The sequence below is a fragment of the Podarcis tiliguerta genome (genome assembly GCF_965153285.1).
Source record: "Podarcis tiliguerta genome assembly, chromosome: Z".
NCBI lineage: Eukaryota > Metazoa > Chordata > Lepidosauria > Squamata > Lacertidae > Podarcis > Podarcis tiliguerta.
This window is the reverse complement of record NC_139553.1, coordinates 28,177,591-28,249,679: the sequence shown is the minus strand read 5'-3', so window position 1 is coordinate 28,249,679 and position 72,089 is coordinate 28,177,591. Positions and strand designations below refer to the sequence as shown.

General features: G+C 43.7%; 1 long non-coding RNA gene across 2 annotated transcripts; it reads right to left on the bottom strand.

Annotated features, from left to right (window-relative positions):
- Positions 1–29,317: 29,317 nt before the first annotated feature.
- Positions 29,318–71,213, bottom strand: LOC310669702. Of its 2 annotated transcripts, XR_014507280.1 has the most exons (5): positions 71,035–71,213; positions 70,757–70,936; positions 68,159–68,271; positions 58,296–58,453; positions 29,318–29,520 (listed from the first exon to the last, which is right to left on the bottom strand). It is a non-coding gene; the product is annotated as an uncharacterized lncRNA (long non-coding RNA). The 2 variants fall into 2 exon arrangements; XR_014507281.1 differs by lacking the exon at positions 29,318–29,520 and having other exon boundaries at positions 57,082–58,453.
- Between the last annotated feature and the right edge of the window lie 876 nt (positions 71,214–72,089).

Sequence of the window (72,089 nt, the reverse complement as noted above, 5' to 3'; positions counted from 1 at the left end):
AATGGCTATTCTTAAATCAACAACATCTTAATTATGGAACTGATAATTTTATTTTATTTGCATTTATACCCAACCAATGGGTCCTCTATGTCACAGCAGAGTCAAAGTGAAGTGCGGCTTAGTTTTAAGAAAGCAAACCATCCAAAATTCAAGCAATTTAAGATAAGCGTTCTGCTTTTGTGTGAGAGGTTGTGTGATCCTGCCAAGGTTCAAGGAGATACAAAGGGGCACAGTCAATCTGCCAAAACCTCTGGCAACTGCATGCAAAACGGTTGCAAGGTCTCTGCGTTTGAGAACTGATCTAAGCCTGATATGAATGGATGTGAATGGGAAAATTTCTCAATTGATTTTTGTTTGCTTTGGCTAAAGCTTTTGGGCATTCATCCAGCAAAACAGTAACAAGGGACTTTTCAAAGTGTTTCAACGAAACAATCTATGCTGAGTGGAAGGGTGATTTGAGGATCAAATTCCCACTTATATTCTACTTCATTCATGTATTACCCTAGTTAGTAGTAGTAGTAGTAGTAGCAGCAGCAGCAGCAGCAGCAGCAGCAGCAGCAAATAACAAATAGAATCATACCAGCATGGAGTGCTCATAGTAGCCCATATAATCTCAGTCATGCTTACTATACTTCCCAAGTAGTTTAGTAGTTTTATTCCCATATTCAGGGAAGGGACAAAGCTTAGTGGCAAAGCAACGACACTCTGTGTCCTCTCTGTGTGGAAAGCAACAACCCCAACATCTCCAGGTTGCACTGCCAGAGAACCCTGCCTGAAACACTGGACAGCCACTGTCAGTCAGTATAGACAATATTGAACTGCATGGACTGCTGAGTCTGACTTGGTATGAACAGTGGCGTAGCGTGGGGGGGTAGGGGGGGCCGGCCGCACCGAGCGCAACATCTGGGGGGGGGGCACTCGCACCTGCAGTTCTCTGCCCCTACCTGGCTCACTCTCTCTCTCTCACTGCAGTGCTGGCTGTGCGAATCCGATCCGAGCCGCCGGGTCGCCGCCCACTGTGGAGGGGAGGGTGCCAGGCGTGCGGTGCGGTGCGGAGAGAGAGCGAGGGACTATCTGGGGGAGGGACAGTGCAGCGGGGTGGGGGGGCGCAAATTACTTGCCTTGCCCCGGGTGCTGACAACCCATGCTACGCCACTGGGTATGAAGCAACTTTCTATGTTCATATCCTGGTGAGATGCTAGTCAGTGTACCCCAGAAGTAGGGAAAATTTTCTGGCCAGAGAACCAGATCTTCATCTCTTCCACCCCATAGGGCATCATAGTGACATCAGGTGTCCAGATTCTTGGTACTTCAAAGCAAGTGAACTGTGGGACTGCTTACACAGGGCTTTAAAGCTACCCCACTCCAACTTCTCCTTCAAACCTCTGTAGCTTGAATGAAAAGTGTGTGTGTGTGTGTGTGTGTGTGTGTGAGAGAGAGAGAGAGAGAGAGAGAGAGAAGGTATGCTCTAATCCACCCATAATCTTTACCCTAATAAATGCATTTTTGTACACATGACTTGGATCGAGAACTCCATTTCAAAATTCAGAGAAATATAAATTTAGGGTGGCTGCATTTTTGATTGCATAGTGTTTGGGGAAATGAGAATTAGGTAGGTTTGCCTTTTGAAAGGAAAATAATAATAAAAATTATCCCCAGTACCCAGGCAGATCTTGGTGCAGTCATTCCTGCTTGCATGTTACTTTTGCATGCAAGCAGAGTGCCTGAAGACGGCCACAGTTTTAGCCCAAACAAAATGTCCCTTTTATCTCTTCCTTCCTTCAAGGGCCGCAGAAGCTAATCATGGTGGGTGAAGCCAATTAAGAACCTAATAATATTTTACTGCCCAAGAGGATGTCATAGTCTGATGTTCTGCTGGAGCACCACACAGAATAGCTGCTAGTCCCAGTGGGAACACCCCTGTGCCAGGAGACAGGAACCCCTGGAGCTAGAAATGATATATTATCCTGGCTTGAGGCATGACATGTTATGTTACCTGGTGCTAAGCTGTTTAGGGCTTGAAAGGCTCAAACCATCCCTTTTAATTGAGGCAGATGCAAATATGAAGCCAGCTGAGCTGGTGTAAAAATAGAGATGTATGTTTGGCCCTATGACCACCAGAAAAGAAGTTGGCAGCTGCCTTCTGCACTATTGAAGCTTTCAGACTAGCTTCAAAAGGCACTTCCATGTAGAACTGCACTACAACAATCCAACATGGAAGTACCCAAAGCATGGTGGCTGAAGCCAAGTCTTCTCTAGGAAAGACCCCGGCTGCCTTATGAGCCAAATGTGATAGAAGGCACTCCTAGCAACCACTGCCAATTGGGCATCCAGGGATGGCAAAGGTTTAGGGAATACCACCAAGCCAAGGAACCACTGAAGACCAGTATGATATTTCTCCATCCTAATCATTTAGCTCAGAAGGATGTCATGCCTGGTGGTCTCAAAAGCTGCTAAGCGATCCAGGAGAACCAACAAGGCAGAGAAGTCCCCCAATCTATCCTTCACTGCAGGTGACCCATCAAAGAAATCAAATACCAGTCTTAAAGCCAGACAGGAATGGATCTAAGCAACTGGTTTAATGCAGAAAACCTTGAAACAGAGGCTAATGGGAAGGCAGATTTTCCCCACTGTTTCAGATGTGTACTTCCCTCCCATACCATCAGGCTATTCTTGTTATTTTTTTTTTTCATTCTTTAGACTTCAGAGCCTTTCCACATATGGGATAATGGATTTACTCTAATTTCCCTGGAAAACAAAAAAACAGAAATATCAAATCCCTGATTTTATGAATAGTGAATACATATGGCCCAGGGCTGTGTTTCAAACTTTTCCTTTAAACTGTGGCCTTTGGGATATGCCTGCTGGAAATTAAACAAATAACTCAAAATGCTGACGAGGTTTGCAGTTGTACGATGCTATCCCGGAACTGGGGACAGAGAACAATTTAGTGGTTATGCATGTATAAATTCATAGACGTAATCACTTGACCCTGCGTGTTTATTCTGCAGAATTCAGGGTCACGAAGGAAGCAGTCCAGTGTCCATCAAATCTGAAAATAATCACAAGATTTACAGGCTTCAGGTTAGTCATCATAGAATCAATGTTTTTATAGGGAAAGTTTTGTATTCCCCCCCTACCCCCTTAATGCTTAAATTATTACTCCAGTTTTATTCTAGTTTCCTAGAACCCAGAAGAATGTTTGCAAATGGAAAACCATTGAGCATTTGCAAAATCAAAAGAAGGTGTAGTTCTCCATCTAGAGGCACTATGTCATATTCCCAGCCTGCAGGGATTCCAAGTTTTTGTGCACCCTTAAGCAAAATACCTGGCTAGAGGCATTCTAGGTGTCATGCAAAAAAAATCTTCAGAAGAGAGGACAAAAGAGGTCACTAATTTGGATAAATTGTGTATATGCTCATTTATATGTATAGACAAACATTTGGAATTGTTACTGACTTCATTAAGTAGAACATGAACCAGCCTGCAGTCTTCATCAGAGGATCCACTCTACGTGCCTCATCCGGGGGGGGGTGGGTACATGAGAATGGGCTTTTGCAGCAGTGGCCCCAATTTTGTAGAAAACTCTCCCCAGGGAATGTAAGAAAAAAGCCATGGTTTCAAGAGCACTTCCCAGCCAATAAAGCACACAGCACAGCAGTAACTCTTTACTTCTGCAGCTCTGGAGGCCTGTGCACACCAATTCAGCATATAGGCAGCTATTCCCAGGTCTGCTCTATATGGAGCAGTTGCAGCAACTGGAGACCACTCCCAGTTTATGTACCTTCTCCTGACGAGCTGTGCATACGTAGTCAGAGACTACATCTCCATGAAAGATGCTTCAGGTCTCTCACTTCAATTCTCTATTGGTTCTGGAAGACAGTGGTGCAAAAGAACCTGGGGAAGAACCTGGCCCTGCACTTACTTGGCACGCCTCTTCCTCCAGTTTTGAAGCTTTGCCTGCCTCTGATTCTTGCTTCCTGGATGGGACAGGTCCCCAGAGACCACTGCCCCCCTCTTCTGTGTCAGACGCCAGCCTCCCTTCCCCTGGTGCAGACACCAAGGGGGATGTATGAGGGTGCCACAGTGCCCATGGGCTCCACATTGGGGCTCCAAGCTCAGAAAAGTCAGAAGGGAAGCTGGGGTAGAGCCAGTGTATGGCTCCTTTTCATCCTGAAGGCCACATTCTCTTCTGTGTAACCTTTTGGAGGTTACATGTCAGGGCAGGGCAATATAAATTTCAGCTTTGTACAAATGGCTTGTCTCTACACACTCCTCTCTGTCCTTCATCCAGGTAAGCAAGACTCATTCGGAGAGTTCAAGGGCACATTCAAGCTGGGCAAGGACACTAAAGCAATATCTGAAACAATGCCAGCAAGGTGTGGACTGGGGAAAGATGGTGTGGCTCAAGAGTATGTGTGAACTGTGGAGAGTCCCACAAGGGCCACACAGAGATACTTGGAAGGTTGCATTTGGCCCCTGGACCTCATGGTCCTGACTCCACTGTGTGGCAAGCAGTGCAAGTTGGTCTGTTAAAGAAAATGGGGCACTGCCACACCAACCTCAGTCTGCCACCACCTGCTCACCTTCTTACTTAAAACAAATCCAGGAGGTGGCATTGGCTGTCAGCTTCCTCCTCCTGCTTAGTCTCCGTGTTTCCCTTGTAGATCTCAGCAGGGAGAAGGGGGCCTATTAGTCCCCATCTCCACTATACGTTGTGATGAACCAATAGAGATGCAGATAGGAATACCGTATTTTTCGCCCTATAGGACGCACCGTCCCATAAGGCGCACCTAGTTTTTTGGGGGGGAAATAAAGGAAAAAAATTATTTCCCCCCCAGGCGCGGGGTTGGGGAAGCCCGAGCTTCCCCCGACCCCAGCCCCCAAACAGGCAGCTCTCTGCAAGCCGTGGGAGCCCAGTGCTGGCTCCCGCTGCTAGCGGAGAGGTCCGCGAAGCCTGGACGCGCTGAGCTCAGCGTGCGCAGGCTTCGGCATGCAGGCACCTCTCCGCCAGCAGCGGGAGCGCTCCCGCTGCTAGCGGAGAGGTCCGCGAAGCCTGGGCGCGCTGAGCTCAGCGCGCGCAGGCTTCCGCATGCAGGCACCTCTCCGCCAGCAGCGGGAGCGTTCCCGCTGCTAGCGGAGAGGTCCGCGAAGCCTGGGCGCGCTGAGCTCAGCACGCGCAGGCTTCCGCATGCAGGCACCTCTCCGCCAGCAGCGGGAGCGTTCCCGCTGCTAGCGGAGAGGTCCGCGAAGCCTGGGCGCGCTGAGCTCAGCGCGCGCAGGCTTCAGCATGCAGGCACCTCTCCGCCAGCAGCGGGAGCGCTCCTGCTGTTTGCGGAGAGGTCCGCGAAGCCTGCATTCGCCCCATAGGACGCACCCAGATTTCCCCTTCATTTTTGGAGGGAAAAAAGTGCGTCCTATAGGGCGAAAAATACGGTACCTCCCTACAAATTAAGTAATTTCAGGCTCTGAACTGCTACCCACAGGGCTCCGTTGGACCAGAAGGTCTCTAAAGGCCTTTCTGTTTGGGCTGAGCAGGAGTGATCTTTTTGGCTCTGATTTCCTGATTCATTTCTGAAAGCTGTCTATCACCTAGCCTTGACAAAGAGAAGATGATCCTTCAGATATGTCAGCCTTCTCCAATTTGATGCTATCCAGTCATGCTGGCTGGGACTCATGGGAGTTGTAGTCCAAAACACGTTGACAGCCCCATGCGCCTATCTTTTGGTTTCTTCAAAACAGCTGAGTGAACACACAAAGTAAATAAGTATAAGGAAAAAACAGCTTGAAATGAAGTAGCCCCAAATAGTTTCATGATTCCTTGTTAATGTCCTGTGACAGTGCCCTGGACGTTGACCTTGGAAACTGTTCTCTTGTTGCCTATGCATTGAGCTGCAAACTTTATTATGTACATCTCATTTGTTTTTCTTTCTAAAAAGGAAAGCACACAGATGAGTAAACTCAATTTAGAAGGAATACTGGTAAGCCGTCCAATGTAATTTGATTTAAAAGTACTGGATTATACTAGCATTGTAAGAGTAACCTGATCCCTTTAATTTTTTTTTTTAAGTGAACTTGGTCATTCTTTCTCAAAACCTTTGTATGAAACAAGTTTTATCAACTTGTGACCAAAAAAAAAAAGTTGGGTTTTTTGCTCATAGCTTGGAAGTAGTTAAATAAATTAAATGGCTTATTATTCAGTTGCTTAATTTCTTCATACACAAAGGCCTGGTTGTTTTGCTCAGGTGGGATGGTTTCCATCAATAACTTTTCTGTCAAAGCCCCATGGAACTGAATGGGAATTAAATGCTTCCCACTGACAAATACTTTATACCATATACAGTGGTACCTCAGGTTGCAGACACTTCAGGTTACAGATGCTTCAGGTTACAGACTCCGCTAACCCAGAAATAGTACCTCAGGGTAAGAATGTTGCTTCAGGATGAGAACAGAAATCATGCGGTGGCAGCGGGAGGCCCCATTAGCTAAAGTGGTACCTCAGGTTAAGAACAGTTTCAGGTTAAGAACAGACCTCCAGAATGAATTAAGTTCTTAACCTGAGGTACCACTGTACTTTTTTCTGCTCCACTGCCAATATCTTAGCAATGACAGGAGATGGAAGCTCTTACAGCAGTGATGGCTAATGCCCACGAATCTACTAAATCTCATTTTAAAGTGGGGATGGGGAACCTGTAGTCCTTGGGTTCCAGCTCCTACTAGCATGGCCAGTGGTCAGGGATGATTGGAGTTGGGCGTCCAGTAACATCTGGAGGGCCACAGGTTATTGACTCCTATTTTAATTTAAGCAAAAGGCTATCACTCCATCTTGTGGCAGTGAACTCCATGAATTAAGTATGCATTGTGCAAATAAGGAAGTGCATTGGTTTGCCTTTTCTGAATCTACTGGCAGTGGCGTAGCGTGGGGGGTGCAGGGGGGGCGGCCGCACCGGGCGCAACATCGGGGGGGGGGCGCTCGCACTCGCAGCTCTCTGCCCCTACCTGGCTCACTCACTCTCTCTCACTGCAGTGCTGGCTGTGCGAATCCGATCCGAGCCGCCGGGTCGCCGCCCACTGTGGAGGGGAGGGTGCCAGGCGTGCGGTGCAGTGCGGAGAGAGAGCGAGGGACTATCTGGGGGAGGGACAGTGCAGTGTGGGGGGGTGCAAATTACTTGCCTTGCCCCGGGTGCTGACAACCCACACTACGCCACTGTCTACTGCTCATCAGTCTGACTGGGCGACCCCCAAGTTCATAGGGCATTTCTGCACTAGGCCTATGTTCACATCTGTGGATTGAAATGCTGCAAGGTCATTTCCCCCTGCTGTGTTTCCAAGTCACTTTCTCCCATTGCTGTTAGCATCAGAGTAAGGGCAGGGATACCTTCACCTGATGACTTCTTTTTGCATGCCAAGCAAAGCTTTCATGTGCACATGTGCAAAAGTCTCCTCTTTGCAGCACAATTCCTTGTGGTTTTCGAATCACAAGGAAGCTGGGCTGAGGGAAGGCACATCAAAGAGTATTCTTCTAGAAGCAACAGGATACAGATGGCTTATCATCACTATCATTATAGAATTTATTGCTCACCCTTCACCTGAAGGGCCCAGGGCAGGTTACAACAATCAAAGCACATGATTATACAATAATAAAAACAGTTTAAAACAACTTAAAATTACAAGAATAGGGAAGCAGGTGCTTCAGTAGGTGCTGAAAAGACAGCAGAGATGGTGCCTGTCTATGCTTTAATGGGAAGGGATTCCAGAAGGCAGATGCCACAACACTAACAGCCCAATTCCTATATTGTGCATCCAATCATTGGTGCTGCCCAAATGCCCAGGAAAATACAAACACTAAAAATGAAGGCTAGGACGAGCATTCTATAGATCAGGAGCAGAAAAAGCCAATTCTCTTGTTGCCAGCCTTCAGGCTTCCCTTGCATGTGGCACACAGAGGATGGCCTCAGATGATGATCTAAGGGTCCAGGCAGGTTAATACACAGAGAGGTGGTCCTAAATATCCTGATACCTGTTCCTTTTAAACTGGAAATGACAGGGGTTGGACCTGGGGCCTTCTGCGTGCACTCTGGTACTCAGCTATGGAGGCCACACTCTCTTCAGGCCCAGCAACAGCATTCCTACTTTGGGGAAGAGGCTATCCTGTCCCTGTCACATAATCAGACCACAGTGAAAGGTAATGCAGATGCAGCCTCCTTCATATTGTTCCTCCATTAGTATAATTATCTCTTCTCCTACCAAACTCTCACATTATCCTGAGTGGGGTATGGGGGACAGCAAAGGGACCATAGGGAAGAGGAGGGCAGAGGAGTCCACAGCTGCATCCTCTATCACAGCTGGAGACCTTGTTAAAGAGACATGGTGCTCCTCTGTGTTATGACCTGGCAACTTTGCAAGGAAGAACAGGAGATGTATAACGTTAGAAAGAAGTGTGTGTATTTCTCTGTCCTGGAGCTTAGACAGTTGCTGCCTTTCATGATTGACAGTACTAGTGCAGAGGGAACACTTAATCTGGTTCGGCAAGTTTCAGTGGCGTTGCTAGATGATGTGGCAAAAATGTCATCTTGGATTATTGTAGAGATCTAGAAGGGGCTAGTTTATGCAGCTCCTAAATCTCTACCACCATCAAAAGACACTCTTGACCTGTGTCATCTGGCAATTCTAGGGAACTTTGCTGAACCAGATTAAGTGTTCCATCTGCCCCAGCACTGTCAGTCATGAATGGAAGCAACTCTTCAGGGTATAGATGAATCTGTCTATCCTTAGTCTGTGCTGCATATGCAGGTGTTCACTCATAAGTCCTTTCCAATCTGTTTATGAGTTAGCTTGCAATGAAAGAAACAACAGATCCACACATTAAAGCACACATTTGAATGAACGTTTAGTCACATATTTTTAAAGACCTTTCTTTGCAAAACACACATTTCTACAAGTATTTTTGTTAAATAATATCTGGTTATTGGAGATATAAGGAAAAGTATCTATCCACAGTGTACTACCCAATTGGTCAGTAGGAAGTAAACCTGCTCCTGCCTTCCAGTGCCCTGACCAATGAGCGCAAAAGCATTGGGATGACCGACAAATGTTGAACTTTTCTTTATTTCTTATTTTATATGGCCAAGGCTGGATTAAGACATGCTGAATCCCAAAGCTATGCCAAGTTTAAGAAAGCCCATAGCATTATAAAAAATGTATAGTATTCTAACAGAAATGACAATGAAAATAGAAATGGACACTTGAACTAATTAATTTTTTGATATAAATTATAGTCATTTCTGCACATACTAATAAGCAAAATATGAGAAAAGAAATCACTTAGCCATTGAGTATATTTTTGCCATGTCTGAACGATAATGTTTGCTTCTGTCTCTGTTTTCGCTGTTGAGTTTTTTAACCATATAGGTAAAAGTTGCAATTCAGTGATTATTTTGCCTTATGATGTGCCTCATAAGGCTTATTCACATTTCAAGAGGTCCAATAGGTTTTTCTTTCAGCCCGCCAGTTTCCCGAGGAAAATCCGTCTTTTACTGCTGAATCAGAACAAATGCCAATATACAGAAAACCCAATTGATATTTGTTCTAAATCAATAATAAACCATGGGTATTCTGGGTGGTATCTGGTTGGGGGAGGGGACCTCTCTTGGATTCATGCCTAGAAATTACTGCACAGATGGAAGTGTGGACAAGCCCATAATCTGAGGCTCTAAACTGTGTGTAAATGTGGCACCATATACAGAGCTCTCTCTTATTATTGCCTCATGACCAAGTATTTGCAGCTCAGAGGTATACTGCTCTTGAACATGAGGCTTTCATCTAACTGTGTGACAAACAGCTATTGGGAGGCTCCATCGCCTCAATGAATTTGTCTAATTTCCCTTTAAAGCCACCTAAGTTTTGTCCCATCACTGCATCTTGTGACAGCAAGTTCCATATGAATTGCATGTTGCCTAAATAAGCAATCCATTTCCCTCTCTCCTGGATCAACTGCCTGTCAACTTCATGAAGTGACCGTGACTTCTAATATTATGGGAGAAGGAGGGTTAAATAGAAAATGTCTCACAACCACTTTATCTACACCATTTAAAACTCTATAGATCCACCATAAAGGATTACTGAGAAGGATGTGCATAAGAAAGCCCATTGGAGATTTTTGTTGTTATTGGTTTTTTATAATTGGAAAACTTTAAATTTTCTATGAATGCATGAAATGGAAGTAGGCAGAGATGGAGGAGAAATTTGATTCTGTTTGCATTAATTATTGCTGTTGTTGTTGTTTAGTCATTTAGTCATGTCCGACTCTTCGTGACCCCGTGGACCAGAGCATGCCAGGCACTCCTGCCTTCCACTGCCTCCCGCAGTTTGGTCAAACTCATGCTGGTAGCTTCGAGAACACTATCCAACCATCTCGTCCTCTGTCATCCCCTTCTCCTTGTGCCCTCCATCTTTTCCAACATCAGGATCTTTTCCAGGGAATCTTCTCTTCTCATGAGGTGGCCAAAGTATTGGAGCCTCAGCTTCAGGATATGTCCTTCCAGTGAGCACTCAGGGCTGATTTCCTTCAGAATGGAGAGGTTTGATCTTCTTGCAGTCCATGGGACTCTCAAGAGTCTCCTCCAGCACCATAATTCAAAAGCATCAATTCTTCAGCGATCAGCCTTCTTTATGGTCCAGCTCTCACTTCCATACATCACTACTGGGAAAACCATAGCTTTTACTATATGATGTCTCTGCTTTTTAAGATGCTGTCTAGGTTTGTCATTGCTTTTCTCCCAAGAAGCAGGCGTCTTTTAATTCTGTGACTGCTGTCACCATCTGCAGTGATCATGGAGCCCAAAAAATTAAAATCTCTCACAGCCTCAATTTCTTCCCCTTCCATTTGCCAGGAGGTGATGGGACAAGTGGCCATGATCTTAGGTTTTTTTATGTTGAGCTTCAGACCATATTTTGTGCTCTCCGCTTTCACTCTCATTAAGAGGTTCTTTAATTCCTCCTCACTTTCTGCCATCAAAGTTGTGTCATCTGCATATCTGAGGTTGTTGATATTTCTTCCAGCAATTCATCCAGTCCATCATCGCATGATGAATTCTGCATATAATTTAAATAAGCAGGGAGACAATATACAGTCTTGTCATACTCCTTTCCCAATTTTGAACCAATCAGTTGTTCCATATCCAGTTCTAACTGTAGCTTCTTCTCCCACACAGAGATTTCTCAGGAGACAGATGAGGTGATCAGGCACTCCTATTTCTTTAAGAACTTGCCATAGTTTGCTGTGGTCAACACAGTCAAAGGCTTTTGCATAGTCAATGTATTATTATTATTATTATTATTATTATTATTGATTTATATAAAGGTGAACCTACCTAATTTGCATTTTCCAAAGAAAGGTGTGATCCAAAACACAACCATCCTTCTAAAAACTGCACTTCACTGAATTTTGCAGTGCAGTTTTTCAGTCAAGTAGTTTACACAAAAATGCATATAGTGTGCATAAAATGCACATATTCGTGAAAATAACATAAAAATGCATTATATTATATTTGCAAAAAAATGTGGATAGTAAGCAAGAGGTGATGTGGAAATGTGGAGAACGGAATTTAAGATTGGAAGAATGAGAAACTGAGAGAAAGAAAAAAAATGACAGATTTACCCACCTGTAAGAGTAGCACCAGTTGCACTAAAGATCAGACTATGTTAATGACACATTGGATAGACCTACATCACAACAGGATTAGCTTGAAGTCCTTCTCAGAGGGGAAACTCCCAACCCCTCCTCCCCAAATTTGAGTGTGCTCCTGTCTCCAGCTGTGCGAAATGTTAAGCGGCATGAAAACCCATCCAAGCAAATTAGCAGAACTTTGGAACGGCTAAACAGTCCCCCCAAAGGTCGCCTACAGTATAGTGCAGCTGAAAAGAGGAAGAGGCTGACAGCGGTGTGCAAACTGCCACTGAAATTCGTTTTGGAACTTGAGGGTTATGATCCTCTTAATGAAAATTTGACAAGATCCCATCAAGACAGACAGCTGTCACTGCTTTTAATTTTCTTTTTCTTTTCTTTTTTTTAAAAAAGTTAACAATATATCAGTTATAACATTCATTCCCCCAGCTAGAAAGGTTAGGCATCTGGGCCTGAAAAAAAAAAATGTTTAAAAAGAAATGGTCACCCCTAGAGACTCCACGGCCTGGAAATGATTTCACTGAACTGCTATGCAGATGGATTAATTCCAGTACTGTAAAGTCAACATGGCCGAACACTAGCTATATCACAGTCTTCATTACTGTGGTCTGGATCAGGTTTGATGAAGTAATTTCCCTTGGGTTTAGCACTTAGGAAGCATATAGGGCGTCCTTCTCGAATTTGATTTGAGAGTTGTCCTCCCCCCACTCTCCTCCCCACCTTTCCAGCTAAATTGGGCTTTATCAGTTGCACATGGACCTCTATGGTTTGGAGGAGTTTCAAACGAGGGCCATATGTTTTGTGGCATACAATGCCCAAACAATTGGATGCATGAAATGAGATTCATTTCTTGCTTTTCTCCCTCTCGCTCTCCCTCTCCCCCTCCCGTCTCAGTCATAGATGATAGAATTAATAACAAATGATACAACACTCCACTGAAGCATGTTCATATGGGGAGAGCCAGCTCTGTGAGGTCCTTGGTTCTTTGAGGCGGATCCTACCTCCACAAAGAAAAGGGAGCACTTCATTGCTAAAAGCTCACAATCACCTAGGGCTTTGAATTCTGATCCACCTGTTCTTTATAGTAATGACCAATGGCAGTAGTGCCCCTGGGGCAGGACTTTGGGACAGGAGCCCAGGGCCCCATTCAGCAGACTGAGCAGGAGTGCCGCCGAACACAGCACATTTTGAAGTGTGTAAAGTAATACACAAGATCATCTTAAGAGATCTCCACCACCAACACCCGCCACACCATTAAGTTCAGAGTCTAGGGTTACTTAACTGCACTGCTTTGTCAAAGCAACACAAAACAGAGTGAAATTGTATCTATATATTTTTATTGGGTCAGTAAGTGCAAATGCATGAAATCCAAAACGGGTTCTGTATCCAGCACAGCACAGCAGTGAATGTCCTTTAAAACCTAAATCTACGGTCCAGATCAGTGATGTAGAACAGCTCCACAGAAAGCAGAAGAACAAACTGTATTTGCACTCAGCTAAGAAAGTAAAACTGGCTGAAAAATTACTCTCGTGGTCATCAGTATCAGGCCCCAAGCCATAGATAGATAGATGATAGATAGATAGATAGATAGATAGATAGATAGATAGATAGAGATAGATAGATGATTATAGCTAGATAGCTAGATAGCTAGATAGATATAGATAATGATGATAGATAGATAGAGAGATTAGATAGATGATAGATAGATAGATAGATAGATAGATAGATAGATAGATAGATGATAGATAGATAGATAGATGATAGATATAGAGACAGATAGATATAGATGCATAGATATGTGTCTCCTGCTTCATCCCCCATCCAACCATTTAAGGTGAGGAACCTCCAACCCTTGGACTTAATTAGGCCCACCAGACCTCTCCATTTCGCCAAACCAAGCCCATCGGCTCTACACCTGATGTCTCATGTGGATGTGGATCAGAAGTGGATCAGGTAAAGGCAGAACTGGGCCAAAGGCATTTTGCTTCTGCACGGTGCTTTGCAAGCACTGATAATCAGCTGGCTGCTGGAGCTAGCAGCCACAGAGCCTGCAACCATGAGCAGAATAGACTTTTCACCTCTTGTTGTTTCCTCACTTAGCATTGCCCCCTCCAGCTGACTTTCCATCCACAGGGAGCAAATATAGTTGCCTGCCTCTTTTCTCTTGCAGGGCATGTTGGGCTGATTCTGAGCAGGAAACAGTCTTGGGGTGGGGGTGGGTTTAGCAGCCTTTTCACCCTCCAGTTTGCTGTCTGGTTGCTAAAACTTGAAGTCTCCTATGACTGCTTTGTAAGAAAGAGGGAAATGAGGCCAGGAGAAGGGAATTCATGTCATTTGAGGGTCACAATCAGTTTGGCCCTGAATCTCTTCTATTTAGTGAGATCATACAAGTAAAAGCAAGTAAAGCAACGTGCGAGCAGGAAGAATGGTGTCAGATGACCATGCTACTGTCTCCTGCACTGTCTATGAGCTCGAGGGTAAACTTCTTCTTCTTCTTTTTTAAAGCGTTTACTAATTTTCCAATAAGAACATCCAATTAACATATCAAATCCAATAAAAATAAAAAACTAAAATAAAAAAGTCCAATTGTCTTCCAAAGAGGGTAAACTTCTAAAGTGGGGAGTTTCCTGTCCCTGTAGAGGGTCCCCACATTGTTTAGGCTAGATCATATGGGGGAGCCTCCCACATGACACAATTTTAAGAAATTTCATGGATCAAAGAATTGTGAGAACTGTGGTTTATTTCCTGAGAGCTGTTGGAGGATGTCTTAATAATAATAATAATAATAATAATAATAATAATAATAATAATAAATTTTATTTATACCCCGCCCTCCCCAGCCAAGTGCGGGCTCAGGGCGGCTAACACCAGATACAAAAACAATTGATTGAAATACAACTTAAAAAACAAGATTAAAATACAACATTAAAATACAGCCTCCTTTCAGTAGAAACTCAAATCAAAAACTTTTGGGGGGATGAAAACGTCAAGTCTTCACCAAGGCTAGCTATCCAGGCTGGTCCTACGTGGGCCAGAAAAAAGCCAAGAAAATCCCCAAATAGGAGTTCCATCACAGAAGGAGAAAGGAAAAAAAGAAAGAGGGGGAGGGGATCAAGTTAATTCCAAGCCAAAGGCCAGGCAGAACAACTCTGTCTTACAGGCCCTGTGGAAAGAAATCAGATCCTGCAGGGCCCTGGTCTCAAGAGACAGAGTGTTCCACCAGGCTGGAGCCAGTGTTGAAAAGGCCCTGGCTCTGGATGAGGCTAATGTGGTATGATACTACTTTAACTGTGTAGTGCAGATGGTGTAGCTCAGTTAAAATAATCAGCATATTAAACTGACAAGAAGAACAGTGGAAAACAACATTATGGTGCTGCCAGTTGGGGGCTGAATATTGGCTGTTCAGATATCATAAACAGGAAATTGGGTGTATGTGTGTGGTTTTTTTAATTTGTCAGATTTCCCTCAGAAATGATAAATCCGGATTAAATGGCAGTAAGGGGGGGGGGAGGAGATAAGGGCTGGCAATTGTTGTTGTCTCATAGTTTTTTACACAAATGTGTCACAGAGTGACTTACAATATTAGGATGGAAATAATAAGAAACATTAAAAAAGAAGAACAAGAACCTAAAATCCTCACCCACAGATTTAAAAAACAAACAAAAAACAGGTCCACCCTGCCCCTCTAAAAGGATGAGTACAGAAGAGGCTACAGGCACACTTGATTATTTTCCAAAGCAAGGACCAAAAGCCTGGGTAGATGAGCATGTTTTTGTCTGTGCCAAAAAACAGACTACAATGGCATAAGGCGTGCCTCCCTGGGGAGAGTCTTCCACAAATGGGGAACTACCATTGATAAGGCCTGTTCAATGTGTAGCCATCCTCTGTACCTCCCTTGGCAGGGAGTGGCACATAAAGAAGGGCCTCAGATGGCCAACACATGGTCCGTGTTGGTACATGTGGAGATAGGTAGTCCCTGAGGGATTGGAGTCTTGAGGCCAGAGATGCCATTTGGCACTGTGAAAAATATGCATGCTTGAGGAGCACTGATCCCACAATAAACACCAGTGGTGGTGCCTATAGGGGATGGTAGACCAGAAAGCAGAGAGGCCAATGGCCAATGGAGCGAGAGTCAGTGCTGGGCAGAGGCAACTACTTCTAGTTTTGTCCCCATCTGCTTCTCTGCTGTGTTGTACAAAGGAAATGCTGAGACGGAGGAAGAGGAAGCTGACAGCCAGGGCCACCCCGTGGACTAGATGTAAGTAGGAAGACAGGCAGCTGGGGGCTGGCTGAGAGCAGACTGTGCCCTACAAACTCCAATGGGTCAGCCTCCCCTGAAAACTCCATTCTTGGAAGCAAGCTACTTACTCTCCACTGGAGCATATACTAGTAACCTACAAATCCTTCAGCAAGCAGGTATGTGCATATAAGTGTTGCAGCCTTCCCCTACTAGTCATGATTTAAGGGTGCCTCAGTGTTCCTTTATTATATTTGCTTTGGTTTTATTTTTATAGCCACTCCTGCTTCTTCTAACTGAGAAAAGCAATTCTCCATTTTTATATTGTTCCTCTTTTCAAACCTCTGGGAGGTAATCAGTCAGTTCAGGAGTACTGAGTCAGGCTGAGAGATAGGGCTGTTTCCCCAAGGGCCCATCTGAGAAGACACAGAAGTTCCTGGTGAACAAGGAACAAAACAGATCTCTTGCAAACTGAAATAACCGTCCAGCGGGTGAGCTGGGAAGGTGTAATGGGAACATATGATGGAGCATCTGTGATTTATTAGCTGCACAGAAAATGCATCTTTCCTGCACCAATTATTTTGCTTTCATCACTAATGAGAAAGAGGCTCAGGGGTCTGTTGCTCATGGCAAATTCAAACAGCCTCCCACGCATACTATGCATGCACATTTCTCATGCGCTATTGCGCATTACATTAAACAACAAATAATACATACAAGGACAATTCATTAGGACAGCAGCAAAATGTTCAAAAATAGGGCTGGAACTAATTTGAAGGGAAGGAGGCAGAAACAATCTCAAAGCAAAACTTCCTTACTGTAAGAATTCAAACTTATATTATCCCAATATATGTCTCTCTGTGTGCATATATAGGCTTACTTTTCTTCTTCAACAGCATCAACAGCTTATTTTCCCAGAACACCTCCCAACACAGGTATAAGCTGTCTTGACACATGTGCAACGTGTGTGAAAGAATGTACATTTGCACAGCTCATTGATCTGTGCACACAGGTGCACAGGTGCATTGAGTGCTCATAAGGGCCTCTGTATTTCCTTTTCTGCAAATGCACTAGAGTCTAATTGTAGATCATCATTTAAGATTTAGCAGCCTATAACGTAGGTCTGCCATATTTCAAAAGGTGAAAATCCAGACACAAAAGCTGTTGAGCAAAATCTCAAAACCAAAATACCTTTTAAGGAAATTTGCCAAAATTGACATTACCTTCATGGGTTGTCATACATCCAGATTTCCCCGGACATTTCAGGGATTTCTGCCCGGACACAATTTCTGACGGCCTAATCCTGGCAATGTCTGGGAAATTCCAGCTGTATGGTAACTCTAAGATAATGATGCAAAATCTAGGGCCACCATGAGGATTGATGATGGTATCAAACCAAAATGAAATGAAGAAATAAGTGTAGCAACATCAAAACACAAACTCCACCAGTGATAAACATGCCCTATTTTGATAACAGATAAACATACTTCATCAAATCACTGTAATTAATGTGATCTACAAGCAGTACTGTTATACATTCCCCCCCCCCCCCTTCTGGTGCAAACATGAATGAAACCATATAATCATTATATAATGACACACATATTTGATTTCCCATATTCCAGAATGCTATAAACAGGTAGTTTCCAAAATTTGCCTTTTGATGGCTTGAAACTTGTATGCCAAAAAAAAGGGCATCTTTCAGAGAAGGAGATGTCAACTCATAAAGATAACTTTCTAAGACATGGTTGGGTTTTGATGAAATAGAAATCTGGTGAAAATGTTGCCTCAGATGCATGATATCTAAGCTGACAAGATGAAACTAAAATAGTTCTTTGGATCCCACAGTCCCCTTAAACTCAGTGAGACTTACTTCTAAGTAGGCATGTCTAGGAGGCACTTAACATTTTTTGAAAGTTCCTTTCAAATTCTAATCTCAAAATTAGCATTTGTACATATTCAGGGTTCAAATAGTTGATCATAGATTTCCCCCTAATATATGTTTCTTTGTAAGCAGATTGCCTAATATACACATTTTTGCAAATCAATTTCATTTTTATAATGCATTTGTATACACAATTTTCACTAATATGTCCATTTCCATACACATTATTTGGCTAGAAAACTGCACGGCAAAATTCAGAGAAGTGTGGTTTTGAATGAGGGCTCTGTTTCAGTTTGCATATGAAACAGTGAGAACTGAACTGAATCTCTCTCTCTCTCTCACCCCTAAATCTAAATGAGCACTATCCCTCCTATCAAGCAGAAACTCTCCTAAATTTCAGACACCATTGTCCATCATTCACTGGCTGCTCTAAATTTAAGTAGGAACTGGAGAAATACTTAATACATCATCCATACTTCTTCAGAAGAACAGCTGTCACTTTAAGGTTTCTGCATTGTTAGATGAGCATTATTCTCATACTCCGTCCAAAGTGAGCTTTTGCTTTTGTGTTGATACAGTGCTAGAATATATACCGTATTTTTCACTCTATAAGACGCACCAGACCACAACACGTACCTAGTTTTTGGAGGAGGAAAACAAGGAAAAAAATATTCTGAAGCCCAGAAGCCAGAACAGCAAGAGGTATCACTGCGCAGAGAAAGCAGCGATCCCTCTTGCTGTTCTGGCTTCTGGGATAGCTGTGCAGCCTGCATTCGCTCCATAAGATGCACACACATTTCCCCTTATTTTTTAGGAGGGAAAAAGTGAGTATTGTAGAGCAAAAAATACGGTAATCCCATATCTGAGTACCTCTTTCAATACTGACATTTATTTATCCAATTTTGTGGGATTCTGCAAGATGGAATGACCCAGAAGAAACCAGAATTAGACTTTACAAACACCCATATAAATTCGCTGACGAGAGTGTTTTCAAGTGTAAGGTTGATTGTTATCTTCTCTGCTATTTTATACCACTTTAATTTTTGTACATTCTGGCATACATCACTCTCAAACTTCATAATAAATGGAGCATTGGATATGAAATACTTATTACATCAATCTTATTTTTAATTTTTTTAAAAGCAGCTTTTGTTCATGTTTGTGAATTTAAGATGCTTCATCATCTCTTCTGCTGTTTTATGTGTTCTGTTTTAGTTTGGGTTGCTTGTTTATTTGTAGGTTGATCATGGTTGCTGTTTTTGTTTTGGATATGGCTAAACAAAATCACATTAATTTTTCTCTCACTTGTAGAGTGTAGCAAAGTTCCAGAGCACTTTCACAACACCTAATGTCAGAACAAGCACAATTGATTGTATCCAAGGCTGTCCTTTTGCTCACAAAAGAATCTTCGGCTCACAAAATCTGATTTTGTTCCTTGCCATAGAACACCATATGAGAAAAGTGAAACTAAATCCACAAATGTCATTCTGCTAGTGTAATACACTTCATGGAGTTGCTTAAATATGCCAATGTATGAGAATTGTTATTGAACCATATCTACCATGGTACTTTATTTTTTAGCATTTATGCAATGAACTACACTGAGATCTATGATTGAATGGCAGTTTACAAATTTAATAAATAATAATTTGTAGAACAGCAATAATGTCTATTTTCTTTCCATTTATAGTTCATTGGTTCCAACCCTATAATCCGGATCCAATGCAATATCTACTCAATGGGAAGTTCACACATTTGGGTAAGTGTTCTCAGTTAGGGGTATGTATTTCTCTCTGCATTACCTTATTTCATCACTACAAACTTATTTCATCCCATCATTCATTTGTTTAAGGAAGGAGAGGAAACATAGGACTCTGGTGGCAGCCATCATTTCCACTACCATCCAGGACCAACTCAGAAAAATGCAACATGCATTTTGAATGGGAAATGGCAGCTGCTAGAAGCAATGATTGAAGTCAGTTCTGCTGCTGCTGCCACCAACCAACCCCCCCCCCAAAAAAAAACACATCCCCAAAAGATAACAAACACAGGTAACAAAAACTGTGCCCATTGTCCTGCTTTTCACCCAACACACACAACGAGGCTCTTAAATGTAAGAAAGAGTTCTTTATTCAAGCAAGTAACAGCACAGAATTAGCAGCAGACAGAGTTCAAGATGCACGATTCCGGAGTTTAGGGATCAGGCAAGATATGCACAACTGGACAGAAGCAACAAAGATGTCCCAACAGTTCCCATGCCCCACCACCAAGCTTTTAAAGATACAGTGTGATGTCCTCACTTGAAGTACTTGCTCGCTTTGCAACATACGTGTACTTCTCTGTGCAATAAAAACACTTTAATGGTACTCTGGTGTGCATTTGAATCCCTCCTGGGGGGGAAGCAACAGTCTGGATGCATCCCGAGTGTCTTAAGAGATAAGAAATGAGTGAACGGGTAAGCATGCTGATCAATCCTTAGTTTTCAGAAAACAAAGATACATGAAATGGCATGTGGCAACTCCTTGCAACAGCAATTCAAGTTAGTTCATCTAACAACTGCTATCTTTATTTATTATTTATTTTTAAAGTGCCTTTTCTTTGCTGTCAGAAGCAATATGACTTTCAGGTGCTGAACATATGCAAACGCTTGGCAGGCACTTAGCCTCTTGTTAGAACAATAGCGACTGAACACATGCACTGGACAGCCTGTCATTCCCACGGTCCTAAATTTAAATGAGACTGTTGTGCTTTATATTGCTCATGGGGATATTCCTCAAGATTGTAAAGTTTTAATGTTTCTGCTGGCTCAATTCTCCCCATCGCAGTTGGTTGACTTACACTGGGATGAGGAGACAATTGAGGATGCTGCTTTCTGTTCCGAGAACTTGTGGTTGTCATCAGTTTATATACCTCCAGGGGCACAGTTTGTGGTCAATAGAAAATTTCATTGCCTCCAAAAAGACTCAGTGGAGGTCCAGCTTCCTGTCCATTCCGGCTGGGGGATTTCATCAACAATTTCATTTGCAGAATTCCTTGATACTGATAATTCAAGATCAATTTAATTCTACTGTCCCAGGAAGAGTAATATAAGGAGTTCTTTACAATTTCCTGAACCGAAATGGTTTATATTACTAACCAGAAGGTAGATGATTTTTATTTATTTTTTGAGTTGGGGTGTGTGTGGATTCTAGAGCACATTTTCCTAACTTGAGAGTGCTTACAGCGTTTCTACCCTAAATGTATATATTCTTTAATTTGAGTCCATTTATTTATTTAGTAAGAAATCTCCTTATCAATATAATACATAATAAACAAAAGCATTCAAAAATTATAATAAATTTTATAAACAGGATGGGTAAGAACTACATAAAAGTGACTTAAACATGTCAGACACTAAAATCTCAGTGAAAAGGGTGAGTTTTTAACTGGCATCTTAAATTACAGTGGTGCCTTGCAAGACGAAAAGAATCCGTTCCGTGAGTCTCTTCGTCTAGCAGTTTTTTCGTCTTGCAAAGCAAGCCCATTAGCGGATTAGCGCTATTAGCGGTTTAGCGGCTATTAGCGGCTATTAAAGGCTTAAGGGATTAGCGGATTAGCTGCTAAAAGGCTATTAGCAGCTTAGTGCCTTAGAAAAAGGGGGCGGGGAGCGGAAAAAAATTGCAGCAACTCGCAAGACATTTTCGTCTTGCGAAGCAAGCCCATAGCAAATTTGTCCTGCGAAGCGCCTCCAAAACGGAAAACCCTTTCGTCTAGCAGGTTTTCCGTCTTGCGAGGCATTCGTCTTGCAGGGCACCACTGTATGCGGAATTGGGATGAGACACAATACAGTGAGAAGGTTGTTCCAAAGGCATGGTGCCATCACAGAAAAGACTCTTCTGCCTGCCCTTGAACTACAAATGAAGGATGGATACTTGTAAGGAAGAGGCTTCGACCCCAAGACAATTTAAGGAAATGAATGGAAGCAAATTAATCAATTAAAAAATTCTCAACTTGCCCTCTTTTGCCCACCCTCAGTGGCCACAACTACCACTAGAGATGGGAACACACTTTCCGAGATAATATATAAACTGAAACACAGCCACCTTGCAAAATTTGCACCTCTCTAAAAATTGCAATGCAATTCTCCAGCCAAGTGATGTGTACAAAATTGCATATGAGCATGCATAAAAATGCTTTTATTTTTGAAAATAACATATTGAAATGCACTATGGAAAATTTATTTGTGAAAATGTGTATATTAGGGGGCATTGCATACAAAAATGTTTAAGTCAGAGGAGAAATTCATACGTACTAAAATGCTGGTGTTTCTTTAAGTCTTCAAGAAAATGCCAAAATGATGCAGAAATGTGGAGAACTGAACGTAAGACAGGAAAAATGAGAAACAGAGATACTCAGAAATGAATATATTCACCCTTCCCTTTCCTGTTTCCTGGACACTGTGAAATAAGACACAATAAACGTTCTTTCTGTGAACTTTCTTAAGGGATCATATCTTAGAATCAAAGACCAATTTTCAGTGATTCCCTCTTGCTCAGTAGCTCCCATACCCCAGCCCACATTGTTCAGGGCAACCACACAGGGGACCCCCCCCCCCCAGGGGCTAATCAGGGTAGGACGCTAGAATGTTTGCAGTGGGGAGAAGGGAATGGGGAAAATTATTCTAGGAACTTCCTTATTTTAGGATCCAAGGCAGATTTGGGGGGCGGGGGGCGGGCGGAGGGTGGAAAGTGTAAATGTATTGCATTTGTCGATTTAAGAGTATCTCTGAAAGTCAAATTTTAGCAGTGAAATTTCAAATGTTCTAATTCTTTTTTAAAAATGCTGAATTTCAAAGTATCATTACATTTACCTCTGATCCCCCACATGCCATTGGATTCAAAATCCAACTGGAATTGGATATTTAAAGAAATTAATACAGCGACAAGTCAGATGGTTCTTCTTATTCCACATCAGAACAATTGGGATTGGGGAATTACTGCTTCATTTATTGGTTCCTTTTGGTTTAGGCAATCCAGGACTCTCAAATGTGGGGTGTAATGTTACTCCTTGAAATTGCACGGCAGTCATCATGTATTGGCAAGAAGTCACAATGAGAAGATGGTACATAAAAATTTCATATTACTGACTGCTCGACTAGAAATTGCAAGAACCTAGAAGCCGACAGTTAGCTTAACCTTTGAGCAATGGCTCCATGAATTTTGGCACATTGAAGGAAAATTAACATTCCATATAAAATTAGCCAAAGGAAAAGCAAAACCTTTTGACCTTTTTTGCTGCCTGGATTCCACTCATGAAATATGTTAAGGGAGACATACACACACAAGGCTCTTTTATCTGCTTTCCTGAGACTGTGGAACACCAGCTGAAATGGCTTTTGTCCTCTGCCATTTGGACGCTGTAATTTATTTTGCTTTGGATAGCCTCAGGAAGCTTTTCAACTGCTTGTTCTACTGTGAGGGCGGGGTGGGACTTACCTGTTTCTATACTGTTGTTTTCTCATGAAAACCAATTTACTACACAGTATATACAGTACAGATTTTGGGCAGGGGCACTCAAGGGTATGCAGTACCGGCACCCATTTTCCCTAGAAGAAAAGCACTGGTTTAAAATGTGGAACTCATAACAACTTCATGGTGAGTACCGGCACCTTTTTTTCCTAGAAGAACTGTATATATCTCTCTCTTATAATCCTGACCATTGGCCCTGATGGTGGGGCTGTTGGGAGCAGGGCCATCTTAAGCATATCTGGTGCCGTGGTGCAAAGCTCCTTCCTGTGCCCCCCCCCCCGGTTTCCCAGAGTTGTCCACCTTTTTGGGGGGAGGATGGTGCTGCTGGCAGGGCTGGAGGAGGCAGGCAGTGGCTGGAGGGTGGCTCGTCTGGTGGGGAAGAGGCAGAGGCTGGATGCCGTGCCTCCTGGCTCAGCTGACTGCTTCATGCCATGGTGGCCATGGCAGATGGAGGCTCCGGGCACGGTGCTGCTTTGGCACGGGTGGCATGGTAGAGGCAGGGCGGTGAGGGCGGTGAGCTGATGCCGGGAGGCAGCATGTCCAGCCTCCGCCTCTTCCCTGGCGCCCTCCAGAACTTGGCTCCCTGGTGCCCCACGCCACTAGCCTCTAGGGTAAGACACCCCTGGTTGGGAGTCAAATGCCTACAACATCTGGGGACCACAGGCCCCACATCCCACATTACTCTAGTTCTCACTGCCCAGAGAGTCACTTGTTTAGGTTTGCTTCAATGGGGATTGAAAAACAAAAGAATTTTGATGCTGTATGGTATCTATTTATATTCATAAAAATAAAAGCATGCTGTATAGCCCCACAAGCACCATATGCCTCTATGGGGCGAGGCCACGGTATCAATGTGTGGTTCTTACTGCCAAAAGTATCCCTTTCAGGAATCTGTTTCATTACTTCTGCAAACGTTCGTTGAATCTTCTGCTTACTTTAACTGCGATAACGTGCTTCACACAGCTGTTGTTGTTCTTTGTTTCTTTGTCTTGTTTTTATATTGCTGTTTATGAAAATTTAATAAACACATCTTCGAAAGAAGGAATTCTGGTTTAGATTGATGAATTTCACTCCAATTAACTCCAGAACTGAAGCAAGCAGAATACGTCATAGATTTCGGTTCCTCAAGTTCCTTGACATATTTCGGCAAAACTGTTTCCCTTACATTTATGCCTACTGAGAAAACACTGCCAGAAAGAAGAAGCAGCAATTCTGATATAATCATGGGTATAATTGCATGAGGCATTTCATTTTGTTTTATTGGTGCACACACAGACAGGCACCCCTGCCAATTAGTAAAACATAGCACAAAAGAATCTGGATGCAACTGGATGCACAATCACAACAAAGTTGTTCTCTTGCTGAGTTGTATTCATGCATATCTGCACATTGGTAATGAACTGAAGATTTGATAATTGGTGCTGAAGTGTGCATGTGGTGCCTTATATACATTCAGAAATAAACATCAGAACAATTGGGATTGGGGATTACTATTCCATTTATTGGTCTTTTTTTGGTTTAGGCAATCCAGGACTCCCAAATGTGGGGTTTGATGTTACCTCTTGAAATTGCACTGCAGTTATCAAGCAGTTTCATTATACAGACAAAACTGCATAGATTGAGAACAGGCGTTGATCAATGCAAATTTACTTCCTTTGCTTTTCTATTTTCCTTTTATGGCCTATTAATCCTAAATTTCTGGAGAACTGCACTAGCTGTGATTAACGACTTTTTGATACCTGAAAATCCCAAAATAATATTGTTATATTACCTTATAGGCCTTTGTCAATTAAATGTATTTGTCTGCCACCTAGTGGGCATTACTAAGAAATGTGTGCAGAGAATGAGGATAAATGAAGACATAGAGTCAGTGAATGTTTCTGCACCATGAGTAAAGTGGTTGTGCAATGAAGACATAGTTATAGAAAAGAGAGAGATAACTTGTGAGCATTTTGTTGCTGATGATGGTTTTTATTTGAGGGTGGTAGAGTTAAAAAGAACTGTGATTAACAGTGTATAGCAGAAGACCATGAGACTGTCCCAAGTAGTCTCCAAAAGTTGATACCTACTGTTTGCTTTCTGGGAAAAGAGGCTGGTGGTTCTGCTGAGGCTTAGAACCAATTTGTTTTGCTTCCTGGGTAAAAAAAAGAAGAAGAAACTACTGGTCTTGTCCATGCCTGTGGCTGGTGGTTTCTGGAATCAATGCAAGAGTATTTGCCCTTTTCCCCAGGAAGTTTGGCTTGCCTTATCACCCCAACATACCCATGGATATTTAAAGAAATCTGGCTAGTCATTCAGGTGACTGAGATTGGCTACCATTTGAAGCGTTGTCTCTCAGTGGTAGAGCATCTGATTTGCATGTATAAGGTCTCAGGCTCATTCCTTGACATCTCCAGGCAGGCTTGGGAATGCCCCTGTCTGAAACGCTGGAGCGTCTTTGCTAGTCAGTGTAGCTAGATGGATCAATGGTTTGACTTGGTCTAAGCCACCTTCTTTTGTACTCATTGAGACTGATGATTAAAGACACTCTACTGCGTGTCTCTCAATAAACTTTCCATTAACTGAGCTACCTTTGTCAAGGTGTGTGAGTTGGTACTTTTTACTCCAAGTACTGCCAGCTGTCTTGTTTGAAAACAGTGAGAAAGTGACCACTGTAAGCAGATGAAAACATTAGCAGGATTTTAATAACACTTGTAATAAATACTATGGACAGTATGGCATAATACCATGGATTATGAAATAATATGCAGTTGAAAATGTTGACAATAGGACCCATGGTGGGAAGTCAGGAGATTCAGAGAAATATCTAAATATGGATATACATTTGGTATTGTTATAACTTTACACTTGCAAAATTAAATAAAAAATATTTCAAACAGAAAAAGAAAACAGTGAGAAAGCATACTCTTGTAATTCCTTTATGATATATTTTTTTGCTTGTTTGTATACCCCCACCCACATAAAAGAAATAAAAAGAAATGTTACTATTGCAAAGCATGTAAACATACAGCCTGCTCTAGCTATGTGAAAAGAAGTTGCAATATTACCAGGAGCAGCTATGGGATGCAAACAACCATCTTTCTGCTCTCAATATCTCCCTCTCTCTCTGAGCACCCTTGACTGGAACAGCCTTTGCCAACCTGGTGCTCTCTGTGTATTTTAGGCTGCAATTTTCATCAGCCCCAGGCAGCACTGGCAAAGGTTGTCCTAGCTAATTAATAGTGTGAGAGCTGCTGTAATAACCAGATAGCTAATATTATTGAATTGCAGTTTTCTATAATATTCTACTGTGGTTCTACAGATTCACTGCACACACACTTGCTATTTTTGTAAAGCACTTAGAGACTATTTTTTGTATTTTATGTCTTCGTATTTAGTATTTATCATCTTAGTATCTGGTGTCTTGTTATTTTATATTTAGAATTTAGTGTTTTGGACTGCAGCTTTTTGAGTTTTTTTGTTATTTCTGGGATGGCTTTTTTATGTTTAATATTTAATGTTATGGACAGTGACCTCCATAAACCCCAGCCATTATGTACTGACTGGGGCTAATGGAAGCTGAAATTCAAAAACCGTTTGAGAGTGCCAAGCTGGCAGAGTCTGGATTAGAGCTAAGAAGAGTGTCTGAACCTTCATTTCTACTATAAGAGAACAATTGATTGCAAATCCCTGCAGATAAAAAGCAAAGAGGGGCAATAAAGAACCCAATGTGCATGGTTCTTTGGCATTAATTTTGAGCAACTAAAGGTGCAATCCCAATATAAGCTTAGTATTCCATTGAACACGGATGTCTCTATTTTCATTGGAGAAATGTTGGAGGGTGTGGCATGATGAAACATATTTTGAGGGTATGACACAATGAAAGTTATGTGTACTGGGCAGATTTACCATTTCTTAGACAAGGTAGCAGGAGGAGAAAATGACAATTTCCCCATGAAAGCTGTTTTTATTCCTCTAGATTTTGCAATTGTTGTTGTTTAGTCATTTAGTCGTGTCCGACTCTTCGTGACTCCATGGACCAGAGCACACCAGGCACTCCTGTCTTCCACTGCCTCCCGCAGTTTGGTCAGACTCATGTTGGTAGCTTCGAGAACACTGTCCAACCATCTCGTCCTCTGTCGTCCCCTTCTCCTTGTGCCCTCCATCTTTCCCAACATCAGGGTCTTTTCCAGGGAGACTTCTCTTCTCATGAGGTGGCCAAAGAGTCTCAGCTTCAGGATCTGTCCTCCCAGTGAACACTCAGGGCTGATTTCCTTAAGAATGGATAGGTCTGATCTTCTTGCAGTCCATGGGACTCTCAAGAGTCTCCTCCAGCACCATAATTCAAAAGCATCAATTCTTCGGCGATCAGCCTTCTTGATGGTCCAGCTCCCACTTCCATACATCACTAAGGGGAAAACCATAGTTTTAACTATACAGACCTTTGTTGGCAAGCTGATGTCTCTGCTTTTTAAGATGCTGTCTAGGTTTGTCATTGCTTTTATCCCAAGAAGCAGGCATCTTTTAATTTTGTGACTGCTGTCACCATCTGCAGTGATCATGGAGTCCAAGAAAGTAAAATCTCTCACTGCCTCCATTTCTTCCCCTTCTATTTGCCGGGAGGTGATGGGACCAGTGGCCATGATCTTTGTTTTTTTGATGTTGAGCTTCAGACCATATTCTGCAATAGCATTATGTTTAAACCAAAATGAAATCAGTTGCATCTTAAACAGTTGCAACCACCCCTGAGACCTAATGGTGAAGGGCAGGCAATGCTACATATAATGTTGATATGACTATTACTGTATATCTTTAGTACAGGAGAGATGAAACTGTGTCTCTCCAGGTCTTACTGTACTCCAACTCCCATCAGCCCCAGCCAGCATAGCCAACAGTCAGGGCTGATGTGAGTCGTGATCTGTCAACATCTGGTGGGCACCAGGTTCCATCTGCCTGCTTTTGAGTAAGAGCAGTGATGCTTGACAGCTGTTTACAACTGCAAGTTGCCTTTGTTTCACAATGATTTCAAAAATAATAATAGTATATAGCAATAACATATGCAATTACTTTATACAAATTGAGCAATTGGCTTTAGAAATCCAGTCCTAGTCAGGAGCAATCTATCCTCTTTAATTTCTTCCCTGTTATGCCAAACATCAGAGTGCATTGTCAGAAAAGTTTAGATAAAATGAAGAGACGTTGCGATGAGCACGCTGGATGTCAGCATGGTTCATAACATGTTTGCAAGTGATCAAAAATTATCGGCTTTTCTCTAATGCCTCAAGATAAAAACAAATGATTTTCCCGTGTCTGCTATGCAATTTATCCTGCTGTCTGCCAAAATATATTTTTTGGCAATGGCTGGAAGCAGGAAAATTGAAAACTGTTTTGGAAAATATGAATAGAGCAGGAAGGACAAAATCTTAAACACGGCATTGTTGATAGATTTTGTTTCTCCAAACTGGAAAAAGGCGACCCTGTTCTGACTGAAGGCAAATGCATTAGGAAGCTTAATACAGTTCTACAAACTGTGTTCCTGGACACATGAAAGATACCCATCTTCAGCTGAGAGCACAGGGACAAATGACAGTTTCTAGAATGCCCAGGAAATCAATACAAGGACAGTGATACACAATTTTTGATATATCAGTATAGATATAACAACAGGTGAGGACATTCTCTTTACTGCAGGCAATCTGTGGCCTCCCATCAGTCTGAACCTGGTCAACAGGGATGATGGAAGCTGCACTCCCAGCAGCACCTGGAAGGCTGCAGATTCCCCCACCCTTGTTTTACTGCATTACCCAAGCAAGGAACATAGAAAGCTGCTTTGTACCAAGTGAAACTATTGGTAAATCAGGATTAGTATTGTCTACACATTGACTGATAGTGGCGATCCAGGGTTTCTGATAGGACACTTCGTTAAGTTACACAGACATTGAAAATTTATATGAATTAATGAAGGTTTAAAATGGATAATGGCTAGATGTGTATTGCTCACATTGGGGTTTATCCACAGTTGTTTTCTAAAGGACTCTGAGCTCCTTAATGCATAACTGTTGGTTGTTTTCTGTTACTCTAAACTGTTATAACCTTAGATCAGATAACTAAGGTATTGAGTTGCAAATCCGTCATCTTGGAAGGGTGGTGGCTGTAGAAGGATGTAAATGAAGTTCTCCAGAAGGGAGAGTAAAAGGCCTAAGGCCAATGGAGGCTGGAATGCAGGCTGTGGAGAGAGAGAGAGAGAGAGAGAGAGAGACCTTTGCTTATATGTCTGTTTGGATTATTTCATATTTTGTAAGATGCCGCACCTGTACCGGAGAGCGCAATACATTGTATGGATATTTCGGCTGTGTCTATGATGCTTATATTTTGTTTTGAAGAATTCTGCCAGTAAAAGTTTGAATAATATGGGCCTGGACAATGAGTCATTTCCAAAAGGAGGCAGTTCTTATGCTTCCAGTTGCTTTGAACTGTGCAATATTAATTTCTGCAAAAGACTTGCCAAGACTGACTTAGAGATGGTGGTGCTTGAACCTGAACCTAGAGCTTTTGACGTGCAAATCATGTGCTCTATCATGGAGATATGATTCTACCTCACCTGTTGACTGTGCCAGTCCCAGGTGTTTTTGTGTGTGTGGGTGAGAGCAGTTGGTATGTTCATTCTTGGATAAGGCAAGAGCTAGTGAGCAAGAAGCCAGAAGCAGCTCCTCCTCCTCCTAGGGTTATCATATTCCAAAAAGTAAAAACCAAGACACCCCAAAAGTTATGGGGCTAAAGGCAGCCCTACCTTCTCCTCTTTTTGCATGCTTTTGTTTTCCAGAAAAAAACCAGAATACATATAAATACATCTAAACTAATGTTCCCTTTCCGAAATCCAGATCTTGATTGCTCAGCCAAGGCCATCACCATTCAATAGCACAATGAAAAAAGGAGATAAAACACAGTCCGCTATAAATATCCAATATATATCCAGTATCTTTACAATTAACCCCCCCCCCCCCCGCATAATACTCATTACAGAAGTGTCTAAAACAGCATCTCACACCTATGTTCTACCCGCACGACCAGTGGCAGTGAATACTGCTTGCTGTAAATCACAAGTGCAGAGAGCACTGCTGTGGCACTTAGGTCGTACCTATGGGCTTCCCACAGGCATCTGATTGGCCACTGTGTGAACAACACACTGAACTATATAGACCTTGGGCCACATAGCCAGCTCAAGACATTTTGCTGCCTGAGGTGAAAGACAAAACTGCACTGGAGGCCTTCCACTGCACCGGAGGGCAGCAGGTTAGCACAGAGGGTACAGCGCACACCACATGGCACTCACAACTGCATTCCCTCCCTGCACCTCACCATCTGCCACCTGAGGCAGCTGCCTCACTCTGCCTCATCACAAGGCCAGCCCTATTGGGCCTGACCCAGCAAGGCTGTGTGTGTGTGTGTGTGTGTGTGTGTGTGTGTGTGTGTGTATTATTCAACCCTGCTATTGGGCATTCTCCAGCCTCTTTCATTTTTCTAAATTGTTCTGGCAATCAATCAAAAGGGAACCAGCCCATTCTTCTTCTTCTTTTGACAGAAAAAGTAACACCAAAAAAGCTATCGGGATCAAATATGGTTGTCTGGGTCTGATTTTTCAGAAATAGACCTGTGCACCCTCTCCTATCCAATGCCTGTTGTCCCACAATCCTTTTCCAAACTGCCTTCCACACTGCAAAAAAACAGTTTCTGCCTTCACAACACTTCTTCCATTGTTGAATTATTGGCCTGGAGACCTCCATGGAAGTGGCACCCCCAGCATTTTAGTCTAACTCTCCCCCCCCCTTTTTTTTTGCCAGCACAAATACCTCTCTGGACAGACATCTTCCTTTTCAGAATACCTCCTCCACCCACCCAATAAAGAGATTAATTTTAGCCAGGGGGTAAAGACTTAATACCCCCCTTCCCCGATTTCCACAACACACTGTTGTTAAGTGCTTATTACCTGTTTTGCATACCACGAACCCTTTCAACAAATTGCTTCCACACTACACTCTTAACTTTTGGAGGGAAATTTTCAAAGTCCAAGGGTTAAGAAATTTAAACGTTTAAAGAGTCATGAAATGGACCGTTTCCGCTTCCCATCTGGCTTTTATCAATTTTAAGTCAGTTTCAGAAGTACTGCTACACAATCAAAACATACAATCTCCCTTAGTCGGATAATTCAATTTTATAAATGAATTACTTATGTGCCTATAAGTAAATGCATTCCTATGCAGGGAGATATTGACTGCTGTCAATGAAATAATCAAGTCCAGGGAGGGGTGGGGGAGCTGTCCCTGGAAGCAGTCTGAGCTCTAGAAGGCTCATAGTATGCTAGCCTTGGGTCCAAAGGAGGGTAGAGGGAGAATTCACATCTGTATTTAAAACAAAACAAAACAAAACAAAACAAAAACCCACGTCTTTACAAGCAAGAAACCCTGGCAGGCCTCAAATTACTACTGCTTATTGACGGAACCAAATGCCCTCCCTACAGGGCTGAGTTATGGGCGATGGAAATCTTGCTTGCTAATAGGTTCAAAATTGTTTCAAATTTGGGCATGACCCAGTCAAAGTTAAGCACGTTCAAGGTGCTTATTAAGAACTCATGTGGATCTTTTCTGCAGGAACCTCCCTGCCTATGATGGTGGCTGTGTGTCCCACTTTGTAGAGGGCAGATGTTTATTGGAAGAGCTGTCATTGGACTGTCTTCTCTTTGGAAGGCTATTCAGTCAAAGTCTGGGTTAAAGATATAGAGTCATAAGGAGGGCGAGCAGTAAGAGGGGCCTTGAAGTTGCCCATCAGCCATGGTTTCCTGGATGGCAGACTAAGAAGGCACACAGACCATAGTCTCCTCTGCTAGGATGAAATGTACTGTACTTCTGTTCAAGAAACTGTTTTAGAAATTTGCATCCATAAATGATGTATTATACTTCTATTTAAATTACGGTAATTATTTCTAAATTTGCAACCCTACGGACTATTTATTTATTTATACATACCCCAACTTTTTCCCTGATGGGACTCAAGGCAACATACAGATAAAAAATAAGGACTGCTAAAAACAGAAGAATCAGTCATTAAAATGCTATTAAACATTGATAGAATTCAAATTACAGACATATAAAATCTGCTTTAAACATATCAGTAATTACAATAAAAACAGCACGACACCAGCCCTTTAATGAAAAGCACTCAGTTCCTCAAAGCCTGTTGGAACAAGAGCTTCACCTGCCGGCAAAAGGACAGCAAGAAGGAAGCCAGTCTAGCTTCCCTAGGGAGCAACTTCCAAAATCTGGGAGAAGTCCCTTGGCAAATTTAGTGAAAAGCAGCATCCTGTTCATTGGCGGTGTGTTCCCAATGCTAATGTTGTTTCGCAATGCCTAGCCTAATACAGCTGAAAGGGTCAGGTGCTCCTGTCCATGCCACTGCCAGTCCAACCAACACAGCTGCTAGGGTCAGCCCTATCATTAGGCGGAATGAGGCAGCTATCTCTGGTGGCTGATGCTGGGGAATGGGAGTGGTGGCAAGGTGCTGGAGGACAAAGGTGTCTGTGCCACCCCATCTGCCTGGCATCTCCTCAGATAGCAGGCTGCCCTTAGGTGCAGTGGGCAATGCAATCCCTCAATCAGGGTGGAAGTGAGATTAAATTGCCACCCTTTTAAAAGTTTTTGCTTACGTATCAAACCTGAATTGCAACTGCACCCGGTGGGATAGATCAGATCCACAGAAAGGTGTGCTCGATACAGAAAAGAGACTGAACTACATAATGGGAAGTCTCTGAGTCTAAGGAACTGAGGTGGATAGTGGAGATGAGAGATGAAGTTCTAGGCCTAATGGAAAATTAAAGGTAAAGGTAAAGGGACCCCTGACCATTAGGTCCAGTTGTGGCCAACTCTGGAGTTGCGGCGCTCATTTCGCTTTATTGACCAGCCGGTGTACAGCTTCCAGCATGACTAAGCCGCTTCTGGTGAACCAGAGCAGCACACGGAAACACCGTTTACCTTCCCGCCAGAGCGGTACCTATTTATCTACTTGCACTGTGAAGTGCTTTCAAACTGCTAGGTTGGCAGGAGCAGGGACCGAATAATGGGAGCTCACCCCATCGCGGGGATTTCAACCGCCAACCTTCTGATTGGCAAGTCCTAGGCTCTGTGGTTTAACCCACAGTGCCACCCGTGTCCCTAATGGACAAAATAAAGGCTGACAAATATCTGAACCCAGGTGGTGTCCACCTGAGAGTTCTCAAGGAACTCAAATGAGAAATTGCTTGTCTTCTATGTAACTTGTTCCTCGGATCAGCCTCCAGGATTGGAAAATTGGAAAGTAGCCAATGGAGCACCAATTTTTTTAAAAAAACAACTGGTCCAGGGGGCATCCTGGAAATTACAGATTAACATGTCCTGGCAAAACTGGAGGAAAGTTGGTAACTTTGGGCCAATCAGGATTCCTAAATGTGAGGAAAACCTCTATTGCAATCATTAATATTGTGCATATGGAAGCAATAGGATGCATAAAAACTACTCTTCTTGAAATAAACATTGTCCAGACCAAAAATATGGTTCCATAGCTTTACTAACAGAACTTGTTCTAAAACAGACATTCAAAACATTAAAGTTGCATCCAAATAGTTGCCTAATATCACATGCTTCTTCAAGCACAGGTACAGCATCTTAGATATATGAAATTACTTCATCCAGAGCTGAAAACAAAGCTCTGCCTCTGCCGCAGCCTCCATTACAGCCTAAGAATGTATTCCTAGAGAAATTCATTTGCATACTTTTCTACCCAACTGCTTCAGAGTGAGAACAATGATGAAATCACACAAAATGGAGATTTGCAACTGAATACCCCATGTGATCTAAGTTAAATACAGTGGTACCTCTGGTTGCGAACGGGATCCGTTCCGGAGGCCTGTTCACAACCTGAAAAGAACGCAACCCGCGTCTGTGCACATGCAGGTTGCAATTCACTGCTTCTGTGCATGCGCGTGATGTCATTTTGCGGGTCTGCGCATGCGCGAGCAGCGAAACTCAGAAGTACCCATTTCTGGTACTTCCGGGTCGCCGCGGGACCCAACCTGAAAACGCACAACCTGAAGCAAATGTAACATGAGGTATGACTGTACATCACAAGAGCTGGCAGAGATACATTCTAAGTTAATTATCAACTGTTAAGTACTCAGCTGTTCTTGCTTAGCTTCAGTGGAATTATCCAATGTTAAACCTTTAGCAATACGCATACAGAGTTACTTTCCATTTCAATATACAATTAAACAATATTTTTGTTGTTGTTTAGTCGTTTAGTTGTGTCTGACTCTTCGTGACCCCATGGACCAGAGCACACCAGGCACTTCTGTCTTCCACTGTCTTCCATGGTCAAACTCATGCTGGTAGCTACAAGCCCTACGTGTATGTAGTCTGGCCAATCAGGGTTTCTCATCACAAGGAAGACTCCTATGTGCATACACTTTGGCCAGTCAGGATTCCCAGTCCCACAGATGTACAGCCACCCCCAGTACCTGTTCATTCAGACCAACCATGCAGCAGAGGGTGTGGTGATCTGTGAGGACACGTCCCTTATACTTTTGGTGTTATGGAATCGGAATTGGGCGATTCCTCCCTATGCATTCTTCTAAGCATAGGGGAAGTAGTTTGAACCTAGGTTCCCTGCTCAAAAAACAAAAGCCTCATAATTAAATTTATTATTTTATTTATTTTATTTCTTTACTATTCTTCTTCCAAGGATCACAGGATGGTTTACAATATAAAAACACAAAAATTCATAGCATAGTAACAAATGAAAACAATACCCCACCCACCCACCCATTTTGAAAAACCATGCCTTGTATTTTTGTTTTTCCACCATCCTGTAGAACAACTTTCACCAAACATCACTCCAGATTATTTGGGCAACAAGTCTCATCAAACCCACCCAACAGGGTCATTGTAGTCCAAACCATCTTGAGAGGGCATCTGTACAATATCTGCATTCACCCTAAATATGATTAGAGCACAAATAATAGAATTGTAGAATTGAGGAGCTGGAAGGGACCCTGAGGATCATCTAGTCCAATCCCCGGCAATGCAGGAATCTCAACTGAAGCATTCATGACAGATGGCCATCCCACAATCTGTGTTGATGCAGAGACCTAGGTTCACATATTCAGAGACAGGGGTCATATAGGTGAGGGGAAAAGGGAGCTCTTACATTTCCATTTGTTGCTCCACCCACTTCTGCCTCTGGCCCTGACCACCACTGGCATGTGGCCCTGGGAGGGTTGCTCAGAACGGAATGTGGCCCTTGTGCCGACAAAGTTTCCCATCCCCAATCTACAGGATTTTCTTTGCCATCTTCCCAACAAATTGTGGTCCTGAGGTCACATCTATCTTCCACACCTCAAAGATAACAGCCAGTAATGGCCAACCCAACTTTCAGTTTCATAGTAGGGTTGCTTCTGTGTGAGTTAGGCCTATGTACACACTAAGGGCCCCATCAAATCTAGAACTAGCCCTACTGGTGACTGGTGGTAATAGTTTTTGCCAGCATGTCTGCACAAATTTCCCTGTTCAGAAAAGCCTTTTGGTGTTTGAGAAACACCCACCCTGTAAGAGCTAATAGACCATCTTGGAAAATTCCACTTATGGGACCACGCCATAGAGAATATTGTTATGAATTCAAGTGTTAAAATTTAACCATGTCTTCTAATTCTTGGAATCGCCAGGCTGGCCTCCTGGTGAGGTGATAGCCTGGGTGACGAGCCATTATGGGGGGACAAAAGAGGCTCTGTACGAGATGGAAAGTGTGTGGGGGCTCCTTCCCTCAAGAGACAAAGCCAGAGTTTAGGATCAAATGCTGCACTGAAGTGAGATAGAGGGGAAAGCAGCAAGCTGGAGAGAAAGAGCAATGTTTGATTTCAGTTTGAATCCAGGGTTGCTGCTGTGGAAGAAACAAGACCCTTTCAGGGTGCCAATGCTTGTGAGCCCCTCCATCATAGACTCAGATTGTACATATATATATATACATATATACATATGTATATATATATATATGTGTGTGTGTGTATATATATATATATATATATATATATATATATATATATATATATATGTATATATATGTATATATATGTATATATATGTATACATATATATATATGTATATATATTGTATATATGTGTAAAAAAAGCACATATCATAAAGACGCCACAGTCTCCGATATCCCTCATTCTAAAAAGGAAACATGAACCCCGGGTAAGTGCCTGGAACTCTTGGAATCTTGCACTGCTCCAAGATTGGGGTGATGTGCAACAAATCATAGGGCAGCGACCTGGAAATGGATATTTTCTGCTATTGCCTCTGGATTGGGGAATGGTATTCTCTCTGCCATTTAACAACTCTCAGTTGCTTCAGACATCTTGTGAAGACTTATTATTTGCCTAGTCTTTTCCTGGCCTGGGTTTACATGTTTACATCCTTTTATGTGTTTTATACTACTGTTTTTATGGGACGCGGGTGGTGCTGTGGGTTAAAGCCTCAGCGCCTAGGGCTTGCCGATCGAAAGGTCAGCGGTTCGAATCCCCGCGGCGGGGTGCGCTCCCATTGTTCGGTCCCAGCGCCTGCCAACCTAGCAGTTCGAAAGCACGTCAAAGTGCAAGTAGATAAATGGGGACCGCTTACTAGCGGGAAGGTAAACGGTGTTTCCGTGTGCGGCTCTGGCTCGCCAGAGCAGCGATGTCACGCTGGCCACGTGACCCGGAAGTGTCTCCGGACAGTGCTGGCCCCCGGCCTCTTTGAGTGAGATGGGCGCACAACCCTAGAGTCTGTCAAGACTGGCCCGTACGGGCAGGGGTACCTTTACCTTTTATACTACTGTTTTACTGGTTTGAGGTTATCTTTTTGTTTTAATGCTTTGATGACACATTGTATGGTTTTTATACGATACCATACACAACTTGGAGGTTTTTGAAATATCAAGCGGTTCATAAAAGAGCTTTTAAATAAGTAAGTAATAAATGTTCTAGAAAGAAAACAATATAAATCCTATTCAGCAACTTTGACAGGTTTTGAGGTGCTTTTGTGAGGTGCTTACATTTCAGAACTACTGGGACAGGGTTGGTTGTGGGCAGGGGAAGCAACATCTAGAATAATAAATCTGTACCGTTATGCAGGCCCTAAAAAGGGTGGGGGTTGATAAGCTTCTCTGCAGTCAGCTCTCCGCAAAGTTCAGGAGGTCCCTCTTTCCATGGGGGAAGTGCTTTAATCAAGATTACAGCCCCCCCTTGAAGTAATTGGAGCTCTTCCTGAGTTTTCCTCCACTTTCCTTTAGGATGAAATTATCAAATTTCCATGGCAATTAAATGGAAAAGTTTGAACATATGGATCACTTCGTACAATAGATGGCATGAAGCAAGTGAAATTAAGTAGAAAGAATATGGAGGGGATCCCCAGGAAGGATTTCCACCACTGAAACATCAACCTGTTCTAAATCTGCGATTATCAAAGCCACTTCAAATGCATTTCCATCTATCAGTTCTAATCTTTTGTCACTAGCTAAACAAACTCCAACTGAAATGTTGGACGATGATCTAAAGCACAAACTTGCAGAGGGGAATGAATTAATTAGGCAATTAAGAGGAAAGCAAATAGCCTGCACATTAATGTTAGCCAGACTGAAATAATTTTCTGCCCTTCCAGGATGGCTATATTTCTAGGTGGGACAGATTAGGGGCCCTGAAGCAATTGCAATCTTGGGGAGTCCCTGGGGTGTGACAATCTCCCTGCCTTTCCGTAATATAGGCATATTTTATGCAAAACTCACAACCATTAAAGGAGTCTTATTGAAGCTCCTTTCACTTGCCAACCAGGTAATAATGTGAAATGTGAAATTAAATAATGTCTGCACAGCTTCCTTTAATCTGTGCTTAACACGTCAAATGCATCTCTGTGGCTTCCCTTGAGGTCTGCTGGACTTGGCTGATCAACGCTGAAGTACACTGTGCGGTGATTTAATAAGAGCTAAGTAAGAGTCCTGCTGGATCACACCAAAGGCCTATCTGGTCCAGCAGCCTGTCCTCACCGTGGCTGATCAGATGACTACTAGGGGAAGCCCATAGCAGAACCTGAGCACAGCAGCCCTCTTTCAACTTGTGACGCAGAACATTAGCAGATGATGGCCATATCCTTCATGAAGTACACTGAGTAGTCCTGGATCAGTCACCATCCTTTGGCTTAACATATTTCCCAGGGTTTTTGTGAGGGTAAAATGGGGTAAGGGGAGGAGACTGTGAACGTCTTCTTGGCCTGCTTTGAGGAAAGGTGGGATAAACATGTAATAAGTTAATAACAATGCAACTCAATGCATGCTTACTTGGAAGAAAGACATAATGTTCAATGTGGCTTTCTTCCAAGTGAGGTCTGTGTAGGATTGAAGCCTAACATCCCATCTCCTTGAAACCCAGTATCTCTGTATCTGCAGGAGTAGGAGAGTTCAGTCTGCATTAACCACAGAACTTCACGCAACAAAAAGAAGAAGAGAAATAATGGCAAATCTCAAACTAATATATTTTTATATATCGCAAGATACATTTTTGTGGAGCAGAGCTCCTGGCTGTGACCATGTAACACCACCACCACCATTATTATTATTAAAATTTGTATAGCTCTCTATACCCATAGATGTCAGGGTGGTTCACAGCATAAAATTACCGTATTCTTCACTCCATAGGGCACACCGGACCATAGGGCGCACCTAGTTTTTAGGGGGGGAATAAAGAACCCCCCCCCCCAGCCACGGGGCTGGGGTGGAGGAAGTCCGAGCTTCCCCTGACCCCAGCCCCCAGAACAGGTCCAGGAGCGGCAGAAAGATTGCGCACAACCTCATCGCCGCTCCCAGAGCTTGTGGGGATGGGGAAAGTCTGAGCTTCCCCCAACCCCAGCCCACAGAACAGGCTGCTATCTGCAAGCCTTCAGAGCCTTCAGAGGAGAACACCAAATATATTTGGGGTATGGAAAACAAGTTCCATGATGAAAGTTTGAAAGAACTGAGTATGTTTAGCCTGCAGAAGAGAAAACTGAGAGGGAACTCGATCACATTCTTCAAGTACCTGAAGGGCTGGCACATATGAGAGGGCAACAGACTTGGTTCCTTCTGCCTCAAAGGGCAGAACTAGATCAAATGAGTTTAAGCTGAAAGAGGGCAGATTTAGGCTGAACACCTGGAGAAATTATAAGAGCCACTCAGCAATGGAACCAATAACCTGGTGGCAGAGTGTCCTGCATTTGAGGCCTTCCTTTAGGAGCTGAACCACCCTGTATTGAGGATTCTCTAGCTCAAGATTTTTGGAATCAAGCTGGGGGATGGAATAGATGGCCTTAGAAGACCCCTTCCAACTCTGTGATCCTATGACTCCAAGTGCATGAGATCATTTCACTCGACTCTGAACATAAATCTGGCCCAGATGTGTAAAGAAGAGAAAAAGAAAGGCAGCATTTCTCTGGCAGCTGTAGCGTGAGTGTCCTTGTGGCTGAAGAACCCTCGGAATCCCTTAGTAATTAGTTGGAACAAGATGACCTGGAGGTTCCAGTAATGAAGTGCGTCCTGATACATCTCCATCAACAATTTAAATGCAGCAGCTGGATTATGATGTTGAGAACTAGCTGTTACAGGTAAGCCAACTCAAAAATGTTTTTTCGTTTTTGTTTTTTAAGTTGATTAAAGTAATTGTGTCACTGCCATCAGCCTTGCAGCTGAGAGCTGGCTAATTAACTATCTTAGTAATCAGATGGGAAGACAAACCAACACAAGCTTCAAATCTTGCTGGAACCGTGGGAACAAAGCAATGGCTAAACTACAGCATCTGGAGATTCTCTTTGGTAAAGTTTTCTTGTTGAAGAAGTTAAGTTTCACTGCCTGCACAAGACTGTGCGCTTGAATTTAGGATGCAGCTGCATCACTTGGGACATCTAAATTTACACACTAGGTCCTGTGGCCTCCATAAGTCTGAAATTTTGGCAGTGATATCAGTAACTGCCATGCTTTTTTTAAAAAAATGCATCTGTTGTATGCTTGTTGTGGGCCAGAAAACATTTATTGTTTCATCTGCTTCTGTCAACAAGCACTACCTGGACTTGTGATAGCTGCACTATTACGATGCTAGAATGTATGTTCCTTGGGGCTTGGCCCACCCAGTCTTTTTAAAATGTGTGCATATGTTACTTTGTAAAGGTGCTATAGAAATAGAGGAAATGGTCCTCCAATATAGGGATGGGAGAGAAATTCGATACAGTGCACACTTAAAGGCAAACCTTCCTAATTCTCACTCTCTGAAACAATGTGCAAAATGAAACATAGCCATCCCTCAATGTTTGCACCTCTCTGAATTTTGCTATTTTCCAGCCAAGTAATGTGTCACAAAAATGCATATACTAGGATAAAGTGTGCATACATATGCACATATTAATGAGAAAAAAAATACAAAAAGGTAAAAAAGGTTAAAAAAATGATCTGCAAAAAAATATATAAAAATCACACTACAAATACCAATGAATTTTCATAAGGACTTTTTAGTGTTATCCCATTTAGCCCCCAAGTACTCACGGCACCATAAAGAAGGCCTATATGTGGCCTTTTTAGATCTTAAGGCTGCTTTTGATTCAGTCGATAGGGTGCTGCTATGGTCCAAACTGGAGTCATTGGGCCTAGATCCTAGGTTACTTTACCTGATTAAAAAGCTTTATTCAAATAATACCTGTCGTATAAGAATAACCCCAGGGGACGAGGTGTCAGACCCTGTTGTTATACACAGAGGTGTGAAACAGGGCTGTGTTCTTGCTCCCTCTCTTTTTAACTTTGCTCTAGCTCTCCTAAAACTGCAGTACCTTCCACCCAGTGGTGGAAGAAGGGGGCGCCAGTGGTGCCGGTCACCCCAGGTGTCATCACTAAAGGAGGGGGGTGACAAAACTACAAAAAATTTGGCTCACAAAACTTTTTAGCTCACTCAACAAACAGAACGGAATGTGACTGGCACTGGGCGTCACACCACGGGGGCCAGCACTTACCACGGGGCCTACAGCATGCCTGAGCCACGAGTCTCCCCTGGGAGTGATGTGGCGGCTTGGGCACCTGCAGGCTCTGCACTGCCTGAAAGGGCAGCGTGGGGCTTGCGTCTACCCACCACCCTCCCTCAGCCATCCCACAGCTGAGGGGGAGGTGGCAGAGAGGCTCCATGCAGTGCATCCTGCCCCCATGGGTGGCTCACCCCGCCCCTGGCTGCAGGACGCATGTGTCGCACAGGGCACCTGAGCGGCTAGCTACGCCGCTGTTTCCCCATGCCTTACTCTCTAGGCCTCCAAGTCTTTCTCAATGAAAACACAAACTTGTCGTGCCACTATTGCACTGAAAACATTTTCCCAATCCTGGAGTCTTAAGGTTACTTTCCGTGTTCACACAGATTCAAAAGTCTCAAAACACTGTCCTTGGATGCCTTTACAGCAGACATCAAAGGCTCAGAGCTGCAACTTTGGCTCAGGCAGAAAGGCCTGAAATGCTCCAGGCTCCAGGAACTTTGCCCAGGAGAGAAATCACTGTTATATCATGCCATTTTCTGTGGCAGATGGTGGTAGGATCAACAAACAAGAGCAAGAGAATTAGAAAATATTTAGCAGCTAAGTCCTTGATGCAGTTGTTTCTATATTTGCATCCCTGAAAAGCAAGCTCCTTTGGTACAGGTTTAAAAATGGAATTAAGTCAACAATCTTAGGTTGCAGTCCTATGCTCACCTTTTCCCAGGTCCTATTCAGCTCATTGGGGCCTATATAGGATTGCAGTCCAAATATCTGGGAGTAGATACAATTGACTATAGTGGGCTTTACTTTTGTGTACACATGTATAGGATCGAACTGTTAGCCTCTGTGCTCCATATCTTCGGTATGGACATTGACTTATTTGCTTTTTTCTGTCACAATTCTATGCATGACTATGCAAGTTGCACTGTGTTCAATGGTACTTACTCCCAGGAGAGCACACGTAGAACTGCAGAATATTAGCTGGTTATGTAAATACAGTCAAAACTTGGTTCTCGAACTGCTCCATTGCTGAATGCTTCAGCTCCTGAACGTCGAAAATGGTCCATTTTTTTAATGTTCCTCAGAAGATGAACGTCCAATGCAGCTTCTGATAAGTGCAAGAGCCAATCGGAAGCTGCACCTCGAAACTCGAACGTTTCAAAGTCGAACGTCCTTCCAGAATGGATTATGTTTCAAGTTCAGGCTGCTGTGGTCCACGAACAGTTGCAGCTGGTGCTACTGAAAATCACTCCTGACCACAGGAGTGTCACTTGGGCCTCTCGTGACATATATGGAGTACCTCTAGACTTGCCAAACCACACTTGTGAAGCAACTCCCTTTTCCATTAAATAGTTCACATGGGCTGCCTGCACTCACACTGGTTGCTTGCTTGCCTGCCAGCCTGCCTACCTGCCTGCCTGCCATTCTGTCATCATGCTGGAGTTGGTGTGTCCTGCTGGTGGTCATGTGAACTGCAGCATGACAACAGCCTTACAATTTTATGTATATAGGAAGATTCTCTCTCTCTCTCTCTGACATACATACACATTTGAGATGAAACTGAAACGAAGAGATTCTTTCACAGCCATAAACCACTGTATTTAGAGTTAGACAAATATGTCAATATCAGTTTCTCTCATTGCTTCACTTTTCCAATCTTAAATTCAGTTCTCCACATTTCTACATCACTTTGTAAAAAAACATTTTTAAAAATCCTTAAAGTCCTCATGAAAATTCATCTATGTTTTTTGTGTGCCTTTCTCTTACTATACATATTTTATCTGCATTTTTGTCTAATATACATTTTTTTCAAAGCTATTTCCCCTGCTAAAATACTTTTTCATATATTGTTTTCATTAATATATGCATTTGTATGCACCCTTTACCAAGTTATGTGTGGGTGGGTAGGTAAAGGGCACATTTTAAGTCCTTGGCTTTTGCCTTTATCATCAGTATATGTGCATTGCAAAATATGGATAAGTGTGACTATTCAAGAACAGCTGTGTTTCAGTCCACATGTTGTTTCAAAAAATGTTGATTTGGTACATCTGTCTGGTGAACTGCATTGAATTTCTCCCCCACCCTTAGTTGTTCTTATCCTGATATCACTAAGGGAAGTGTGAACACACCCATTGTCTCTTCCATTCTTCTTCCTGTCTGCATGATTTTCACTTTCAGCACATGATGGCTATCTTCTGATGCTCCCTGGATGGCTTCCAGCTTCTCAGCCATTTTATTATATCTCACTGACCTCACCATAGTCCCTCTCTTTAGTTCCTTACTAACTTCTAATTAACATGCTCTCAGTTTCCCCCACACTTCAAATGGAAACTTCTTCCTTAGATTAGATACCTACTGGATGGTGTTGCACATCTTTCCTGGGTCTTAATGTGTTTTGCAGCAGTGACCTTTGAAGAAAAACCTTACCAGATAGACTTCCTTCTCGTTTCCATTTGGAAGAGCTCAAGCAGCACCTTGATTTTCGGGAAATATCTTTTCGTTTATGTCATACCTCAAACCACAAACTGTTTCAATCAGGGTTTTGTATTATTAGCAGAGTTCGGAATAGGCAACAAATGCTTTTTAAGTCCTTGGCTTTTGCCTTTATCATCAGACATCTGAGATGGCTTAGAGTGGAGTTCCCCCCCCCATCTCCACCCCCACTTCTCCTTCTGTTTATCTCCAAGCTAAGCCTCAGGCTGCATAATTTAACAGTAACATTATCACCCCAGAGTTGATGCAAAAAAAAAAAAAAAATTGTTTAAAGGATAGGGTCAGCAAGAAGACGATGACAGTCTCTTTCTTCTGAAGACTTCATTCCCCATTCCTGAAGATGGTCTTTCCTCACCTCCCCAGTGGTAAACTGTGGGAGAAGCATTCAAAGTTCTCTTTGTGTATACCAGGGTGTTGTTAATATGCACATGCACCCACAGAGGCCTTCTCTACCTGTAGGCTTCTCTCCTGCTGATATTAAGTTTGAAAGAAGCCTTCTGTTGGAGCCAATAAACTAGGTGTGTGTGTGTGTGGTTTTGCAGATGTCCTCTGTTTGAAGACCTCAAGAGAGGGAGAGCTCATATTGGTCCTTGGTATCTGATTCTGTTGTCAAACTGCTCTTACTGTCAGGAGCCAGTATTCAGCTAAATAAAGCTCAATTATTAGTGCTAGCATGATAGCATTTCCCCCCACTCCTCTGCCCATGGGCACACCACCCCCAAATCTGCTCCAGGGGGCTGAGGGGACTCCCAGAAAAGATTTAGAGATGAGTGCAGCGGAGGAGGAGAGGGGAGGATGTTCCACTGTGCAATGAGAAATAATTGCACTGTTGTTGAACATAATCCAATATATTTATCCCAATATTCTATCAAAATCTATCCTCCTATAAATTAAGCCTATTCTAGTACTGCTTTCTGGAGAGGCAGAGAAGGAGGACTGCATCCAACTAAGTTATACCAAGAGAAGACCTGTTGAAATTTATGGGCTTGCTAATGATGCTCATTAATTTCAGTAGATCTCCTTTGAGCATGACTAACATAGGATACAACCCCAAGTCTTTGCCCCTTATTATGTGACAGCCCTTCAGGTATATCTTCCCCCACTCAGTCTACCTGCTAGAAATTCTGAATCCTCCTCAACAACATCACCACCTGAGCTTCAGAAATTGCCTGCATACTTTCTAGACCACATATTTTCAAACCTTTCAGACCCAGGACCCACTCTTCACCCAAACATGTGTTTGGGGACCCATTTCTTTATCCTTTACCATATACCGTATTTTTCGCTCTATAATACGCACCAGACCATAACACACACGTAGTTTTTAGAGGAGGAAAACAAGACAAAAAATATTCTAAACGGAATAGTGGATATATGATTTTTGTGGTTCATGCTGTGGCCACAGACATGTGATCTGACAGTGAGTTTGGAGTAGCCCAATGCAAAAATCCTGAGGATCCGTGTGGATCCATGCTTTGTAACCACGGAGGAGGGAAGGAAGGGGAACCATGGATCCTCTGCTCACGACTGCAGCAGATCTCCCCCGCCACCCGCAGGCATTCGCTCCATAACACGCACAGAGGTTTCCCCTTACTTTCTAGGAGGAAAAAAGTGAGTGTTATGGTGCAAAAAATATAGTATCTGCATGGTGGTAGTGCTTCTGTTGCAACCTGCTTAGGATCATAGCATGACCCAATAGTTTGTCCTGACTGACCAGCTGAAGGCAATGTTCTAGATCTAGACTATTGTCAAGGCTCCTTACTGTTAGGCAGGTTTCTGGTTAGCTGTTCAAGATAATAGGATGGTGCTTCACCAAGTGGAAGCTTGTAGGAACTTGTGGCCGTCCAGATATTGTTGGATGCAAATTCCCCTTAGGCACAGCCAGAATGGTCTCTGGTCAGGGGATCATGGGAGTTGTAGTCCCAACAACTTCTAGAAGGCTATCCCTGAGTTATGATGTGGCCTTTGGGGAGCTCTTTGTGTTTGTTTTTATTTGAGAAGGTTCTCTTAATCAAAAGAAGAAAAATAATGAATATGCACATATAGCTATGGTGATAAAAGTCACCATAATAAATAAATTAAGTATATTCTTGCCAGAAAACTAACATCAGAAAAGGGTAAGTGAAGGCCACAATAGCAAATGTAGCATTTCTGCCTGCACATTTTTTTTATAAGTTGTCTCTGTGTGTGAGTGTGTTCCAAAATTAAATAAATAGATGCGATTATTCATACAATTGAGAGACAGGGTTATAGTTACCTTTCCATGAGTTTTGATAGGACACAAAATTATTCAAAAGCACTGTGAGCTGGACTCTGTACACCTAAAAATGGAAACTGGGTTTGTTCCCAATATTTCAGTTAGGATCTGCCTGCCATAATACAATCCTTTATAAAACCTAAGATGAAGAATCAAGGTGTAGATGATATGTGACATCTCACTAAGCCTGTAAGCGTATGTACAAGCAAGCCTTATTTAACCCAGTGAGGCTTACCTCTCAGCAATTACACATAGAAATACACTGAGAAAATTCCCAGATACTTGTGTATAGAATTTCAGCTTAGTTTAATTTTTGTAGGGTGAATTATACATCTTTCCAAAAGGCTTGGACACAAGGTAATACCACTCCATATATAAATAAATGGCCCTTCAGATGACCTGTGGATTCAGCATTGGTCCTGATTTGCTTGCACAAAGCTTACATGGTGTTCAGACGATGTTTAGTCTTTACTGATTTGTTTACAGCGTGGTTACATGACAAAAACATTCCTCCTAATTTACTTTCAGAGTGTTTACAAGTCTTCCCATTATTCATGCAACCCACACTTTTCAGTGCGTTTCACTAGCACTTTCCTAACCATAAAAAGTCATGCAAACACACAAACATATACACACACATATTAAAAGTAGATTTATTGTGCTAAGATGACAAAGCTTGTGAATCTACTTTAATTGCACAAACCTATATTTCTTGTATGCACTTGACTCCCTCCTGCAAAATAGTGAAAGTTTGGAGGCACCCTACAATCTATCCTTATAATCTACCCAAGTCCCTTTGGTGTATGGGACTATTGGTACGTTATCTTATAACAAGGTTCCTTTAGAGAGGTTCACGGAAGCTCATGATTATAAGATCTTCCTTTGGATATTTCCCATGCCTTAGAAGGAGATACCCATTGTGCCTTAGAGAAAATGACTCCTCCAACTGAGGGAGGGGCCAGATGTGTGTATGTGTGCATGCAACAGCTGTTGACAGTTTTGGATAAGGCAGAGGGGCAGTGTGAGGGGGGGGGGGTGCTGACAGTTCCCAGCTGGAGAGGGCTGCCCAGTTGGTTCACTGCAGGCATGCTTGCCTACACCTAACCCCTGCTTGCATGTTTGGAAATAAAACTTAAAGTTACAGAGACACATTAAAGTCTGAGACAGACATATCAGAAAAGTTTTCCAGCAGAAGGGAAATGCTTCTGCCTCCACAGTCAGAAGTAATTATGCCTCTGGATTCCAGTTGCTGGAAACCACAGAAGGGAAGAATGCTCTTCTGCTTGGGTCCTGTTCTCAGTTTTTCAACAGGCATCTGTTTGGCCACTGTGAGAACAGGATGCTGAACTAGATGAGCCACTGATCTGATCTAGCAGGGTTCTTGTGCTCTTAAGTGGCAAAGGAGGAAGAGGATTATGCATGGGCAGCGGCTATTAGAGATAGGGACGTGGGTGGCTCTGTGGGTTAAACCACAGAGCCTAGGACTTGCCAATCAGAAGGTCGGCGGTTCGAATCCCTGCAACGGGGTGAGCTCCCGTTGCTCAGTCCCTGCTCCTGCCAACCAAGCAGTTCGAAAGCACGTCAAAGTGCAAGTAGATAAATAGGTACCGCTCCGGCGGGAAGGTAAACGGCGTTTCCGTGTGCTGCTCTGGTTCGCCAGAAGCGGCTTAGTCATGCTGGCCACATGACCCAGAAGCTGTATGCCGGCTCCCTCGGCCAATAAAGTGAGATGAGCGCCGCAACCCCAGAGTCAGTCACAACTGGACCTAATGGTCAGGGGTCCCTTTACCTTTACCTTTAAAGTTCTCCTGAGGAAGCTTGGGATGAGCTTTGGAGTGTCAAAGAAACCCACCTCAAGTGAGAGGCAAACTTTTAAAGTCCATTTTCCCTCTCTCCAGTTGGATTAAAATCCAAGCCCGTTCAGCTAAACTGGCATCCGTAAATGGCATGCAAATCAGAAATGGCCATTGTTGTCAGAAATGGCCATTGTTGAGTATCTGATGAGTCCCAAGCCCCTGCAAAATGACTACTGTCAACTAGATTAAATTGTATTTTAATCAACTTTTTATTATTATTGGTTGTTAGCCGCCCTGAGCCTGGTCTTGGCTGGGGAGGGCGGGGTAGAAATAAAAATATATTATTATTATTATTATTATTATTATTATTATTATTATTATTTATTATTGGAATGAGAGAGAAATTTGATTCGGTTCACATACATAGATGAACACAACTAATTCACAGTTTCCCAAACCAAAACACAGCCATCCTTCAAGATTTCCAAATTTAGCAGTGCAGTTCTCCAGCCAGGCGACGTGTACAAAAAATCTGCATATAAATGCAAATATTAGCAGAAAAAGTATATGAAAATGTTTGTTTGTTTGTTTGTTTGTTTGTGTGTGTGTGTGTGTGTGTGTGTGTGTGTGTGTAGTATATATTAGGCAAAAATTAATTCCAAGGTGGGTATATTTGGAGAACTTTGCACTAAAATGCTACTTGTGTTGTTTTTTAATGGCAGATTGCTGTGGAAATGCAGAGAACTGAATTTAAGAGTGGAAGAATGAGAAACTGAAAGAAACCATTATTGACAGATTCACTCATCCCAAGCCGCAGCCCACCTGATAATCTCTCAGCGATGCTGGATCCAGCAGTTGTCCTCAAGCTGCAAGCCTGCTTCTTAGAACAGATCATGAGCCCATCTCAAATCTTGAAGTCGGTGGGATTCAGGAATGCTTAACCTTGGCTGGATCATGCTATTGTTCCTTAGAACTGTCAGTCAACAGAATACTCTTCTTAACAAAGAGCAAAGAGATCCGAGGAATACATCCTCTCTCCTCTCCACTTTCCTTTCAGCTGCCAAACTTCTATATACATGAATGTTTTTCCCCACATTACTTTCAGCCTTATTAAATGTGTCATGTTGTTATGGCCTCCGGTCCTTTTTTTAAAAACGGAAAACAAATAAACAGCAAGAATTTGTCAATCTCCGTCCTAAGCGAGAGTGGCAGCAAACTTAATCTGGTGCTAATTAGGCTTGTGGAAAACTAAATCAAGCATCAGAAACCACAGATTATTTTAAGCTTCCTCCAGCATAAACAGAAAGGGCCGAGGATCGGTAACATTTTATTTTTGTTGACAGTTTCCCACTTTCCCCCCATTTCATTCCCTGCATCTGATAGGCTGGCGCTTGATTGCCTCTAGCTCTGTCTTCTTTTGGCCTCTGCACAGCAGTTTGTTAATCCTTCCTATTTATGTGTATTTAAGCAGGATTACAAACTTCAAATACACTGTAAAAGGAACCTGTATACAAGCCTTCAAAAGCACTTAAATAGGCTGCTGATAGATAGAACAGCCTCTCAAGGAAATGCCCAACCTTCTGGAAAAAAACAATCCCGGGTGTTTATTTGCAAGCCATTTGCAATTACTACGCAGCGAGGGACAAAAGGACTGGAAAATGTAAGATGACGGAGGGTTTAGCATCACATTTCAACTTGTACAGGACAAGGCAGGGATCAGTGTGCTTTCAAGTCAACGGAAATGTCATTGGGTAGATGCAATTTGTTGGCTTATTGGCAGGCTAATACAAAAAATGGGGAGGGGGACATTAGAAGGTGCCTTACACTGAGACTGATCATTGGTCCATTGAGCACAGTATGATCTGCAATGACTGGCAGTGCTTATCCAGGCTTTCCCATTAGGGACTTTCCCAGGCCTACCTGGGATCGAACCTGAGATTTTCTGCATGTAAAACACAAGCACTACTACTATTACAACCCTTCCCCAATCAGTAGGGTCACAGGAAGCCACTTTATACCTAATCAGACCATTGGTCCATCTAACACCCGCTGCATTTCCCCGATGTTTCCCTGTTAATTTTTGTGTTATATTTGAGCTTCCGCGTGTTGTAGAAGCCACTTCCAGAAGACAGATGGAATATAGCACATGTTTAGAGATAATTTCTGTGCTGATTCCAGAAAAAAAATAAATCCAACTGCAGCCTCCTTAACCCTGAAAATTATGGGAGTAAAGTGAGGAAATTTGGGGTGGCATACTGGCATACAGTTCTTTCCTGCTGTTTCCATGGATAAAAGAGTGGGGGAGTGACAGCATTGTCCAAAGATGTCACACTGTGCCCACTGGTGCAAATGAAATTTACCATAGCATACTGGTATAAAGGTAATGAAGTCATAGTTACATAATACAGCATGTCTGCAGAAACATTACAAAATGGGACAGAGGAACTAGGATTATAATCTGGAAAACTAAAGCAATATTCCCCACGTCTGAATGCACCCTCAGTACTGAGCACAGATGCTGATGAACTACAGCTCCCATCATCCCTCACCACTGGCGTTTCTGCCTAGAGCTGATGGGAGCTGGAATCCAACAGCATCTGGTGAGGCACAAGGTTTCCTATCCATGTTCTGCTTACAAAGAGCTCTGGATATGGGATATAGGATAGGGATAGGGATTCTTTTAAAGATAGACAAAGACACGAAAAGGAACCATAGGCATCAACAAGCAACTGATTGATGATACTTCAGAAGCACTGGTCAAGGCACTTTGCAAGCCCTGTGCATGGTGTTTTGGAAGCATTGTACCATCATTGTTGAGTGTTCGGAAAGCACTGCACAATAGCACAACAGCAGAGACTTCAAAGGAGCTCCCCTTGACCAATTGACAGGGAGACTCTTTGAAGATGTGTCCCCCAGCAACAATAAACTGAAAGCACATCTTCAAAGGCAGTTGCTCTAACCCACGATCAGCTGATTGGCAGTTACAGCAACCCCAAAACTTTGATAGGTGTCCAACACCTGACATCATTATGATGTCAGGTGTGTCAGGAGCTCATCCTACTCTCAAGTAGGACCTTGGTAGAGACACATGCCCGACTGGCATGTTCTCTCCCTCCTGGTCAATCTTTCGGGAGCTTCAAAAGCTTTCTTCTGCCCAAACATCACAGCGACTGATGCCAACAGATACCGGCACACTTAGGGATCTGCAGAGTCCGCGCAGTTCGCGTAACAGATCTCAGCAACTCAGCATTTTGGCTAATATACTTTATTTACATATAAACACACACGGAGCACTGCAACATGGCTCCCCCTGTCTCTAGCATCAGACAGCAAAGAGAGAGAACAAAGGACAATAGTCCCACTTCACAGAACACAGTAACACAAACATCCTGTCTCTGTCACTTCCCACTCTGTGGAGTCAAAACATACACCATCATGTGAAAGACAACAATCCCATGACTGTAATCATGGAGCAGGAATTCTAACAAGGAGATTTGAAGATGGGGAGACCCGTTCATGGTGGTATCTGTTCTATTGCCAATAGGTTACACTGGGTCATCCAAAGTTCCTGGGTTAGGGGATAGGGAGAAAAAGTTACCGTATTTTTCGCTCTATAAGACGCACCAGACCATAAGACGCACCTAGTTTTTGGAGGAGGAAAACAAGAAAAAATAATATTCCGAATCTCAGAAGCCAGAACAGCAAGAGGGATCGCTGCGCAGTGAAAGCAGCAATCCCTCTTGCTGTTCTGGTTTCTGGGATAGCTGCGCAGCCTGCATTCGCTCCATAAGACGCACACACATTTCCCCTTACTTTTTGGGAGGGAAAAAGTGAGTCTTATAGAGCAAAAAATACGGTATCTCTATTCCCTTTCTGTACATCACACATAATTTTTCATCTTCCCCACCCCACTCACAAACTAAAAAGCCTCAAATGTTTTTACTCTATCCTCCTATGCTAGATGCCCCACCCCACTTGATCATCTTGGTCACCCTATTCTGTTCCAAAACCTGCCTGTTGACCAAGCTCTTCTTAGCACACCTCACATGTCCCTTGATCTTCTGACCATACAGGAGCTGAGTAGGACATATATTATGTGAGGAACTACGAAAAGCAAGTTTCCTATTTGCCAAGTTTCCTATTTAATGATTTGATTTGGGTTTGTTCACACCATTACACTGAACTGAGTAAAAAGGTGTCTCTCCACATGTACAAGCATTTATGTGAGTGTGATTTTTTTTATTTGTGTAGCTCAGCCATTGCATAAGTAGACTGTACCTTCATTGAATGTTATACATGAATAACTGAATGAATGTACAGCTTATCCATTTCTGCATAGCTTGAACACTCATTGAATGTAACATGTCAACAGCTCTGTTAGTTAAAAGCCAGGTGAAACTCTCAAGGTTAGTGCTCCTTATAGTGATCTTTAATAATGCAACTTAAAGAATACCATAGAAAAACGATTGCCTCCAATCCAGTATAGTGCCATGCCACATTAATAAGTAACTCAATATTGCATGAGAGGGAAATGAAAAGGCAAACAGAGGGAATGATATTTCAATGCGATAATTGTTTCCTAGCCGTAATATTTCTCTCCGCACTAAGTAAATAAAGCTGCCATGGCTTCCTGGGGTTGTCAGTGCTCCAGTCCCCAGCTCTCAGGAGCCATCAAACAAGGATGTCTCAAATATTATTTTTTTGGGTGGGAGATAAGGGCTGATCAGTGCACCCCAGTACTCCAATAACAGTGTTTCTTGTGGGGGTGGGCTTCTGGATGTGCATATGGGGTTGTCCTGTTTTAAAGTGGCTTGGACATGGGTGGGACTGTGGGTTAAACCACAGAGCCTAGGACTTGCCGATCAGAAGGTCGGCAGTTCGAATCCCCACGACGGGGTGAGCTCCCGTTGCTCGGTCCCTGCTCCTGCCAACCTAGCAGTTTGAAAGCACGTCAAAAGTTCAAATAGATAAATAGGTACCACTCCAGCGGGAAGGTAAACAGTGTTTCCGTGTGCTGCTCTGGTTCGCCAGAAGCGGCTTAGTCATGCTGGCCACAGGACCCGGAAGCTGTGCTCCGGCTCCCTCGACCAATAAAGCGAGATGAGCACCACAACTCCAGAGTCGGTCACGACTGGACCTAAAGGTCAGGGGTCCCTTTACCTTTACCTCAGTTCACTTAGAGCAATTGGGTTCATTGAAGTAAATGGGGAAGGCATTCAGAGCATGGGCAGACTTTTGTTGGGGGGGGCAGAACCGACTTGATTGGTCAGTTAGTTAAGTATTTCTATTGTTTTACTTGATGGGGGGAGCTGCCCCTCCACACACACCCCTTGGCTATGCCCATGACCTAGGGATGGACGAACTGCATCACAACATTTGGATAAGTTCAAATTTTCATAGATAGCTGCATTTTTGTTTGCAGCTATCTATCAGTGAGTGTGAATTAGGTAGGTTCTCATTCAAATGCAAATTGAATTGAATTTCTCTCTCACCCTTTGAACTATGAAGGGTGGTGGCACTGCCAACAGGGTTTCTCCTGATGATCTTAATACCTGGGCAGGTTTATGTGTTGTATGAAGGAATTTCCCTGTTTGTCCTCAATCTCTCGTACATTGATTTCATTGGATGAAATATTTCTTATAGCTACTTTATGCAGGCAATGTTCATACCTCAGCAACACGCATTGACTTCAGCAGCACGCATTTGAATAAGAAATTCAAAATTCTATATTCATATAGAAAAGCAAATCTTGGGTTCAGGGTTGCCAACTTGAATAAAATATTGGGGGGCAGATAAGCCCTGCCGATCACATAATCGATCACAAGATGTGGTGCACACACCCCATTTGAATGGCAATGCCCATCAACTCTGCAGGGACCCAGCTCCCTCAAATATTTTATTGGAGGGGCCAAAGGAACCTCAGCCCCCAGGAATTGGCTCCTATGCTTGGGCTACACAGACTTGAATTCATACACTGAGTCTCAGCAAGGGAATTGATGAATGGAGTATAGTTGCACTTGTTCCAAACTGCCACAAGGTGGAGCATTCAAATACATTTGGGATGCAGACAATATTACTGTATAATGTTCTTTTCCCCCCAAGAAAAAGGAAGGTAGTTAGAAAGGGGTTGTGTGTTATAATGTGTGGTATACAATTCCTACCTTTTTAATTCCAGTAAACAGGTTCGTTGTTTTCCCCCTAAAGCTTAAAAAAATCTGAAAATGTATTTGACCAAAATCCAATATTGGGGGGAAATAAATATATGTGTGTATGTGTGTAACTGCTTTTAATCCTGTCTAGCTCCAGCTTTACTTAACAAAGCATATGAATGTATTGTTTTAGGGGGAGAAAATTAATTGACTTAAGTAAAGGTTTGTAATTGTGCATAAACCATAGATTCACTTGATAACAACAAAAGCAACAGCAGCAGGTTCTTAAAGCCTGCAATGGCACTGAGAAACAATCCAAGCCTATTTATTTACTTCACTGATAAACACCTAAAATTACTGTATGGGCAGCCACTTTTAGAATTTTTTTTATTAACCCTCAAAGGGACTGTGGTATTAATGTCAGCTTGAGAAAAAATTCCCAACTCCACTGTTGGGCAAATAATTTTTATTAGGACAGACCAAAAGGTCACAAAATTGTGACAGGCTTTCAAATTCAGCAGAACTTTTCTGCAGGTGAGCTGTCACACAGAGAAAGGGGAGGTGGCTCAGAGGCTTTCTGAGCAGCGAGAGGCAACTCAGGGGCACCCTTGCACTCACAGGTAGCACAGCAGTGAGTCTGCCTGTAATAACAAATGCTCTAATCAGAAAAGGAATTGAAAGGGTGGCTAGATCCAGCAGCCTGAGGATGCTTAGCATGGCAGCCTGGGGGCAGTGGGGTGTTAAATGGGACCTGTGAGACCTCACCAACCCTGCCCACAACTAGGGTTAACTAAGGACCAAGCAGAAAGAACTAGAGGGCTATATTTGGCTCCTGGGCTTGGGATTCCATCCTTGGTTATATTTTTTTAGTCCTAGCTTTCTGCTGCTTATTCGATCCTGCCTCTGGTTTGCTCCTCAGTCCCTGGCCACTGGCTTGCCCTACAGATTATGACTCCCAGTGCCTGCCTCATCTTAGGCACTGCTCATGGTCCATCCCTGACACCAGGGGACCTCTCAAAACTGATGCCAACCCCGCCTGGAGTAATTTTAAACCTTCCATAAGGTGCTCCAAAGTTCAGTTTCGGTATGTGATCATGCAATTGTGTTAAGGGACCTGGAATTCTGCCAGTAAAAAGAGAGAGAAAGTTAACTCTAAATAAGGTGCCTGCATCATCATCAGTGCTTCCTGAGTCTCCTTTGGTGCAATATTTTATAGCAACACTCCCTGAATTCAACACTGCGGTTACCATTGTACTGAAGATATAGCTCTCTGGTCCAGAAAGATACATAAACAAACAAAAATGAGGAAAGGGGCATTTAAGTCGGCTCTGCTAGGAACCTTTTGCTCACATAGCCAATTTCAGTATCTAAAAAGAAATTTTTGGAACATTCAGTCAGCACGGGGCGGGTGGGTGGGGGAGGTTGCTTTTTATATTTGCCTTCCTCATTGCTATCAAATGCTTTAAAAAATGCTCCATCCGATTATGAATTTAGTTGCCAGAAGACAGCCTCTGTGATGTAGTTGTTAGAGTGTCACAGGAGTGGGGAAGATGGGGGGGCAACACTGCACCAGAATGCAGTGGCAAGAAGTTGGGGGGGGGGTTCTGGCACTGGTGGGAGCAGTGGAGCAGGTGGGAAAGTGTCCTTTGTTTTTCCACCACCTGAGGTAGGCGCTTCAACCCACTTTATTGGTGGGCCTGCCCCAGTTTCAATGAAGGCAAAGTGGAGTGTAGGATGGCAGAGAAAAGCTGAAAGAGTAAGGGAGAGAGAAGGACAGATAGTGACACCCTCCCCCCCCCCACTGACTTCTGGCCTGCCCACTATCAGCATGGCCCTGACAGATAATTTGTGAAGAATGCAGTCCTTGACAGGAAAAAAAAATCCCTGTCCCTGAGGGGATATATTGCAATATTTTGTGGAAGCTTCCACTTGCCAGTGGCTATTAGCCATGATGGCCGACCACAAAGGCAGTATGACACGTGGCAGTTACTGAAGACCAGAAATGTTGCTGCATGAGGTGAAGGACAAGATGGTACCCCCTCCTAATTCAACATTTCAGAGCCAACTGGGCTGGCAGTTGAATCTTATTTTGGTGGGACAGCATTGTCCACCGCACCTGAGGCAGCAGGCCAGATTAGTGAGCCCTGGAGAAGCCATGTAGCAACACCTGGGGGTTCAGGAGGAATAACCATGACTACCACCTGAGGCAGTTGCCTAATGGTAGGGCCAGCAATCGAAGAGTGGCTGTTGAGTGCCAGTGTGGTGTAGTAGAGTATCAGACTGGGTCCTGGGTGACGAGGGTTCAAATCCCTACTCAGCTGTTAAGCTCACTTGGTAATCTCGGGCCCAGTCACTGTGTTTCAGCCTAACTGACCTCACAGGGTTGTTGTTGTGGTTTAAATGAGGAGGGGCGAGAACCATTTATGTTTCCTTGAACTCCTTGGGGGAAATGATGGGACATAAATGCAACAAACAAACAAACAAACAAACATACTGCCTTCTTGCCCTACTTAAGGGATGTGTCCAACTGACCACTTTAGGAAAGAAAATACTGCCCTAGATTGGTCCCTAATATGATCCAGCAGGACTCTCTTCATTTGTCTCATGCTTAGGAAGCTGCTTATTCATGTGCCCCTTGCACTCTTTTCAGCAGACTTTGTGAGGGTGAAACAGTCGGTGAAGTGTGCCCTTTGTATTTGACATAATTTTCAGGAAGGAGACAGAAGGCCAGAGGCTTTGCAGGTGTACCTGTGATTTTTTTCCTTTCTATTTTTGACATAACAGCCTTATTTTGGGTTTAGCACAAAGCAACAAAATTTACCCTTCAATGTACAAAAGGTTCTAACTTGTAACAGTGCAGAGATAACATCCAAATATAAGCCATTTGTGTGGGTTTCACGTGACCTGTTTAAGAATTAACTGAATATATATATTCAGACTTTTTAGGGGTAGCATTTTTGGATATTTTTCATGCTGATTTTGCAGAGGGATTTAATGTATTCTTGTTGTTGTAACGGCATTTAGTTTTTTATTTCTTTTTTGTACAATAGTACAATATTTTCAAACTGGGTGGTTTATAAATACAATAAGTAAATAAATGAATCATTTAAGAAAGTTTTGGAGTGGCATGGTGATCTGCAATAGGGCGGTCCTATAATGAAATGGGTACGTTCAATTTTGTAAATTTACAAAAGATTGTAAAAAAACAACAAGGCTGTCCTAATTAAAATAAAAATTGGCTGCAATTCTTTTCTGTTCTCTTTCTTACATTTTTAAAAATTGGGACCACACAAAGCAATAAAGCAACAAAGTGATAACAAAATACATCAAAACACTAATATATTGCATATTCAGAATATCACTGGGATATACAATTTATTCCTGTATTGTGGGGGGTTGGACTAGGTGTCCCTTCCAACTCTACAATTGTATTATTCTAAGACACAGAGGATTATGCTAGCAAATGCAAAGGCCATAAATCAGTTTGGGGTTTTTTACTCTGGGTGCCAGCTTTGACAGTCAGGTGAGGCAACCTATTTCTCAGTCATATTGTGTCATTATGATATCACAGGGTTGACAGCTGGGTTGTCCTCCGCACCCTGTTAAAATCCCTTGTGTGGGATCCCCAAACTCGGAAACCACAGTGCAAGGGGCTTTGTCAGCCTAATTTCAGGGGTTGAAAGGAGCAGCGGGAAATGGCTCACAAAGCCCTTTGCAAGCCTCAAAAACTGGAGGTTGAAATGAGCAGCACACTGTGGTTTCAAAGAGCAGTGTAAGAAGGAGAAGCAGTTTATATTGATTCTAAACTGCTTTCCACTCCTTGAGCAAGGCATGCTCCTATGGCCCATTGGGAGCACACCTTTTGCCAGCAAAGGAGCAATCAGCAGCCCACTCTAAGTGGCTGGTTGTTCTTTTGAAGCCCTGCCCTTACCTGCTGCACATCTGACATCCAGTCATTGCATATCCTGTAACTTCCTGCCAAAATCCATAACTGGTTTATTTATGTCCTGCTTTTGTTTTGCCGTAGCCCCCCCTGGACAGGCAGCAATAATGTGTTAACAACAGGGAAACATTGCAGAACCAACAAAAACAGAATAAATTCACCACCCGTGCACTAATATTATGTCAACCATATGTTGCAGAATTCTCCTGCAATAAAACACCGGTCTTTTCTGGATTAGAAAGGTCCTTGGATGGCAATTTGTGTTACTTCACTTACTGCAAAATTGCTGAGTGGGGCCTTGGACATCTGCCCCAAAGTCTTGTTCTGACAGCACCACTGAATGCTTTGCAGCAGAGGTGGGGACCTGTGGGCACTCCAGATGTTACTGAGCTCCAGCTCAAGTCTTCCTTGGCTATCAGTCATGCTGGGTGAGGCTGATGGGAGATGAAGACCAACAAGTAGCCAGTCATTTTAACTATCGTTTTGTACTGCTTTTCATTGTGTTTTATCATTGTACACTGTCCTGATTCATCATATGGTAGCATACAGGGTGGCCCCTAGGTAGGTATACTGCTTTAGAATCCACTTTCTTTGTTCTTGACTCATGTTCACTGTCATCAGTCACAGTATCAGTAAAGAAAAATAATCCTTTTATCTGACTCCACTGTTCTTTCCAACTACCAACCTGAAATTTAACTGCCACTTTGTTTTGTGCCACTAATGTGTACCCATATAACCTGTTGTGATGAATTTCATTTATTCAACTGTATACCTACTTTGGGGCCACCCTTTATAATGCCTTTATAAACAAACAAACAAACAAACATATGACAGACCACAAGTTCTCAATATCTGCTTCTTGGTTTTGTTCTCCTGCCAAACTTGTAAACCACCATTTCCCCTTTTTTACAAATGGAGACTGTTGTGACGTGGGGTTTGTGATTTCAGCTCTCTTGACATAATCTGCTGGAGACAGTTCTCTAGTAACACTTCTTTATTACAGCAAACAAGACTGAAGACTGAGGAGGGGAAAGCTACATTTATAGGGACAGGGGACTAGCTAGAAAGGATACATTTTGGAGGGAACAATATCAGGCAATCACAGTCCTGCCTTTTGGAGGAAACCAATAAGACAGAGGATCCAAATACAGCAGTTTAAATGAACCAATAGTAGCTGTACCCCCTGAAACCAAAAGGCAGTTACTTTACCCTAATGCAAATATAGACAATAATAATACAGATATAAAATCCTTTGACTCAATACACAACACCCCTCCCCCCCTAGTGAGCACAGCAGACGTAATCTCTCAGGTACTGTGGGGTCCTACAACTTCTACTTGATCTCCTGACAACAGGCGTTGCCGGTTCTGGATTGGGTGTTACCTGTGGTAGAGGGGCTGCTATAGGGGTTTCCTCAGGAACAGATGGAGTCCCAGACATCTCAGGGTTCCCTACCTGTACCTCGTCATCATGAGGACTAGCAGACCCTGGTTCATTTGCTGAAGCCCCTGGTGACTGCACCTCTGGGCCATTTTCACTCTGGTCTTGCAGCTCTGCGTCGTTAGCCAGGGATGAATTATCTGACTCCTCCCTGCTGAGCGCCCGGCGCCTCAGCTGATCTATATGTCTCTTCCAAACTTGCCCATTTTCCAAGGTTACATAATAGGACACAGGTCCACTAGCCCGGGTGACCACACCAGCCACCCACCGCGAACCTCGTGAATAGTTCCTCACCCAGACCAGATCTTCAGGGGCGAGATACCTTGTTGTGTCAGTCTCAGCCTGGGGGGTTGCTCTTGAATTATGGTTTGGCATTTTATCCGGGTGGACATAATCCAGCACCGTTACCAGTCTTCTACCCAAGAGCAGCTCAGCTGGCGACTTGCCCGTCGCAGTACACGGCGTCGCATGCTGCAAAAATAACATTCGCGCGATGCGAGCTGACCAGTTACCCTCCATTAAGCGCGCAATGGATTCTTTGGCTGTTCTTACCATGCGCTCAGCCTGCCCATTGGAGGATGGGTGAAAGGGCGCGGATGTGACCCCTCTTATGAAGTTATCAGCCAAGAATGCCCTGAATTCTTGGGATACAAAAGCTGCCCCATTATCTGATACAATGGTCTCAGGTAACCCGTGGGTTGCAAACAGCTGCCTCAACACCTTGATTACGGCAGCTGATGCCATGCTAGGGACCATCGCCACTTCTAACCATTTGGAATATGCATCGACGACAACCAAAAAGACCTTCCCCCGGAATGGCCCAGCAAAATCTAAGTGCAGCCGGCTCCAGGGAGATCTGGACTGCTCCCACCAGTGAACTGGTGCTCTGGCCACTTCTGGCCGCACCTCTTGGCATGCCTTACATGTTCGTACCCATTGTTCTATGTTCTGGTCCATTCCAGGCCACCACACATAACATCGGGCTAGCGACTTCATCCTGACCATTCCCGGGTGTCCCATGTGAAGCGTCTCAAGCACCCTGTTTCTCAGTGGTGCTGGGATGATCACCCTATCTCCCCACAGGAGACAACCCTTATGCATGGACAACTCGTGCTGCCTTGTCGCATAAGGCCTGAATTTGTCTTCATGCGGACCACCTGGCCACCCCCTCCCCACCCAAGTGAGCACACGGGAGAGAACAGCATCTTTCCTCGTTTTCTCAGCTATATCAGTAGCCGTTACAGGAGCCCCCGGAAGTGTTTCCAGCATCATTATGTGCTCCGCTGGAGCGGGATCCTCATTGCTCCCGCCAGGAAGGGGCAATCGACTCAGCGCATCAGCGTGGCACAACCGTTTCCCCGGCACATGGGTCAAGGTGTACTGGAACCCGTTCAGGAATATAGACCAACGCAACATTCTGGGGGAGAGAATTTGTGGCGTTTGTTTGTTCGGGTTGAACAACCCTAACAGTGGTTTGTGGTCCGTTTCAATGGAGAAATGGCGACCGTACACATAATCATGGAACTTTTTGATTCCTGCCACAATTGCAAGCGCCTCTTTGTCAATTTGAGCATAGTTGCGCTCCGTGGGCGACAACGTACGGGAATAGAAAGAGATGGGCTTTTCCGACCCATCCAGTTCCCTATGACTCAGCACCGCCCCCAGGCCGTATTGAGAGGCATCACAAGCCAGGACCAGCGGCTTTGACTCATCATAATGAGCAAGGACGCTCCCGCTACTCAGCATTCTTCGCAAGGAGTCAAAAGCCTTCTGCTGCCCCTGCCCCCATCGCCACACATTCTTTTTCTGCAACAGTCTATGTAATGGTTCAGCTACCGAAGCTTTATGGGGTAAGAACGAATGATAAAAGTTAATAAGTCCCAGGAATGACTGCAACTCCGTCTTGTTCTGTGGTCGTGGTGCCTCGATGATGGCCTTAATCTTAGCATCTGTGGGGTGGATGCCTGATGCATCAATTTTAAACCCCAAGAAATCCACAGCTGGCACCCCAAAACTGCATTTTTCCTTTTTCAGTTGCAACCCCACCTCCTTGAACTTGAGCAACACTGCACGGACACGCGCAACCAGTTCCTGTGGGTCTTTTCCAGCAATCAAAACGTCATCAAAAAATGGCAAGACCCCCGGCAGACCTCTTAACAGGCGTTCCATGAGCCCTTGAAAAATCCCTGGGGCCACACAAACTCCAAATTGTAATCTGTTAACTCTGAACGCCCCTTTATGTGTGACAATAGTCTGTGCTTCCGCTGATTGTGGGGTTACTGGCAGCTGTTGGTAGGCTTGTGCCAGGTCAATTTTGGCAAACACCTTGCCCCCAGCCAGTTTAGCCAACAGATGTGATACGACTGGAATGGGGTATGAGTTTCCCCTGAGTGCCTTATTGATAGTACATTTGTAATCTGCACAGATCCTGACTTCCCCATTTGCTTTAAGGGGCGTGACGATTGGAGTCTCCCACTTAGCAGAGTCCACGGGTGAGAGAACTCCCTGCTTGACCAATTTATCCAGCTCTGCTTCGATCTTGGGTTGCAGTGCAAATGGCACTCGCCTTGGTTTGAGTCGGATTGGGGCCACCCCAGGGTCCAACTCGAAGTCAACTGGGGGCCCTTTATAACAACCCAGTTTTCCATTAAAGAGACCAGCAAACTCTTTGCATAATGCCTCGCTCATCTCAGGGCAGGTTTGGATTGAATTAAGCCCTGATATACTCAGTCCCAGGGCGGGGAACCAGTCAGTGCCCAGGAGACTGGGGCGACTGCCCTTCGCAATCACCAGTTTGAGTACAGCCTGTTTGTCCCGGAACTGAACTCTCACGGCACACATTCCCATAACATGGATGCGGCCCGCTGAGTATGACTGCAAGGTTGCCGGGAAGGGCTCCAGAGGGGGCAACTTACCCCTGGGGAAGAATGTCCTCGCGGTCTGGTCCGACACGATAGTGAATCCAGATCCGGAGTCCACCTCCATGTCGCACTGCTGACCCTCAATCTTCACCTTGACGTGTGCCTTGCCTTGCGCTGGGAACTGCACGACCCTCCCGTTGATCTCCGTTACATAGTGGCAGTCCTTTAGAAAATGGGTTGCTGTGGGCGGTCTGCGATGCTCCAGTCTAGGTGTTCCTGTCGCTCCCAACGCCGCCGATCTACAGACCCTGGCGATGTGACCTGTCTTCCCGCACGTCCGGCACATAGCATCCCGGAAACGACAACTCTTCCGCTCATGGTTTCCGCCACAACCTGGACACCTGCCTCGGTGATCTTTGTGCACTGTGCAGGCCTGACGCACTGACTCGACCCCACGGACTGGGCTCTGGCTCGGAGTAGCCTCTAGCTCGTCCATGGCATGCGCAACTTCTATCTGTGGCTTAGGGGCCTTGCGACTGGCATCAAGCTCCTCTCTTTCATAATTCTCCGTGGCGGTGGCCTCCTTCAAGGCTGAAGCAAGGGTAACCTCTTCTTTAGCCACGATGCGTCTTCTGGCTTTCTTGCTGCTCAGACCACCGATAAACCGATCCAGGAGAGTCTCTTCCAGATTTTGGAAGTCGCAGTGCTGAGCGAGCTTCCGCAGTTCAGCTAGAAATGCAGATACAGACTCCCCAGCACGCTGCTGCCTCTCATGAAACTCCATCCGCCGGGCCATCTTGGTCTCAGTAGGCGCCAAATGGCTTGTTAGGCAGGCAAGAATATCTTTGAGAGATGTCTCACTTAGCTTCGCTGGAGCAAGCAATGCCTTGGCCAGCTTGAAGGTCTCAGGCCCACAGTAGCTCAGGAATGTGGCCCTTCTTTTGCTGGCATCGGTGATCCCTTGAGCCACTGCGAAGAACTCGAAGCGTTCGACGTAGTCTTCCCACGTGTGGGGCTCTGATGGCTGGAAGGGCTCCAATACCCTTGGACTCTCCATTGTCCTGTGGCAGGGTCGTCTTCTCAGCTGGCCAGTGAGTCTTGTTCTTAGCTGCAATCCGGACTCTGAGGCAGGGCTGCGTTTAACCGCTCCTCAGCATTCCGGATCCCACCTTCGTCGCCAGTTGTTGTGACGTGGGGTTTGTGATTTCAGCTCTCTTGACATAATCTGCTGGAGACAGTTCTCTAGTAACACTTCTTTATTACAGCAAACAAGACTGAAGACTGAGGAGGGGAAAGCTACATTTATAGGGACAGGGGACTAGCTAGAAAGGATACATTTTGGAGGGAACAATATCAGGCAATCACAGTCCTGCCTTTTGGAGGAAACCAATAAGACAGAGGATCCAAATACAGCAGTTTAAATGAACCAATAGTAGCTGTACCCCCTGAAACCAAAAGGCAGTTACTTTACCCTAATGCAAATATAGACAATAATAATACAGATATAAAATCCTTTGACTCAATACACAACAGAGACTAGGGAACAGCATTATCTTTGGGGTGAATTCACATCTTCCATATCTGAATCCAATTGTCTGTCCACACTGTCTCTCCCATAGGGATGAGGGAGAAACTCAATTTAGTTTGCATTTAAAGATGAATCTATACCTAAACTTCACTTTCCAAAACAATACATGAAACAAGAAAACAGACATTGTTCACAATTCACACCTTCCTTCCTTCCTTCCTTCCTTCCTTCCTTCCTTCCTTCCTTCCTTTTTAGCAATTCAGTACTCCATTATGCACATTTTGGGGGAGAGTGAGCATAAAAATGAATGTACCCATGAAAACAATATACACAAATGGATTATATGAAGTTACACCGCTTTCCAAAATGTGTATATTAGACAAAGTGCATACAAGCATATGGATATTATGAAAAATTTGCATTAAAATGATGCTGAATTTAACAAGGACTAATTTTTCCCCACTAAGCAACCACTGACTCTTGTAGACATATTTTTTTTCCTCCTTTGTGGAGGGAAAAGCAACCGATGACTAGTTTGCAGCGAAAATTTTTTGCTTGTGCCATTTCAGCTGCTTCCCTCATCAACAGGCACCCTCGTCATCAAGGTACTTTCCCTGGTGTGGACAACAAGGAGTGAGATAGAGCAAAAAGTTGCCTATGGCAGGACAGCAACCTTATTCCTTTGCCTCACTACATTCCAGGCAGTTTTTAGCCCTAACTAAAACAAACCGACCAAGGAGTTGTCCTTTTACTCCGGGTGAAAGGTGAGACACTGCACTGCTAGAGCCACCAAGCAAGAGGCCATTGGGAAATCAAGAGAAGCCCAAGGATAAAGAAGGTGGGGTGGGGTGGGGTGGAGGTGTTTGACAGGTAAATCTCCGCTCAGCCGCACGAGGGCCAGGAGATTGGACAGGGCTGTCCGCAATTGCTCTCCAGCATAGCTATTCCTCGGGGCCAACAATGCACAGGACCAACAGATTGATGAGAGAAGAAGGAGCAAGCTGGTTCTTCTTGCCCACTTGTGGCAGAAACAAAACGGTTGCTGGAAAATGGAGCCCCTGAGGGTGGCGTCAGTGCCAAAGGCAATTGAGAGGGAGAAAGAAAGGTCTCCAGTGACACCCCTGAAAGCCAAGGTAAAACGTGTGGTGTTTTGGGTTTCTTTTGCTTGGTTCAGCCGAAATCCAGTTTCTTGCAGTATTTCTTCATTTCCTTATGAATTTAGTAGAAGTATTGGTTGGCTTTCCCCACACCCCATATATATGTTTTTAAATTGCAACAATAGTAGGGTTTTTTTGGCAATTGAGAGAGGGGTTCTGTATTGGATTTCTTTGGGAAGTATTTTCCTAGACACTTGATTCTTTGACCAAATTGGTCTCTGGTGCAATAACACCACTGGGCTCATGACAGGTGGAAGAAGCTGTTGTGCAGTAAACCCAGCTGTCTATTCCAGAATTGCCTACTTCAACTGTCATCTATCTTTCACAGCCCTGGCACCTCAGATTTTTTAGCTAGAGGTTCTGGGGTTGGAACCTGAGGTTGGAACCTGAGACCATTATTTTTAATGTCTTGTGTGAAGGATGAAATAGTATCACAAACACACACATGCTCCATATACAGAAGCTGACTGGTGGCAGAGCATCTGCCTTGCATGCAGAAGGTCCCAGGTTCGGTCCCCGGCATCTCCAGGTTGGGCTGGGAGAGACCCTTGCAAATCTTGCTAATGTAAATTATTGCAAAGCAACTTCTCCCATTATAATGCATTTTTGCATGCTGTTTTCACTAATGTATGCACTTTGATGCAGACTTTATAAATGCATTGTTTTACGTGTTACTTGTGGTACTCTACTGAAAAATTTGAGGTAGTGTGCATTTAGAAATATGGTTGTGTTCTGGTTTGTCAGGAAGAGTGGATTTGGTAGGTTCGCCTTTAAATGCAGACTGAATCCAATTTCCCACCCATCCCTATGCAAGGATGACCTGGCCTGAGACATGCATATGGGAGGAGAGCATAGGCACTACCATTGAGTTAGTTATCCCAGAGCCAAATACCCAACACCCCTTCACTGCAGTTCATTAGGCCCAGGGAAGATCTACAGGTTCAGTGGCAGAGCATCTGATTCGTAACCAGGAGGTCCCAGGTTCCATCCCCTGTATCTCCCGGTAAGACTAGGAATGTCACCTGTGTGAAACAGCAGAAAGCTTCTTGCCAGTGGGCAGTGTGTGGCTTGTGAGAGGAACTTTGCCTTTGAAATGGCCCTTAGCTCACAGTCATTTGGCTTATTTCTATAGGGCAGGATTTGTCATGGAAACTTTAAAAGCTATTGATGGAATGTGTTGCGATTCAGTGCTTTTACAGTTCTCCACAGTGTTTGGTTAGCAAAATACAGTAATTACATAGGAGTATATGTTAGGGGATTTGCCCCCCCCCTTTCCTTTTTACTATGTTGCACAATTGGTAATCTCAGTCAGACTCTTCTCCTTTTTCTTCAGCTACACAGTTCTCCAATTGCAAAAAAAGGAATATTTATCATTATATGATTTTCCTGTAAAGGTGAGGATTTTCCTCACTTCTCAAGTCACTTTTCAGTCTTGAAAAATTTTTTTTTAATAATAATAATTCCACACCTGTATCAAAAAGATACAAGTGGGAAAAGAACAGGGTGGAGAACATTGATAAAAGAGCTTTCATTATCTGTACAGTGGTACCTTGGGTTAAGAACTTAATTTGTTCTGGAAGTCTGTTCTTAACCTGGAACTGTTCTTAACCTGAAGCACCACTTTAGCTAATGGGGCCTCTTGTGCTGCGCTGCCGCTGCACGATTTCTGTTCTCATCCTGAAGCAAAGTTCTTGACCCGAGGTACTCTTTCTGGGTTAGCAGAGTCTGTAACCTGAAGCGTATGTAACCTGAAGCGTATGTAACCTGAAGCGTATGTAACCCAAGGTACCACTGTACTGTATACCCTTCGCATGCATAAGAACTAATATATGCCTCTCACAACTAGCCATTATAATCAAAATATTGCTGTATCGGATGAGTTCTCCTGTTCCAGACACTCCATTCAATTCCTCCTCCCTGTTTTTCTCCTCTCTCCCCACCCCACTTAAAAAATAAAATAAGCCAATATTATGTGGCTACTCAGCATGTTCAGTCCTTGTTGGACTGTTTCAGGGGTTTCCTTCCCTTTAGGCCCACCCCCAAACATATTTTTGCACTTATGCAAACTTCAGGGCTTCCCCTAGTTGGCTGATTCCTCACTCTTATTGGGCTGCTTTTGACTGCATAGGTGAAAACACTTAAACAGAGGGAGCATTGTTACTACTCTGGGGCTGAAACTGTCATAGGCCTAGCGAATGCATGGCTATGGCAAGATTTGAACTATGGCATGGGACTTCTGATCTCAAGTTCTTAGCAATAACCACCACATTGCGCCATTTCTGTTGGTTTCCTGTTGCAATATGGGAAAACACCCACAGCATCAGGGTGACCCAGGCTTACAGTCAAAGAGCCTAAGAGAAGTAATCTGGGCTCGCAACAGAGACAATTTCAGGTTCTGGATGGAATGCCCCTATACCCCTATGTAGATCTTAAGAGCTTTCTGATGCTTGAGGTGCTAGGCCAAGCTTCACCAACCAGCCACAAGCTGCCTGGGGCTATTGGGAGTTGGAATCCAAAAGAGCTGAAAGTCACTAGGTTGGTGAAGATGGTGCTAAAATGAGAGCCAAGTGACATGTCCTTCTTTGTGCACTGGTTTGCTGCTTATGTTTGAAGTAGAGAGTAGCCTGGCAGAGTCAATTCCAGGATTAAGGGGGATTCTCGGTCTAGTGTTTTATGATCAATGGCTTAGTGGTTGAGCAAATGCTTTGCAGATAGAAGGTCTCAAGTTCAACCTCCAGCATCTCCCATGTCTAAAACCCTGGAGAGCTTCCAGCAGTCAGTGGATACCAGGGATGCAGACCTTGTGCGCCTCCCAAACTTGTTACAGTTGAATTCCCACCAGCCCCAGGCAGGATGTTCAGTGGTCAGGGGTGATGTAGTCTGACGACATACAGAAGGCCACAAGTTTCCTATTCCTGGTGTAGATGATATGGAGCTAGATGGCCCAACAGTCTGAATATGTAAAGCAGTTTCCTGTGTACCTCCTGGTTGAAGAAAGGTGGTAGCTCAGTGGTAGAGAACATGGTAGAATGTCACTGATTGAGTCCCTGGCATCTCCAGATGGAGCTGGTTAAGACTCCTCTGAAACCCTGGACAGACACTTCCAATCAGTGTAGACAGTACTGACCTGGATGGGCCAGGAGTCTGACTAACCTTAAGGCAGCTTCCTATGTGACCTGGTGTTGGGCAGTTGGAGCAGTGATGATCCAAAGGGTGTTTGCAGCAGCTTGAAGTCACCATATCCTACAATCTCCTGCAGTAATTTCCTGTAGAAATTTAATAAATATATAAATAAAGACACAGCTCACCCAGACACAGTTTTCCCTGTTATAGTAAGGTTTGTTTTCATATTTAAATTATATCATTTTTAAATTTGCAGGGTGTGTGTGTTTGTGTGTGTGTGTATTAGGAATGCCATACATCTGGACATATCTGGCATACTGCAACCCCAAGCGGTGTCCAGGCAAAAAAAATATTTGGGAAATTTTGCAAAACAAACAAACAAAACAAAACTCAACTTTGGGCAAAAAGAAAAAAGCTCAACAACTTTCCTGTCCAGAGTTTAACTTTATGACATATGGCAACCCTAATATATGTGTGTCCACACACATGGACATTTTATGCAAAAGAGGTGCAGTGGTACATCAGGTTAAGAACTTAATTCGTTCTGGAGGTCTGTTCTTAACCTGAAACTGTTCTTAACCTGAGGTAAAAAGGTAAAGGTACCCCTGCCCGTACGGGCCAGTCTTGACAGACTCTAGGGTTGTGCGCCCATCTCACTCAAGAGGCCGGGGGCCAGCGCTGTCCGAAGACTCTTCCGGGTCACGTGGCCAGCGTGACATCGCTGCTCTGGCGAGCCAGAGCCGCACACGGAAACGCTGTTTACCTTCCCGCTAGTAAGTGGTCCCTATTTATCTACTTGCACCCGAGAGTGCTTTCGAACTGCTAGGTTGGCAGGCGCTGGGACCGAACAACGGGAGCGCACCCCGCCGCGGGGATTCAAACCGCCGACCTTTCGATCGGCAAGCCCTAGGCGCTGAGGCTTTAACCCACAGCGCCACCCGCGTCCCGCTTAACCTGAGGTACCACTTTAGCTAATGGGGCCTCCTGCTGCCACTGTGCTGCCGACACGCGATTTCTGTTCTCATCCTGAAGCAAAGTTCTTAACCCGAGATATTGTTTCTGGGTTAGTGGAGTCTGTAACCTGAAGCGTCTGTAACCCAAGGTACCACTGTATCCTCTTTTTGGGTCCTGCACAACTTTCCTTTCATCCTGGTTCACTTCCATTATCAGAGCTTGAAGCAGCAGAAACAGCCAGAGCAATTGCCTGTGGAAAGGTAATGTGCAGGGCAGAGTTATTTATTTATCTATCTATCTATTTTCTATACTACCCTTCATCTGAGGATCACAGGGCAGTTTACAATGTTAAAAGGCAAAAATACATAGCATAGTAACAAACAAACAAAGCAATAACTCTCCTGCACAGTTTAAGAGATTGTTTAACTAGCCAGAGTCTTAGGAGAAGAGGAAAGATATGTAATGAGAGCGTGAGGTGAGCCTCCCTGGGAAAGCCATTCCACAAGCAGGGAGCCACTACAGAAAAGGCCTGTTCTCATGCTGCCACCCTCTGGACCTCTCTTGGAGGAGAAGGCCTCAAAAGATGATCTAAAGGTCTGGGTAGGTCATATGGGGAGAGGCGGTCCTTGAGGTATTGCAATTGGTGTTATATGCTGAAACCATCCTGCCCACAACCTGGCCGCTGAATTCTGCACCAGCTGAAGTTTCTGAACAGTCTTCAGAGCCATGCTCTTACTTTTTGTGTCTACTGACATCAGGATTCTGACTTCAGTAGGGCCCAGAACTGGGTGAATATGTACATTTTGGCTTCTCTCAGCTTCTCCTGGTTTTTTTAAAAATCTTAAATTCAGTTATTCACATTTCCACATCAGTCTGTGAGATACACACACACACACTTCATGAAAATTCATCAGCATTTAGTGCAAATGTATCCTAATATATACATCTTGGAAAGCAATTTTACCACTACAATGCATTTTGTATGTTTTTTTCCATGAATCTGCCTTTTTATGTGCACATTACCTCAGCATTTTGGTACACGTGGTACACAACATTTTGTACACATCCACCGCATGCTGTGGGATACTCTGCCAATAGAGATTCAACAGGTGCCTCCTAAATCAGTCCTTAATCAATTCTGTTCAGCTAACCTTAAACATCTTTCAGAAAAGCTTATAATTTTATGTGGTTTTATACTATATAGATATTATTATAAACCACTTTGATATTTTTCATGATATAGCAGTGTGTGTGTGTGTATGAATGAAAATGAACAAAAGTGATTTGTTGGCTGGAGAACTGCATTGCAAAATCTGGAGATGTGCATTTCAAAGGATGGCTGCATTTTGGTTCTGGTATTGATTCAGGAAGTGTGGGTTAGTGAGATTCTCCATTAAAAGTGAACGGAACAGATTTTCTCCAACATCCCTAGTAGCACAAGGGCTGTGGAAGTTTCCAGGGCAGTGGAGAGGGGGAGTTCAACATTAGATCATCATACTCCATGTGGTGATATACATAACAATGTGTGCATGTGGTATGTCAAAAAAATCAGTGTCGGAGCCGGTTTGTGAAGCTGGTCATCACTTCTCTTGTGGTTCCTGCTGCCTCAACTGTCCCCTGCTTCCTGCAGAGGGCAGCAAACCACAAGAGCAGGTACTCAAGAAAGCAGCCTACCTGGGAACTTTCCTTAGTAATATAGATACCATGAGCTTCTTGTTTTAAGCACCAGGCACCAGGCTGGTACGATATGAGGGAGATGCCAGTGTGAGATGCCTTACGGTTCTTGCTAGGAACTTCTTTCCCTCTTCCTTGCTCCTCCATTGGGCTCTCTCTGCAGGCAGGGCCATGATAGTTCTGTGGAAAAATAAACTGTAATCCCCATATTGGGGGGGGGGGTACGTAAAGCCACAAATCCCCAGAATGGGGTGGCAGCAAGGTGGAGGGCTGCTTACCTGAATTTAGGAATACAGTGCAAGGGCTCTGGGGCAGTTGTGATCTTGGTATATCGTGATGTTTAGCTGGTAACATATCACAATGTTGTACACCGGGCGCCATTTCATTTAGTACGTTTTCTGTTCCTATCACGATCTGTCATAAAATGGTGCTGTTGCATCCCTCAGTGAAGGCAGTGCCCGGGCTCTGGCAAGTCACTGCCAGGGCTCTGACCACATCCGGAAAGCCTCACACTGCCCTTCCAAAGCCGGAAGCTAGGGAAGGAAAGACGGGCTCTAGGACCTGCCAGAGCCCTAGAGGTGACACCTTGTTTGGCTGCAATGCGGGGATCCGGCACAGGGATCTGAGCTGAAGTGCTACAAAATTATGAAGATTCATAATTGAGAAGTTCCATTTAGGCGTGCCACATATTGACTTAAAAGATTATTAAAATCTGTCCATTTTATCCTCCTTTGGGAAGGCAGTGTGAGGGATCTGGTGTGTTACCAGAACCCTGGCAGTTCTTACCCAAAGCTGGGAAAACCTCATTTGATCCTAGCTTTGGTTTCTTTATTTAACTGCTCAACACACCTTCACTGGGACCCTTGGCCCACCTCCCTAAACCCTGCAGGTTGCTGCCCAGCTCTGCAGGGTTAGCTGGTGCTAACTTAGAAGCTGCTGCTAGTGCCGTGGAACAATAAACTGCGATTATTCCTTTTAGTGCTAGTATATGGTTTTGTCAGGGCAGGATGCTGGGTGACAAAATCTGAGTCTCCACTCAGCTGAATGTGGGGGGAAATGTGTGGAGGGCTGGTTACCTAACTTTGGTATGCTGTACCCCAGAGGTCTCCCATCTGTCAGAAGCTCAGAACTCAGAAGCTAACTCAGATGCTGCTGCTAGTGCCGTGGAATAATAAACTGTGATTATTTGCTTCTAAGTTTAAAAAAATTGAATTAAACCTTCCCCTGTTGTTTAATTACTTCAACAGTTTTAATTTAAGAGAAAATGTGCTGATGTAAAAAAACTATGATGTAAAATGTGCTGATGCAAAATGTAACCATATGTTAAAGTAAA